The sequence below is a fragment of the Martes martes genome (assembly GCF_963455335.1).
Source record: "Martes martes genome assembly, chromosome: 1".
NCBI classification, from domain to species: domain Eukaryota; kingdom Metazoa; phylum Chordata; class Mammalia; order Carnivora; family Mustelidae; genus Martes; species Martes martes.
This window is the reverse complement of record NC_137888.1, coordinates 165020747-165092835: the sequence shown is the minus strand read 5'-3', so window position 1 is coordinate 165092835 and position 72089 is coordinate 165020747. Positions and strand designations below refer to the sequence as shown.

Below are 72089 nucleotides of genomic sequence, written 5' to 3'. Positions count from 1 at the left end.
GTGATATTTCTACTGTTACGCTGTTTTTCTAAAACTATCCTTTACAAGTGCCAGAAACATGAAGATGACCTTCATTATCATCTTTGTGTTAATATTATCTCTGACTGAGAAGATTTAAAACATTCATAGAATCACTGATTTTTATTTATTACGGATCTCTCTGGGTTCCCCCCTCCCTGCTCTGTGGGTTTTGTTGTTGTTTGTTTGTTACATTTTATAGGTACAGTACCAGGTGTGCCCGAAGACAGGGACTATTTTGCCTCCTTTGTGCTCAGTGAGGCACCAGGCCCTGAGGCATGTTTGCAGAGATGTTCCAAACCGTTCTCCCAAAGGTTGCACAATCCCACACAACCTTAAAGCTCAGGTTTGCCACGCAAGAGCCGATGTCACACAATCCTACACTTTTCAGTTAAGAGTAAACGTGTAACCAAATGTGATTTAAGTCCTATACAAACCTTTTCATATATAAGACACCACAAAACACACACATTTCTAAAAAAAAAAATAGCTTTTTTAGAATAGGTATTCTGAGTTTTAGTGAGGAAAATACAGTCAGATTGTTAGATCACGATTTGTATGAAATGCTTTGTGACTCAGTCAACCACCAGCCAACCTCAGGACGCAAACCTTAGCTGGCCTCATCCCTTCTGTGTTTTTTCCCCACACTGTTTTTGTGGCTTTCATTTAAAATAATATTAGCTTGAGCCTCCAGTGTAACCAGGCCTTTGTTCTCCTCTTCCTATTGATCCTGTAGCAGAAGTGACAATAGAAGCCTTTTCTCTGGCTCTGGTGAAATACAAGCCCATTATCAAGAGGGCCCAAGAACCTACTGGTTTTACAAAGACATGTCAAGGACAACAGTGCATAAATTGCCATACTTGGTATTATCATCATCATAACTACTATTTTTGAGTCCTTGCAATGGGGCAGGTACTCCACTGAGCCTTTTACATGAATTAGTTATTCTTGTAATTTTAACCTTCACGACAAGTCTATTGAGTAGATGGTATAATTTTCTTTTTACAGAAAATGAAACAGATTCAAAGAAGTTAAAAACTTATTTATAAGAGGTAGATATAAGATTCAAAAACCAAGTCACCTCTGGTTTGAATCCTCCTAATATCCCACATTAAATATTATGCATATAATACACACACATACACACACAGAAATAAATGAGCTGAGTTGCACCTCACTATTTGATGTAAGATCATATTGGGTAGCCATTTAAACCTTCATTAATGGGGTGCCTGGGTGGTGGTTCCGTCAGCCAAGCCTCTGCCTTCGGCTCAGGTCATTATCCTGGAGTCTGCTTCTCCCTTTGCCTCTCCCCATCAGCACATGCTCCCCTCCCACCCACCCCCCGCCCCCTACTTGCATTTTCTCTCTCACTTGCTTGCTCACTCTCTCTCAAATATATAAATGAATAAAAATCTTTAAACATTCATTAATGATTTTTAGTTTTTTTTTTTTTAAGATTTTATTTATTTATTTGACAGACAGAGATCACAAGTAGGCAGAGAGGCAGGCAGAGAGAGGGGGAGAAGCAGGCTCCCCGCTGAGCAGAGAGCCTGATGTGGGGCTCAATCCCAGGACCCTGGGACCATGACCTGAGCCGAAGGCAGAGGCTTTAACCCACTGAGCCACCCAGGTGCCCCAATGATTTTTAGTTTTTTTCACTTTTTGGAGACGATAAATATTTTTATTGCATCCAACAATCTGGTCAGCTTTTGAAAAATTCATAGGTCTATGAGCTAGGTCTGTGGTTTCTAACCAGTAAAAGATGCCATTAAATAGCAATATCATTTAAGGAACATGGAAGTCATGCTCTGAGAAATTCTTATTTGGGGAGGAGAAAAATAGGAAAGAGATAGAGTATGTTTTTAAATTAAATTTTTTTTTTTAGAACATTGTAGATTCACATGCAATTGTCATAAAGAATAGAGAGAGATCCTATGTGCCTTTTACCCAGTTTCTCCCAGTGGTAACATCTTGCAAAACTATAGTATAATTTCCCAACCAGGAAGCTAAATTGATAGAATTCACCAATTTTAGCCCTTACTTGTTACAGAGTACTTCAACAGCAACAATGTGTAATCCACTACCAAACAATTAACCTTTTTTTTTTTTTAAAGATTTATTTATTTATTTATTTGTCAAAGAGAGAGAGAGGAGCGAGAGTGAGCACAAGCAGACAGAGTGGCAGGCAGAGGCAGAGGGAGAAGCAGGCTCCCTGTCGAGCAAGGAGACTGATGCGGGACTCGATCCCAGGACACTGGGATCATGACCCGAGCCGAAGGCAGCTGCTTAACCAACTGAGCCATCCAGGCGTCCCCAATTAACCTATTTTTAAAGTGTATAGTTCAATGATTAAACTGTACAGTTCAATTTACAGAATTGTACAACCATCACCACCTGCCTAATTCCATAACATTTTTATCAGCCCAAAAAGCAACTCCTTACCCTTTAGTGGTTCCTGCTCATCTCCTCCTCCACTCTCATGCCCACTACACCTGGCTACCATTAATCTATTTTCTGTCTCTATGGATTTGTCTATTTTGAACATTCTATATAAACACAATTTTAAATACATGGCATTTTGTGACTGGCTTCTCTCTCACCTAGCATAATGTCTTCAAGGTTCATACATCTCACAGCATGGGTCAGAATTCATTCCTTCTTAAGGTTGGTAAATAATATTTCATAGTACGCAATATACCACATTTTATTTATCCATTTATCAGTCAATGGATATTTTCATTGTACATTTTGCTATTTTTAGAAAAGATTTTATTTATTTCTTTGAGAGAATGAGAGAGAGAGAGAGCACGAATGGAGGTAAGGAGCAGAGGGAGAAGGACAGGCAGACTCCCTGCTGAGCAGGGATCCTGATGCGGGGCTGGATCCCAGGACCCTGGGATCATGACCTGAGCCGAACTCAGATGACTAACTGACTGAGCCACCCAGGTGTCCCACATGTTTACTATTGTTAATAATGCTGCTATGAGTATTTCTGTGTATGTTTCTGTGTGGATGCAGGATCTCATTCCTCTTGAGGATGTGCTTGGGAGTGGGTTACTTGCTAACTATGGACCTGTCAAGTTGTTTTCTGCAGCATCTGCACTGTGTCATGTTCTCACCGGCAACGTAGGACGTTCCAATTACTCCACATCCTCACAGACACTTGTCACTGTCTGTCTTTTTTATTATAGCCATTCTGGTGGGTGTGAAGTGGGATCTCATTGTAGTTGGTGGTAATCTTGGCCATTTTTTCAGGTGCTCATTGGTCATTTGCATATCTTTAGATGAAGGAAGACGTCTTTTAAAAGCCCTGAATGTACTTGATGATAAAGTAAATGTGACAATATGTTTATGGTGTTTTGATATTAGAACAGAAAGAAAAAAAAACACATGTTGTTTTATACATTTACACAGTCACTCAGTAAGACATTTTCTGAGCACCTGTGATATTTGCATGGAGTACGAGATGAGTATGGAGATGAGAAGAAACCAGAGATCAATAGTGAGAGGACTTTTACAAAGTCAGGTTCCTGGGACTTTTATAAAGGTCTGTTTCTGACTTACTTGTAACATCCAGATGATTCATCTTCGTTTCTGTCAGAGACAGAAAGGCAATGAGACAAGGTCCCTGATCTCTAGTAGTTCATTGTCTAGTGGTGGAAACAAACACATAAACACATCACACAATCCCATTCGGTCAATACAGTGGCACACATCCATCCGAAGCATGGGAGCGTAGAGGAAGGAGCTATGAATTCTGCCGGGCATGTAGGAAGGGCACAGAGGGGAGGTAATATTTGAATTTGGTGTTAAAGGATGTTTAGGGGTTTGGCAGATAGAGAAAGTGGGAGGGCATTCCAGGCACCGGGCATGCCACGGACAAAGGCGTAACTGGTGATGTCAGAGCTGAGCAAGGGCAGAGGCGAAGGGTGGGCAGGAGGGATGGAAGGGGGTGTGGGCAGGTTGTGCAGAGCACACCAAGGAGCTCTGTTTATAGACTGCTGATTTTGAGTTTCCTTGTTTTTGTTTTGAAGCAGAAGAATGGCATGATTGATTTGAGGCTTGAGAGATCACTCTGGGGGTGGCCAGGTAGATGAATTAAGAGGTTTGCAAACTCTGTGAAGGACCAAATAGCAAATATTTTGGTCTTGCCAAAACATGATCTTTGTCATAACATCTCAGGTCTACTGCTGTCACGTGAAAAGCAGCCATAGACAATACTCAAATGTATAAGCCTATGTCCTAGTACAACTTTATTTCTTAAAACCAGGTAGTGGGGCACCTGGGTGGCTCAGTTTGTTGAGCATCTGCCTTCGGCTCAGGTCATGAGCCCAGTGTCCTGGAATCTAGTCCCATATTGGGCTCCCTGCTCAGTGGAGTCTCCTTCACCCTCAACCCCTCCCCCTGCTTCTGCTCTCTTTCTCTTTGTTATGCTTGCTCTCTCTCAAATAAATAAATAAATTCTTAAAGAAAAATAAAACCAGGTGGAATGGATATGTTTGTGGGGCTATGGCTTAGTGACTCTTAGGTTAGACCAAGGGAAGAACAAAAATCAGTAGACCCCCCACCCCCACCCACTATCTAGAAGTTCTCTCATTAGTGGTGAGAATCAAAATGGAGCAAAGGGAGTGTGTCTTTTAACTGAGACAGAGGATATCTTTAGACTTCAAGAAGAGTCAGGTCCTCAACACAGGCTGGATTGGGGAATGGGACTCTTCTTCCCACCCACCAGCCAGCATTTCCTAAAGGGCCAGGCAGTACCCCAAACCTGTGCCAAAGCACATCTTTCATTCAGGCCACTGGAATTTTCTGCAGGGCCCTGTGTCAGCAAGGTGGGAGAGACAGATTCTGTACAAATGACAAGCCTGCCAAGGAACCCACAGCCCAGGCAAGAAGAAGCCTAGATAATAAGGTCAAAAGTCTTGGCAAAGTGCCATTTGCTCTGACACAGAAAGGCTTGATCCCAGTTAACTTAAGTAAAAATAATTTAAGTAAAGAAGAATGTGTTCAGGGCCCCTCCTAGAACTCAGAGGTGGGATGTGTCGTGCTCCTGGCCTAGAGCCAGGAGCTGCAAAGTTAGGAGCAAATGCCTCTCTTGGTCTGGCAGTGTCTACAGCAGGCTTTGCGTATCAGTTTTTCACCCTGGTGTGCACGTGGCTCAACAGTCAGCATGGGGTGGAGACATGGAGCAGGTTTATGAGTGGCCCTATAAAAATACACAGGCTTTCAAACAGCCGTTTAAAAAGTTCTGCTGCTGACAAAAACTGTCAAGCTTCTTTGCTCTCGGCTAGGCTTCTGTCAACCCAAGGTAGTAAGACCAGTTATTGCATACTAATCAGCCACTCTGATTGGCTGCTAGTGACATAATAGAAGTTCATGGACGTGATTGGTGGGTGGCCACCCCAGCCCGAGCCTCTGAGCAGGAAGGTGGAGGACAGGAGTGGCACCCGGCCAGGATGGGATCAGAAGAGCAGGGGGGTTGTGTTCGGGATGGACGGCCATAGTCTTTGAAGGCATGGAGCCATGTTTCAAATAATAAACATGGTCTTGAAGGTAGTGAAAACTGTGCATGGCCCCCAAGGTACACCTGGGTTCTTTTGTGTTCTTTCTGCCTCCTCCCGTACCAGGGATCTTTCTCTCCCTGGTGACTTGCAGACAAGTGCTGACATGCCTCCCTTCACTCCCAGTCCCTTTTCCTCTGCCCCAACCTGCTCTTTGGAGCCCTGAGCAGGCAGGCAGCCTCCCCCCTCTGCCGCCCAGGCCAGCCTGAGCTTCCGGGGCCCTTCCCTGCTCCAAGTGGCCACCATATCAGCCTCCCGGGCTGTGGCCTCGTGGGGGGACAAGACACCTAACTTGACAAATTCTCCAAACAGAGCAAAGCCACAGCAGGAGGACAAAACATAACAAGAAACACAGACGTGTGGGCAGTCAGGAGAGGGATGTTTTCTCTAACAGGAACAGTAACTAGGGACTGCAGACGGGCTCACCTGGTGAGTCACTGCACACTCTCTCCTCTTGGCTGGCTACCAACAGAGCACACGTATCACAACCAGTGGCCTTGAGGGACAACCTGGGGCGTTTGAGAAAGGCTCTGGGTTTGCAGAAGAGAATAGCACAGCAGGGCAGTGAGGCGCTGGGAGTTGGGATTCTATGGGCTCACAGCAAACCGGCTGTGTGACTTTGGGATCCTCTGTGAGTCTCTGTTGCCTCATCTGTTGCATGGGGTACACAATTTGATTGTCTCTAGGCCTTTTCTAGCTTAGTTTTTCCCTACCGCTGAACACTGGTGTTTTGGAAGCTGGACAAAGCATTCCAGTGCCAATAACGCTAACAATATTTGTCCTTTATTAAGCCTCCTACTGTGGGCCTGGCACAGTGCCAGGGACTTCACATACAGGAATGCTAATCTGGAGACTAATCCTGCCAAGGAGGTATTATCTCCATCTTAAAGAAGAGGAAGCAAGCAAGTTCCAGAGATTAAGTAACTTGCCCACTGTCATACAGCTAATACTCTTGATTTAAACCCAGGTCTTTTCGGGTCACTTGGATGGCTCAGTTTATGGAGCATCTAACTCTTGATCTCGGGGTTGTGAGTTCAAGCCTCACGGTGGGCATGGGGCCCACTTAAAACACAAAAGAAAACAAAACATAAGCCCAGGTTTTTTTGACTCCAAAGTATCTTGCATGTGATCTTTTTTTCCTTTTGATTTGCTTAAAAAAAAAAAAGAAGAAGAAGAAGCTAAAAGCTAGTATTCTGTTATTTTTTTTTCTCCCAGCATTTTTCTTTGATGACTGCTATCAGGTACTAGCAAAATATCCAAACTTACTGGCAAGTGAATACTGGAACTGAATGTTGTGGAGACACTTGGAAACTGGACACTTGGAAATAGCTTGTTTCTCCCCTAAGCAAGTATGCTTACAGCTGTGATTTTATTTTACTACAATATGCACAATTAATTAAGCAGATGTTTCCAGCCCAACCTAGAAGCAAAATCCATCAATATATTATGAGCTAAGTCATCATTCGTATAATGAGGCATAGAAATTCCAGTGTTTCATCATCTTCTGCAAAGGACGCTGACATGCAGGTGCCTTGCCACCTAAAACAGGTCTGAGCACCCTTGTTCTCTGACTCTGTGAATGCTCAATTTACGCACAGGAAAGCTTCCTGGACAAAACAGAGCAAGGGAGAGTTCTCTCACCACCTTCAAAATCTCAGCTCTGGGAGGTATCTTTTTTTTTTCCTTCCCTGGGAATCGGAAGGTATTCTTTCCCTTTGTATGTGCACCTGGAAATTTCTCTATCAAACCAAGCTGACCCAGATAGGCTCCTCACCCTGCCAATAAAAGCAGTAACTGAGTTCCAGAGTGGCTCTTAACTAGATGGCTAGGCTAGCCCAAGGCTGACTTGTACAATGGGCAGAAAGAAAGCAGGAGCTCGTCCAAAGTAACCACATGCCAGAGGCCAAGGAGTGGAGCCTGTACTCTCCTGGCTCCCAAGACTGCCCCTGGACCTTACCTCTCACCCTCTGAGGCCCAGGCCATGAGCCAGAATACTTTTTTTAATTACTGTCTCCAAATGGCCTCCCTACATTCCCTGCAGGCTTTGGAATCCTGCTTACCATCTTCCTTTCTGTCACATTCCCAGCCACCATCTTGGAGATCTCTTTCTTGTTTTTTTTTTTTAAGATTTTATTTTTAAGCAATTTCTTCACTCGGAATTACAACCCCGAGATCAAGAATTGCACACACCATGGACTGAGCCAGCCAGGTGCCCCGAGATTTCTGATAGCCATGTGAATGTGAATAACTCACCCTTGGACTACGTCTTCCAGACTGTGTCACAATTTTTCGTCAAGGTGGCTGTGACCCGGCCATTCTGCAGTCACATCTCCATATATAAACTATCACAAATTTTAAGAGATGTGTGTGCTGAGAAGTTTTAAAATAAAATCATTCCACTATGCCAGTGGAGGTAACTTAATTTGGATCCAGATGTCATGATTATTTACTGAGATCCTGCTGTGATGAGCTAGGTGTTACTAGGCATGTTGTTCCATTCAATCCTAAAGGTATTCAGAGCTAATCTAACTCCAAAAAGGGGTTGAGGTGCCACTGTGTGATGTCAGGATTAATACTGCTGCTGTTTTACAGATAAGAAAACAGTATCAGAATAAATGTTGTCCCCAAGCCCACTGAGGACTTGGCATTCTAGAAACTTGAGCTTAAATCTGAGAGGTACAGTGACAAGAGCAGGGAGCAGATGGGATAATTACCACCTACCTGGCAGGGTTATTATAGAGAACTTGATGCTAAGGCGAAGTGCCGGACACCAGGAGATACTGATGCAGTGTTACCATCTTTCCTTGTGGTCCTTCAGAATTGGAGCCATTATACCACACTTCCTCTTACTCACTGGGATGCATCAAGGAAGAAGCATGTAAGCTTTATGGTGGATAAAATGCTACCGTAGTGAGTTAATCTGCACCTCATGCCAACCCTTGCAAAGTAGTGATTATCCCTATTTGCCAGAAGAGGAAGTCCAACTTCTTGGAAGATAAATGAGGTCTGGTAAACAGTAGGGTTCGGATTTGAACCCAGGTCTGATTACACCCAGAGGCCACATCTTTCCCTTTAAACAACAGGGTCACTTTCTGAGTTAATAATTAATTTTCTCAGAGCCATAAGCATAGAGAGAATATGTATTTCCTTTCAATAAGTTGATACTATGTGGAAATATTTGGGAACTGGAAAGTGGGGATGCTTCTTCTGTCCTGTGAATATAAAGGAAGGAGAAGTTGAGAAGAGTGTTAGCTACATAATCATATGTACATACGTAATCATGTATAAAATAATCACATAGTTTAAGGTTCACATGCCAACCTGATGAAAACAGCCTGCTTAGTACATATTTTTAAAACAAAATGTATTTTACATTTATAAATGAGTTAAACATTTCTAAAATTCTCATTCTTTTATTGGAAAAAAATCTTGCTTTTTTGGTCTTGAATAAAAATATCTGGAAAACATATGTTTGTTGTTCTAGTTAAATAAAACCATTGACATCACTACAATTATGCTATCCCTAATTAAAATAGTGAAAAGATGACCTCAAATCCTCCCCCATCTGACCTGCAGAATTGGAAATGGGTCACCTCCCAGTGAATTCACAGTTATCTGCTTCGATTAGCTTCATATTCTGGAATAGCTCCAGAATTTGGAAAAAACAAATTATTTGCAGCATCTGGTCCTCCCAAAAAGGAAACCTTAAAATTAACTCTGAGTTAGGAAAGATGCATAATAAGTTTATGTTAAACAACTCGAGTGTGCTTACAAAAGAAAAACGTAAATGGAATCTTCCATCAGGGATCAAATCAGGTCGAAGTAAGTATTTAAATCACTATGTAGATGCATCTGATTAAAAAGTTCCATCCAGGGATGCCTGGGTGGCTCAGTTGGTTAAGCAGCTGCCTTCGGCTCAGGTCATGATCCCAGCGTCCTGGGATCGAGTCCCACATCGGGCTCCTTGCTCCTCGGGGAGCCTGCTTCTCCCTCTGCCTCTGCCTACCACTCTGTCTTCCTGTGCTCGCTCGCTCTCTCTCTAACAAATAAATAAATTAAAAAAAAAAAAAAAAAAAAAAAGTTCCATCCAGGCGCGCGCGCGGGAAGATGGCTGAGCCGGGGCCGAAGTCGGTGCTGTTCGTGTGTCTGGGTAACATCTGTCGGTCACCCATTGCGGAAGCGGTGTTCCGAAAACTTGTAACTGACCAAAAGCTTTCAGATCACTGGAGGGTAGACAGTGCGGCGACGTCCACGTATGAAGTAGGAAACCCTCCTGATTACCGAGGGCAGAGTTGCATGAAGAAGCACGGCATCCCCATGAGTCACACTGCCCGGCAGGTTACCAAGGAAGATTTTGCCACATTCGATTATATACTGTGTATGGACGAAAGCAATCTGAGAGACTTGAATAGAAAAAGTAATCAAATTAAAAACTGCAAAGCTAAAATTGAGCTACTTGGGAGCTATGATCCACAAAACCAACTCATTATTGAAGACCCCTATTACGGGAATGAGTCCGACTTCGAGACTGTCTACCAGCAGTGTGTGAGGTGCTGTAAGGCCTTCCTGGAGAAGGCCCGCTGAGGCCCGCCCGCGCTCCCCCTGCCCCGCTGGGCCCCGCAGGCTCTCCTGTAAGGCCGCGTGCCTCCTTCACTCGACCCTCGGTTTCTTACCTTAAGTCATTGTAGATGGAAATCAGTTACTGTATTTGACAGACAAATAAATAAAAATGTTTCATGCAGAAAAAAAAAAAAAAAGTTCCATCCTGTTCTTTGAACTAAGGCCTAGACTGAAACCCAACTCATCCGCTTACAATCAGTTCTCTTTCTTTTTTTTTTTTTTTTAAAGATTTTATTTATTTATTTGACAGAGAGACATCACAAGTAGGCAGAGAAGCAGGCAGAGAGGAGGAAGCAGGGGCCCTGCTGAGCAGAGTCCGATGCGGGGCTTGATCCTAGGACCCTGAGACCATGACCTGAGCTGAAGGCAGAGGCTTTAACCCACTGAGCCACCCAGGCGCCCCAACAATCATTTTTCAATATAAAAGACATGCAAATGGCCAAGGAACAGGTCAAACTTTCTAATCCCACAGGGCCAGTGAAAATATACGTCACAGTACTTTGTGAGAATAGAATTAGATAATGCCCAGGAACACACTCAGAGATTTCTTGTGGCTCTGAAGACTGCACGGACACTAGCCATTGTGAGTGTGGGATCTTGGCCCACTTGCTTTCTTTGCGGGACATCACTACCTCCTAGTAAGCTCCACTTCCTTTCACACACCCTTGACACACCCACGTCTTTCTTCTTTCCCATCTGTGAGGAAACTAAGAATCTGACCAACAAAATTATGGAGCAGCATCTGAAAGAGGGAAGTGAAACTGAATGGGATGTTCCTGCTTTGTCATGTTCCTGAATAACATTTTGTGAGAGTTTACTCCAGACAAGGTATGGGTGACTGCAAGAAATGAATAGAGCTCTTACCAGCCATCAAATGAAGAGAGAAACCACCTTCTTCCCACAATGTCCAGACTGTCAGAAAATGTGCGTGACAGTGCTGCCCAGTGCAGTTCTAATGGGAGCCACACATGTTAATTTTCAATTGTTTAGCAGCATATAAAAAATAAATAAATAAAAAGGAATAGGTGAAATTAGTACTAATAATAGCATTAATAATGCTAGTATTGTATATTGCATACAGTATATGTATTGTATTATGCATACAATTAGTATTATACATATAACTAGTATTATATATTCTAGTATTAGTATATTAATAATATTGGGCCAACGTATTCCAAATACTTATTTCAACATGCAATCAATATTAAAAAATTATTAATGAGGGGTGCCTGGGTGGCTCAGTTGAGCGTCTGCCTTTGGCTCAGGTCATGACCCTGAAGTCCTGGGTCGAGCCCCACAGGGGGCTCCCTGCTCAGCGGAGAGTCTGCTTCTCTCCCACTGCCCCTCCTCACCCCCAGCTCATGATCTCTCTTACTCGCTCTCAAATAAATAAAATCTTTAAAAAAATTATTAATGGGACACTCTACCATACTAAGCCTTTGAAATGTGGTGTGTAGTCTATCCTTACCTCCCACCTCAATTTGGACCAGTCATATTTCAAGGGCTCTGTGACTACGTGTCTCGTGGCCACCACGTTGGGCAAGAGGTCTGTGAGACTTTCAGAGAAAAGTGCTCAAGAAGAGTGTTAGCATATAAATGTTTCATGTTTGAATATTTCTTCTATATATATTTTATGGTGGGGGGTCTGAGGTTTTACCAGCTGAAAAAGGTCCAGAGGGCCCTTTGGACTTCAGCACCATTCAGATTTCCTTCCAGAACCAGATCAAACGTTCCTCCAGCTGCTGGGACTGTTGATGGCTGATGGCTCACAGCTGAGTCTTTCTGTGAGCTCTGTCACCGGCCAAAGGGAGTTGCCTCACCAAGGGTAGTAGGCCCCACATCCAACAACCCGTTGTTGCCTTGGTAAGGCCTGCCTGCTTGTCTTGATTTGGGACCACCCTGCAAGGCCACCCAGCTCCAGAGCTACCCTGGAGGAATGACTGAGGCCCCTGTTGCTGCTGCTTCCCAGCTCAGTTTGTCCCTCTGCCTGATCCCATGGCTGCCTTCACCTTCCTCGAGGTATTGCTCTTGAGAGCACGCTTCCACACACCTCCTCCAGGCAGACCCCCTTCTCAGAGCCTGTTCTCCCAGGGAATCCACCTAAGACTTCTCACCAGTGCTAGGTTGTCCTTCACAAGGACAGCAGCTGTGTTAACAGACTGAGGCTTTTGCGTGTCATACTTGCACAAGGACACTGAAGTCTGTGGGCCTCTTGTCAGCTGATTGGCTACGGAACTGCACTAAAGGAGGAAAATATGTAATCACAGCAAATTCCCTCTTACAAGTTGCTCCAGTTTTTGTTTTTGTTGTTTGTTTTAATTAGAGAGAGAGAGAGAGAGAACGGGAACACGAGCAGGGAGGAGGGGCAGAGGGAGAGGGAGCAGCAGACTCTGCTGAGCAGGGACATTGATATGGGAGTCGATCCTAGGACCCTGGGATCATGACTTGAGCAGAAGACAGCTGCTTAACCACTTAACTGACTGAGCCACTCAGGCCTCCCAAGTTGCTCCAGTTTTAGGAATCATACTTGTGTCTCCAATTTCTGTAAAAGAATAGGGAGAAACCTGCTACTTGATACACCAGTCAGGTAAGATTGGATGTCACCATGGCCCATTACTTTAGCTCTGCTTCCTCACATGACGAGGTTCATAGATTCTCAATTCAAAGGTCCCAGCAACCTCTCTGGGAGCAGGCTGAGGAACCTGGTCTTCTAGTAGAGGGGTACGAGCAATGTAGCTATTAACCCAGGTCTTCTTTGGCATAGCATTAGAGGGGAAACAGAGTATGACACTTAGATTTGTCTCCTTGTCCTCAAGACTAGTTTGACTTAGAGATGACAGGAAGTTCTAGTGTGAGACCCTCAAACAAAACCCTAAATTTTCAGACAGACACACACACACACACACACAAAGTACTACTTCTCACTCCCTGTCTCCTCCTTATTTTTCCAGCCTTTGTGCTCATTCTTACTTGCTCTTTCTCCACTCATTCCTTTGAGACCATCTCAAGGGCCTTCTCCTCCATGAAACATTTCCTCCATTTTATTTATTTTTAATTTATTTTTATTTTTAAAAAGATCTTATTTGTCAGAGAGAGAGAGTGCATGTACGTGTGTGAACTTGACCAGGAGGAGCGGCAGGCAGAGGGAGAAGCAGGCTCCCTGATGAGCAAGGGGCCTGACTTGAGACTTGACTCCAGGACCCCGGGATCATGACCAGAACTGAAGGCAGACACTTAACTGAGTCACCCAGGCATCCCCATTACAAAACACTGATATATGATTCACACACCATACAACTTACCATTTAATGTACTTTAACCACTGAATTTAAGCACAATTCAATAGTTTACAGTATATTCAGAGTTGTGCAACCATCTACCAAGAAAATCACTTTTAGAACATTTTCAAAAACCCCAAAAGACACCCTGCCTCTCTTAGCTGTCACTCCCAAGCCCCCCATTACCTACTCCCAGCCATAGGTTAACCCCTAATCCACTTTCTCTCTATATTTGTCTCTTCTGGGCACTTAATATAAATCAAATCCTTCAAGATGTCATGTGTGGCTTATTTTACCTTGCATGTTTTTAAGGTTCCTCCATGTGGTAGCATGTTGTCAGAACTTCATTCTTATTTTTTATTTTATTAAAGATTTTTATCTGTTTATTTGACAGAGAGAGAGATTACAAGTAGGCAGATCGGCAGGCAGAGAGAGAGGGGGAAGCAGGCTCCCTGCTGAGCAGAGAGCCCAATGCGGGGCTCGATCCCAGGACCCTGAGATCATAACCTGAGCCGAAGGCAGAGACTTAACCCACTGAGCCATCCAGGTGCCCCACTTTGTTCTTTCTTAATGCTGAATCATATTCCATTGTGTGGTATATACCACATTTTATCTGTCCATTCATTAGTGATGGGTATTGGGTTATTCGCACTTCTTGGCTATTGTGGATCATGGTGCTATGAATATTCTTGTCCAAGTTTTTGTGCAAGTACATGCTTTCAGTGGAATTACTGGATCATGTGATCAGTCTGTGTTTAACCATTTGAGAATTTGCCAGCCGGTTTTCCACAGCAGCTGAAGTTCCCGCAAGGAAGCCGGTTCCCGCAAGCAGCGTGTACGAGGGTTCCCGTTTCTCCGCATCTTCACCACTACCTGATATTTTCTGTCTTCTGATGATAGCCACCCTGGTGGGTGTGAAAGTGGTTTCTCATGGTCCAATTTGCATTTTCCTGATGGCTAATGCCAAGCATCTTCTCGTGTACTTATTGGTTGTTCATGCATCTTTGGAAGAATGTGTATCCAGATCTTTCGGCCATTTTAAAATATGGTCAATTATGTTTTTATTGCATTGCAAATGTCTTTATATATTCTAAGTACAAGCACCTTATCAAATGTATGATTCACAATTATTTTCTCCCATTTTTCTGTGTGTTGTCTTTGTTTATTTTTAAAAGATTTTATTTATTTACTTGAGAGAGAGAGAGCGAGCGCATGAGTGAGGTCGTCAGAGGGAGAAGCAGACTCCCCGTGGAGCTGGGAGCCCTATGCGGGACTCTAGGATCATGACCTGGGCTGAAGGCAGTTGCTTAATCAACTGAGCCACCCAAGTGCCCAGTGGGTAGTTTTTTAAACTTCTTGGTGGTATCTTTTGAACACAAGATTTAAACTTCTTTTTTTAAAAGATTTTATTTATTTATTTGACAGAGATCACAAGTGGGCAGAGAGGTAAGCACAAAGAGAGGAGGAAGCAGGCTCCCTGCTGTGCAGAGAGCCCAACGCTGGGCTTGATTCCAGGACCACGACCTGAGCCGAGGGCAGAGGCTTTAATCCACTGACCTGAGCCGAGGGCAGAGGCTTTAATCCACTGAGCCACCCAAGCACCCCACAAGATTTAAATTTTGATGAAGACCCATTTATCTATTTTTTCTTTTGTTGCTTGTGCTTTTGGTGTCTGGTCTAAGCCATTGGCTAATCCAAGGTTATGAAGATTTAATCACGTTCTCTTCCACGAGTGTTATACTTTGATTTGTTATATTTACGCTTTGATCCATTTGAGTTGATTTTTATATATGGTGGGAGGCAGAGGTTCAATTTCTTTCTTTTGATGTGGCTACTTAATTGTCCCAGCACCATTTGTTGGAAAAAATAATTTCTCTAATTAATGCCTTGCTGCCCTTGTCAAAACTCAGGATATCAACTGACTGCACAAAACCTTTCTTGACCCTCCCAACTGAAAGAGGACCTGTGCCGAGGGAGCAGCCTCTATGGGGAGCACTCCCAGTTCTGTGGCAGAGAGAAAATGAGACATGATAAACTTTGGGCTGGCTCTTAAAGTTTTTGCTCAGAAGTGACATGTGAGGGGCGCCTGGGTGGCTCAGTGGGTTAAAGCCTCTGCCTTCGGCTCGGGTCGTGATCCCAGGGTCCTGGGATCAAGCCCCGCATGGGGCTCTCTGCTCAGCAGGGAGCCTGTTTCCTCCTCTCTCTCTCTCTGCCTGTCTCTCTGCCTACTTGTGATCTCTGTCTGTCCAATAAATAACTAAAAAAAAAAAAAATTAAAAAAAAAAAAAGAAGTGACATGTGAGTCCCATTCTCACTTCATTGGCCAAGAAAAGTCGTAAGGCCACCCTGAGGTCCTTGGAGGTAGGAAAATTAGTCATCCTATAGGGTAGGGGCTGCAGGGAGGGAAAAGAGATTCTTATTGGGAATAGTAATACAATTTAATTCTTCCTCACCATCTCCTGTATGACTTGACACCTTGTTCTCCTGGTTTTCTTCTGATCTCTCCTTATTCCTTAGCTTTCTCTGCCTGCTCCTTTCATGTTGGCATTTCCCAGTGTTGTGAGCTTGGCTCTCCTGTCTTCATACTCTACAGATTTCGTGGGGAAATCTCACCCACTCCCTCATCTACTACCTGCCAACTCTCACAGTTACACAGTCAGCTTCTGACCTGTGTAGCCGATGTCTACTGAACATCCACAGACATCCCAAATTGAGCATGCCCAGGCCCGAATTTATGATGCCACCCCAAATCTGTGCCTCCTCCTGAATCCCCAGCTTGGGAAATAGCACACCATTGTTCCAGTTGCCTCAGCCAGAATCTTGGCAATTTTCCTTTAGTATTTTATTTATTTATTTAGAGTGTGAGCATGGGGAAAGGGAGAGAGAATCTCTAACAGACTAACCATTAAGCACAGAGCCTGAGGCAGGGCTCAATCCCACAACCCTGAGGATCATGACCCAAGCCAAAACCAAGAGTCAGATGCTTAACCGGCTGAGCCACCCAGGTACCCCATAGTCTTGTCTCTTCTAATTCATTCTTCATGTTGCAACCATAATGATTTTTATAAAATGCAAATCCAGTTTTGCCACTCTCTAGCCCCCAAATCTCTCACTGGCTTTCCACTGCTCTGGGGATAATGTTAATACACTGACAGGCTTCAGTAAGACCTTTTATGATCTGGCCTCTGTCATTTCTCCGTCCTCACTTCTGTACAGCATCTGCCTGGCATTTTATTCATCTTGAGCTAAATTTAGTTCCCTAAACACACTGTGATCTCTTCATTCAGGGCTTTTGAACAAGCACTTCTCTGTGTCTGGATACTCTTCCTTCTCCTCGGGGTAACTCCTACTTGTTCTTAAAGTAATGGGCTGGGCATCATTTGCTCCTTCTCTTCAAACTGTGCAAACACAAAGTGATTGAAAGATATTCTAGCTCAGAGGTTAAGAGGGAGGGCTCTGCGAACTGATAGCCCAGTTTTGAATCCTGGCTGTCATCTACCAGCTTTGAAACGGTATGCAAGGCCTCACTCTTCTGTGCCTGTGTTTCCCCTGGCATAAGTTATAATAAGAGTCCCTATTATATAATATAGATAATCTAATATATACAATATAGAGAGCCTATTATATAAGGCTGTGGTGAGGATTAAATGAATAAATCTATAGAAAGTGCTTAGAATAGTGCCTGACACTGTCAGGGCTCAACCAGTATTTGCCATTACTTTTAGGCACCTCCATAGCACCCTATAGTTACCTCTATAATTAAGCATTTATCAGATAAATATAATTCCCAATTTACGTACCTGACTACTTTACTGCATTTTAAGATCCTTAGATTTGGGACAACGTCTTATTTATTAAGCTTCAGTTCCTGACACACAGTATTTATTAAATATTTGTTAAATGACTGAATGAATGAATGAACTTGTCTTCATGCAATGATCACTTCTCATCTTCTATTACGAGGATAAATTCTGTCTTCCCCACTTGATATACTACAAGCTTCCTGAGGGCAGGATCACAAGTATGGTTATCTTGGCCAATCCCATCTCCCTCCAACCTAATGTTGCTTAGCAACACTGAATTAACCAGTTGAATTAAACTCTCCTCCCCGAGAGCCTTTAGCCTTCTCCTGGCTTTTCCACTTGCCATAACCTCTGATCTATTTCTACATAACCCATTGTAACCTGAAATTCCAGGGAAAGACATTCCTCTATCTCCTGCCCATTTGTTAGAGTAGGTTAGTTATACAAGAAGGGGTTGAGGACAGTTAAATTCAAGTTAGAGTTTGGAGTTACATTTAGGTGAGGGGTCCTGTGATTTCTGAAAATAATACTGAGCTGAGGGATTTTATTTTTCCTGATCTTGTAAAAGCTACTGAAATCCAAGGCCTTGTTATAATTTACTTACATGCTGGGTGGGTAGAACAACAGGCTGAAGTGAAAGGGGGATTAAGTAGGATGTAGGGATGCAAGTTTTAATCTAGGCTGTCAACAAATATATGTGACTTTGGAAGTCACTGCCTTTCTGGGCCTTATTTATCCCACCTGTAAAGTGAAGAAGTATAAATGGTCTCTAAGTTTGCCATAAATTCTGACGTATCATGCATCATCTCTCCAGAAGTAGCTCATTCTAGGAAGGAATTTTCTACTCTTCCACTTGATCTCAAGACACAGAATAGAAATGGTACAGAAGAAACCATAGCTCCATGTCTTTAGCTCCATGGTCAGTAATAACTGAAAATAATCACAGAAATCGTCTGAATAAACCAGGAAAGAATTATTCATATCTTGCAGGTGAGGCCTGAAGTGGGATGTGATACTGGTCTTTTGAGTAAAACAGGCTTGAATTCAAGTCACAGCTTAGCCATGTACTAGTTTGAGGGCTGTTGGCCAGTGGGTCCGTGGTTAACTTCTTTTTTTTTTTTTTTTTTTTAGATTTTCAAAATTTATTTATTTGACAGAGATCACAAGTAGGCAGAGAGGCAGGCAGTGAGAGAGAGGGGGGAAGCAGGCTCCCTGCTGAGCAGAGAGCCCGATGCAGGGCTCAATCACCAGGACCCTGAGATCATGACCTGAGCTGAAGGCAGAGGCTTTAACCCACTGAGCCACCCAGGGGTCCCTGTTGGTTAACTTCTTTACCTTCAGGTTCCTTGGCTGTAAAATAGCAGGGCTCATATCTATGTTGTAGAAGTAGGGTAAGGATCAAAAGAAGCAGTTCATGTATCACACCTGGTGTGTAGGCCTTGAATGAACATTAGGTCATTTTCCCTGTTCTATTCAATCCTTTGCTAGCCAAAAGTACTTTCACAGATTCCCACCCGGGCCTGTGAAACTATTCATTTGCTTGTCCTCAAAGGTATTTGGGCCCCCTGGATAAATGTCTAACACATACATTTCAAATTCAAATATTATACAAACCTAGGTATCTTCAAATTCAAGCAGTGCATCAAGGTAACAAATACTGTGCTGTGAAAAAGGATCACTTTATTAATCTATACGTAACACATATAAAAGCAAGCAAAATCAGGATGTTTTCCTTAGCCATCCTTTCCACATTTTGTGTAGCTTTAGTGAACTATAAACCACTGTTTTCTTCACACCTAAAAGACAAAAAGAAGAGATGGTGAAAAAATTGGTGCTTGCTGACTACATACTCAGCTGGAGCTTCCATGATATTCTAACCAGAGACCTGACTTTGGAGTGGAGCAGTAATGGGCTGACTGGGGAGCCCAGGAGACCCTGGGAGCTGAAGATGGTAAAAGGTCACCAAGATCAACAAGAACGGAAGAGATTCTGATTCTGATGCTGATTCAGATTCTCCAACAGTGACACGGATGCCAAAGTTAACCTGAGTTAATGGAGTAAGTGAATCTTTTTTTTTTTTTTTTAAGATTTTATTTATTTATTTGACAGAGAGAGAGAAAGATCACAAGTAGGCAGAGAGGCAGGCAGAGAGAGAGGGGGAAGCAGGCTCCCTGCTGAGCAGAGAGCCCAATGCGGGGCTCGATGCCAGGACCCCGAGACCATGATCCGAGCTGAAGGCTGAGGCTTAACCCACTGAGCCACCCAGATGCCCCAGGAGTAAGTGTATCTTTTGACTCACAGGTCTATCATCAACCTTTGACTTGAGTAGCTCTTTCAGAGGAGAAAGGAAAACAAAGACAAAACTCTGTATGTAACTGGGTGTCCTCAGCTTCCTTTCTATGCTGGCATTCCGACCACCCCAACCCAGCTCCCTGCTGCTGTGTAGCTGCGTGTGCCACCACTCTGCCCAGAACAAATGTCATTCCATCACTTTCCGCCTGTTCACTCCTCAACCCCTTTCAGATTCCTTCTATAGAAATGTCTCCCTGGACAACACAGGCCAACTCAGACGCAGTTCCTCCTGGTTCCAGAACAGCACCTGTGCTGACCTCTCATACAGCACTTACCACACTGCGTGGTGCTCATCAGCTTACTGATCCCTCCACCTAGACTGGGAGCTCCTCAAGGACAGGGAGCCCGTCCCACTCTTCTCTGTATCCCTACCACCTAGTACAGTACCTAGCACATAGTAGGGATTCAGTAAATGCTTTTGAAATGATGGAACAGATGTACCTCTTTGAGATATCTGACCTTCTAGCACCCCTCACCTCGTTAATCACAAGTAGCTGATGAAACTGGAGAAGAGGCTCTCTGGGGGTTAATGGGACAGAAGTAAAATGGGGTAGAATATGGGGATGCTATTTGTCTGTCAGGTCTAATCGGAGCCTATTTGCAGATGGTATTATGGGCTCGACTTCCTTTGTGCTGAGGATGAGATCACTTAGTCTGTGTTTCAGGGTGTGGCCCAAAGATCCAAACAGTCTTTTTCCCCATGAGATAGGAATTGTGGTCTGTGCTGCCAGTCTGAAAGGCACACCTCTGGCAGTGCACTTTAAGCACAGGTAGGCACTGTGGATGAGGTAACAAGACTGAATTTGGAGACTCCTAGCACTGGGGTTTGAGTGGTCTCTTGAAAATACCTGGGCCTGTTACCTGTAAGCTGCCCAGTCCACTTAGAATCTTTGAAGAGGCAGTGGCAGGTAAAAGGCTGCAGACCAGGAAAACTGTTAGCAAATACTTCCAGAAACTCTGGCCCAGCTTGCCTACTGTTTGCAAACGGACTTAGCCTAGTCAAGAAATTTAGAGCTCCTTTCCCTGCCTCCACCTCTTTTAATTTTCTCCCTGGAGAAACCACTTTGGCGAACCTCACCCACTTGAGCATTGAGACTGGAAACTTCTTACGTAAAGTGTTTTTTAATATTCCCTCCAGAACCAATCAAGACACTAAGCAGAACACAGGTAGGTACATACAGTAAGGTTCAACACAGCAACTCCAGGGCACTAAGTCACAGCTAGAGGAAGGTGCACTGGTTATGATAAGTCCCAGCTCAACTTCATAAACCTTACATACAGATATGCTGGACTTTAACATTTAAGGTAGATATCTAAAGTATCTGAGCGTCACCATGTAGCCATATTTTGTTGCCACTGCATAGAAACTTCCCTTCACTGGGGCACCTGGGTGGCTCAGTCAGTTAAGTGTGTGCCTTCAGCTCCAGTCATGATGTCCTGGGATTGAACCCCACATCGGGATCTCTCCTCAGCAGGGAGTCTGCTTCACCCTCTCCCTCTGCCCTGGCTTATGCTCTCTCTATTTCTCTTTCTCTTTCGCTCTCAAATAAATAAAATCTTTAAAAAAAAAGTCTCTTCCTTTGACGGCTCTGCCTGAGATTCTTAAAAAGACTGCAGCAGGAAATTGTGTTAGAAAGAGCACTGGAATAGGAGTTAAGAGGCCTGAATTCTAGTCCCAACTGGGCCATAAACTTACAGTGTGACACACCCTCTCTGGGCCTCGACTTCCTCATCTGCAAAGAGACTGGTTGGACTAGTTCAGGGCTCCCTGACAAGGGGCTGTGGGCAGGTTTCAACGTTGGTCTGCAGGCAAGTTAGGAGGAAACCAGGAAAGTTTGCTGTGTGTGTGCATGCATGCACTTCTGTGCCAAGGGTACAGTTTTCGTTGGGTTTTCACAGGGAGCCAGGATTTATAGAAAGTTAAGAGCCAATAGACTGGAATGAAGGATCCTTTCTGCCTTAATAGTTTAATTGCAACACAGGTGGAAAACTAAAACTCCATTAAGTTGTGGTGGGCAACCTTTCCTATACATGGCACAAAATGCTACCCATAAAGGACAAAACTGACAAATTGTATTGAATAAAACTGAGAATGCCTTTTCATCAAAAGGCACCATCAAGAAAGTGAAATGACAGCCCCCCAAGAGGGAGACTTTTGCGTTCCATATATCAAAGGACCTGTATCCAGACCAAATATGGAATTCAGTAAGAAAAGGAAGACAATTCAAGAGAAGAAAACCCAAAACACTATAATAGGCACTTCACAAAAGAGGATATCCAAATAAACATGATCAAGTGCCCAGCTTCATGAGTCATCAGGAAAATGGAAATTAAAACTCTAATATGATGCCACTATTCACTTACTGGAGTGCCTAAAATGAAAAAGACACGGAGTATTAAGTGAGGAGGAGCTGCACCAAGAGCTCAGCTAGTGGGAGTAGAATGTGGACAACTGTTTGATAGTATTACCAAAGCAGAACATTCACATACACTAGGATGCTATATTCTACCTAAGAGAAATGTGTACGTTTGCTTACCAAAAGACAGGCACAAAAATGTTCACAGTAGCACCACCTGGAAGGGCCCCAAACTGGAACCACCCCAAGAAACAATCAATAGGAGAGTAGATAAACTGTGGTATAATCATACAATGGGTTTGGTGCAATGGGTTTGGTGCAATGAGGATAAATAAATTGCTGCTCCCAACACCATGTTGAATCTCACTGATGTAAAGAGGAGTGAAAGGCCTGGGAGACTACATATTTATCTAAAGTTCAAAAATGGGCACAACAGAAGCATGGCATTGGAAGTCAGAGAGTAGTTTCTCCTGGAGGACTAGTGACTATGACTGGCACACCATCTGGGGGACAGTCCTATTCTATTTCTTCATCTTGGTCCTAGGTTCATAGGCATGTTTACTTGGTGAAAATTCACCAAATTTATGATTTGTGCACTTTTCTGTATCTATGGAGACTTTTTTCCTACTACCAGAAAACCTAGAATCTTTCATTTACTCAGTCACTGAAATACACTGAACCAGTACTTATTAAGCATCTATATAATATAAGACATTGAACTAGATGTTGAGGTTATGCTTACAGTCTCTGCTCTCACAGAGTTCACAATCCTCAGAATTCTACTTGGCTTACATTAAGCCTACTTTTGGTTTCTGCTCTCTTTCTAGAGAAAAGGATGATGATTTAGAAATCTGCATTTAGAATGTGTCTTTAGGGAAGACAGCCTGCTAAGAGAGAAACTTTAAGAACCATCATCCTCGTCTTTGCTCCTTCCCCAATGGATAAAGATGCAATACCTCTTTAGATAACAACGTCTTTAGAGACATCCTTATCCACTGAAAGTGAGTCATTATGAATTTTGACTAGTATCTAAAGTTAAGTCTTTTTTGGAAGTTTATAGAAATCTACTTCAATATCTGGATCCTCAAGTTTTACTTTTGTTCATTTGCAGCCTGTTTCACATGACCTACAGCAAAGTTACTACACATGTAAGACCACGAGTCTCTGTGTGACCTTAAATAAGATGCGTCCAGTGACAGACATGGTTCTCCAGGAAACAATGCGAGGCAGCGATATGAGTAGGTTGTGAGAGGTCTCTGCCTTCCCATTATTTCTACATTTCAGATATTTAGGAAGGAAAATCAGTAAGCCCCCAAACATTCTTCCAATAATTTTCTAACCACAGTTAGATATTATCTACAAAGAAGATCTCTTGAAGCAGAAGTACAAACTTATATTAAAAGGACTCTCAGGGCGCCTGGGTGGTCAGTGGGTTAAAGCCTCTGCCTTCGGCTCAGGTCATGATCTCAGGGTCCTGGGATCGAGCCCCACATCGGGCTCTCTGCTTGGCTGGGAGCCTGCTTCCCCCTCTCTCTCTGCCTGCCTCTCTGCCTACTTGTGATCTCTCTCTCTGTCAAATAAATAAATAAAATCTTAAAAAAAAAAAAAAAGGACTCTCAGGTTAAGTAATAAGCAAATCACTAGGAAAAAAAAACCTTAACTATTATTACGTGTTCTTCTTATTTAATGTGTAGTTACCAAAAAATGGAAGAAGTACTTTAGTTATAAGAAATCAGAAGCAGAGGATAATTGACAATCCATTCTCTTGTGTTCCAGGAAAGGGCTGGTAAGGAACCCTTCAGGCATGCCAGAAACTTCTCAAGAACAAGACCAAACCTGTCTTGTTAATTCAGGTGAATCCTTTGAAGCTAGAGAGGTAAACAGGTATTTGTCCCCAGAGTCAGTTCTGACTGACCAGAAAGTCAGGTAGGGAAAAATAAAGCAAGATTTCAGAAATTAAGCTCATCATCCTCCCAACTTCCCCCACCTCTGGGAATGGCACCACCCTCTACCACTTCCCAAGCCAGACACGGAGTTATCTCTGACTCCTCTCTCTCCTTCACTTCCCATATCCTTCCAACCATCTGGAACAGATAACTTGACCTCTAAATACTGTGTGCGTCTCTTCTCTCTACCTGTACTGCAATGACCTGAGTTCAGGGGACAACCACAGCTCCTCTCTGACTGGCTGCAATCACAGCTAATCAGTTTCCTAAGCAAGAATGTTATCTCCCTTTCATCTGCTCTCTACTCTCTAGCCATTGAGGTCTTTCTACAGTCCTTCCTTGGCTTCCCTCCACCCTCAAAATAAACTCTGAATTCCTCTGCCTGGCTTTTCAGGCTCCCTTCACCAGCTGCTGCTTACTTCTCAGTCTTATCACTAAAGCCCCCATCTCTTTCCTATTCCTGTACCAGAAGACTCAGACAGGTTAGTAATGTGAAGGCTGATGCATCAGAATACAACACTTTGCTTTGCTGGTCTTCTGTGACCAGTCTGAGAAGTGATGCCATCTGCTGCTACCATGAAAAGAAGAGAAGACAAGTATCAGGAGACTAAATGGCCTTTTACTTCTCCTGAGCTGTTGGTGAGTTAGGCTAAAAGGGGGAAATAGTGTTTGGGTTTGGAGGCATTTCTGTACTCAACTTTGAACATGGGTGTATCTGATGATGAAGGGATTGAGGGAAATAATAAAGACAGAGTGTCAGACCACATGAGAACTGGCAACTGTGTTATCCAACACACTTTATGAGAAAAGGCAATCCTCTGGGCCGGTTATAGATTCCTGGCCTCTATCTTGTCTAGGAATAGAGAGTTGTTTAGATCTAGACTCACCCAAGTTTATAAAGCACCTACTAGGTTCATACTGGACACTCAGAACACATAGCGGCCTGGGTATTAGTATCCCTCCCACTTTAAGGAAGGAGAACTAACTAACATGCCAAGGTTAGAGAGCAAACAATGAGTAGCTAACAACTCAAATCCAGGTCTTCTGACCCCAAGCTGAGCTCCTCGGTTAGTGCTCTCTCTGAACTGAACTTGAATATAAAAGGTATTCACTAGCTAAAGGGGAAGACTGAACCTTCCTTTTCACCCCCACTGAGTGGGATGTTGAGAAGGGGAGGAGTGAGAATGGCTACTAGGAAATACAAACTCCATCCAATACACAGGTTCTCCCCCCTCATCATCAGCATAGCCAGCTGAAAAACTGAACACAGGTAGAACTTTGAGGGTCTTGCCTTAGCAAAGCGAGCAGAGTGACAGCCACGACCACAATGAGACAACTTCTAAGGAACAACATGGAGATGCATAAAGGTTCTGAAACTTGCTGTGAAGTCAGAGGGAAAAGAAACAGTAAATCAGCCACTTGGGGCCTTTCGTTGCTAGTTTACTCCAATTGGAGACCTGGTTGATGGGTCAGCAAATGTCATCTGAATATGACACTGCAAAGAGGCCTATTCTTTTTTCTTTTCTTTCTTTTTTTTTTTTTTTTTTTAAGATTTTTATTTATTTATTTGGCAGAAAGAGTGAGAGAGCATAAGCAGGCAGAGCAGAGAGGGAGAGGGAGAAGCAGGCTCCCCACTGAGCAGGGAGCCCGATGAGGGGCTCAATCCCAGCAGATCATGACCTGAGCCAAAGGCAGTCGCTTAACCAACTAAGCCACCCAGGCCCCCCAAAAAGAGGCCTATTCTTTTTTTTTTTTTTTTAAAGATTTTATTTATTTATTTGACAGACAGAGATCACAGTAGGCAGAGAGATAGGAGGAAGCAGGCTCCCCGCTGAGCAGAGAGCCCGTTGCGGGGCTCAATCCCAGGACTCTGGGATTATGATCTGAGCTGAAGGAAGAGGCTTTAACCCACTGAGCCACCCAGGCGTCCCCAAAGAGGCCTATTCTAAAGAGGGGTCAGGAAACTTTTAGGTAATGGTACCAAAAAGAAAAAGTCCAGGTATAGTGCTAGATGGGTTTGTTTATCGTAAAATGTTATTTTTACAACCTGGTAAGGCAGGTATAATTACCCCTATGAAATTAAAACTAAAAAAAAAAAAAAAAAAAAAAAAAAAAATTGGGTAACTTGCCCAAGTCACAGTAGTTATATTGGAATATGAGCCCCAGGCTCTAGGCCTTTGGCTTGGGTCACCTTCACAGCCCACAAGCGCCATAAAACCAGAGAAGCCAGAGCACAAGGTAAGTAAACCCACAGTTTGAAGGGATGCCCATCACTTTCCACAGTTTCTGCACCTGCAGAGCAGGCTGCATACATGCGGGTATTTTGGCCTTCCATGATCCAATAAGGCATCTTTGGAAAGGAAAGGGAAGTAGGCAGTGAGCACAACAGGAAGGAGCACTGGGCACTAGCACGGCCACAGGAAAACGGCTGCGGCTTGTGTGTCACCCACTGCCCTCTGCTGGCCACTGGAAATAACAAGTGGAAAGAGGACCAAAGATTTCACGTTGAAGCGTCAAGAGGTGATGATGACGGATTTCTAAAAACATTTTATTAGAGAAAAACTCAAACTTATAAAAGAAGAGTAGAACATGTCTCATGTTTCTTCACTCAGCTTCAACAATTTATCAATTCAGGGAGAATACTGTGTCATCTACCCCAACCCACTTCCCTCCACTATGTTTTTTTTCCAAGCAAATCCCAAACATCCTGTCATTTCATCTGTAAAAATTTTAATATGTATTTCTAAAAGAAAAGAAAAATTAAAAAATCCCATAACACATGATCACAGCTTAAAAAAAAAGTCCATAAATCCAATAATTCCTTATGGGCCAAACAGCCCAAAATGGGGGGGGGGGGTGGAGAAAGAAAGAAAGAACAAAAAAAATGAAAACCTAAAGTGTTCAGCCTCACCCAAGAAGCTGCAATCATGCAAATCACAGATTAATAGCCTGAACCACCCAAGCAAACAAAAACATCTCATCTACAGCCTTGCCAGGATAAACCAGCAGGAACATAGATAAAAAACTATCTGAACTGGAAATGCAAAGCTATGTACTTCTGTATAGTAGGAAGATCTTCAGCACATGAGCTACTAAATCTTTGTTGAATTTTTGGCTAAATCTTTCCAAAGACTCAGGAGGGGCAGCACTGTGTCCTTGGGGCCAAACATAGCTGGGTATCCATTGGGGTGAGAGGTAAGAGGGTGACCACACCCATTTCCTGGCAATCTCAGCCCAGGGATCAGAATCAGGCTGAAAGAGTACTCCCTACTTTGTATTACCTCTGTGCCATCTATCACCCAGTACTGCAAATTTCTATTCACACATCTGCCTCCCCTTCTAGATAATGAACTCCTTGAAGGATGGCGTTGTGTTCATTTTTGTATCCTCCATGGCTGACACATTAGAGAGGCTCAGTAGATGGTCACATAAAGAAAGACCGAATTAGGAAAGTCCATCATTTGACAATACCAAGTGTTGGAGAGAAATGGGGAGAAAAGAGAACTCTAATTTCCTGCTAGTAGACCTATACATTGATGTAACCACTCCGGAGGGCAATGTGGCAATATCCAAAGATACGTTCAAATGCTTAGCCTCTAAGACAAGAACAGGATATTTAAAAAAAATTTTTTTTAATGTACATTCCGGGGCTCCTGGGTGGCTCAGTTGGGTAAGTGTCTGACTCCTGATTTCAGCTCAGGTCATGATCTCAGGGTCATGAGCTCAAGCCCCACATGGGGCTCTGTGCTCAGCATGGAATCTGCTTGAGATTCTCTGCCTTTCCCTCTGCTCCTCCCCCTGTTCATATGCACACATATGTGCACATGCTCACTCTAATAAATAAAACTTTTTTTTAAAAAAGATTTTATTTATTTGACAGACGGAGATCACAAGTAGGCAGAGAGGCAGGCAGAGAGAGAGAAGGGGAAGCAGGCTCCCTGCTGAGCAGAGAGCACGATGTGGGGCTTGATCCCAGAACTCTGGGATCATGACCAGAGCCGAAGGCAGAGGCTTTAAACCACTGAGCCACCCAGGTGCCCCAATAAATCTTAAAAAAATAAGTAAAAATGTACATTCAGAGAATAAAAAAGAACACAGAAAGAGCTCCTGAAAATTAAACATATAATAACAGAAATAAAATACTCAAGAAGGGTTGGAAGCTAAAGTTGAGAAAATCTCCCAGAAAGCAGAGCAAAAAAACAGAGATCAAAAACAGGAGACAAAAGAAAGAAAGCCAAAGGGCTCTTCAAGGAGGTCCAATATTTGAATAAAAGAAGTTCCAGAAAGAGAAGAGAGAAAACAGATGGGAAGAAGGTAAAAAAACAATAAAAGAAAAATTTCTTATATTCTTATTTTCTAAGTTTCCAAAATGAAAGGCCAATGAGTACCCAGTAAAGTAGGTAAGAACAGATACATTATCAAAGCATATTAATGAGAAATGTCAGAGCCCTGGGGGCAAGTGAAGAACTAATCGGCTTCCACAAAGAACATACACAAAGGACTGAGAATGGCTCTGGACCTCAAGAGCAATCCTCAAATGAGAAGATAATTGGAATAATGATATCAAAATTATTTTTTTTAAAGATTTTATTTATTTATTTGACAGAGAGAGATCACAAGTAGGCAGAGAAGCAGGTAGAGAGAGAGGAGGAAGCAGGCTCCTTGCTGAGCAGAGAGCCAGACGCAGGGCTTGATCGCAGGACCCTGGGATCATGACCTGAGCCGAAGGCAGAGGCTTTAACCCACTGAGCCACCCAGGCGCCCCATGATATCAAAATTCTTAAAGAAATGATTTCTAATCTATCTCCAGCTTAAATGTCCATTATCTGTAAGGATTAGCTAATGAGATTTCTAGTTACACACAGTCTCCCGATTTGCCTCCCTGCATCCTTACTCAGGAAGTTACTGGAGGCATGCTTCATCAAAATGAGAGTATACACCACAAAAGTAAAAGACACAAGAGATGGGAAGATAGGGGATCCCTCCCAAAAGACAGGGGAAGACAATCTCCGTGGGAAAACAAAGTCGTGCAGGGAAGGAAAAGCGTATGATACGGCTCACCTATGAATCACAGTAAGAGAGTCATACGTTGTAATTGCTGACAACTGGCTTCACTGAAGGTGCACAGCAACTACCCGAGGACTGAGGGATGGGAGGGGTGAGCATGTGTGGCCCGGTGGGTACAAGAGCTGAATTCTAATCTGCCAGAGTGAGAAGTCCACAGATTATGCCAATAACTGAAAAGGAGAGAAGCGGCAGTATACTCCTACTATTTAGCAAACTGGCAGTGGAAATAAAACCAATCCACCAGGAGAGTTAGCAGCAGTTGTCTCTGGAAAGGGGAAAATCAGGGGTTGGGGGTGTGTGGAAGGGCAAGGTACTGCTGCTTTGGTAACAATATGTACATGTGACTTCCATAAATCCTAAAATGAGGGGATAACCTGCACACAAGGAGTTATTCGGAAAACTGAGAGGGGCAGTAAGGCTTCCAACAGTACCTCACATGGTCTGACTGTTTCAGACCAATGACAGTGCTGTTTTGCCAGTCCGTACACCAGTGCTATGTCTTAGTTCATGACCATCACAATTTAGCACTTCAGAAGTACTTGCAGATATAGCTTTACATTTTAATCAGGAATGCTGAGGCCCTTGATCCAATAGGTACATTAAGCCTAGATCTTCAAAAAGGAAATGATTTTACTTTGCAAATAACTAATGTCTCTAAGACAACATTTTTAGGTGTTGGTTCAGAGACTCTTCCCTGTCCCCTCCCTTGAACGAGAGCTCTTATAACCCAGGACTTGGTCCAGGTAACACACACAGGAGATGACGGTAGCAAATGGTGATAGGAGCTTTGTATAGAAATATGTACATTTGTGTTATAGGCCTTTTCAAGCTTTATGTGTAGCTTTTTACCTGTAACCTTCATTGCATTGTGAATTAAATGTAAGTCTTGTCAAAAACAGAAACAAAAAACCAAAAACAACCAACCATGGATTTTTGGAAGTTCTTACCAGCAGTGAAAATGCCTTTGGTGCTCTGTTTCATACTAGAAGGTCTCACAATTGCTGAAAGCCCTGTGAGAGAAAACCAACAAGGATGCCAAAAGAAACGAGATGTTAGTCATCTTCACACGTTTAAAACCTAAAACGAAATATTCTTTCCAGTTATCTAATAACACCAGCAAATCCAGCTCTGCCCTGGTGTCACAGAATGACAATGGAAGGGGTATCAGGATTGAGGGCCAGCAGACCAGAGCTGCCAGCTGTGTCATCAACCAGCCATATCACCGACCAGCTGTGGAGCTCAGGAAAATGCCTGGCCCCCTCTGGGCCTGGGCCTCCTCACCTTAATTAAAACAGGAGGTGGATTAAATCACCCTCGAAGGTCATTTTGTGACTTTTAAATCTGGTTAAGGCTGCTGGTTCTCAACCCTAAGATCTGAAATGATTAAAAAGAACCCAAGGTTTCCGTCTAGGAGAAAAGCTTTCATTCCTCAGTCCTTCATCCTCTCACAAAGGCAGCGGAGATCATATTGTGACAGAATCATGTTAAAATGAAAATAAACAATGTGCCTCCTCACTTATCTTCAGAAATTGGTACCTGGGAACCTAGACGCATACCCTGATAGCCTGGGGCAGGTCCCCGGGAGAATGCATCACTGGGTAGGGCATCTAAGCCAGTAGCTTGCATCCTTGAGGAGCTCTGGAAATATTTACTCAATAAAACAGGAGAATGTGCTCATCTGGAGAAGGGAGTCATTTTTAGTCATGATTATTTCTTTACGGACAGCCCTTGTAAACACCTCAAAGGGAAGCGGGTCTCTGAAGATAAGATTTTTGGGTAAACGGGAGCACCTGGGTGGCTCAGTTGTTAAGCGTCTGCCTTTGGCTCAGGTTATGATCCCAGCATCCTGGGATAGAGCCCCACATCAGGTTCCCTGCTCCGCGGGAAGCCTGCTTCTCCCTCTCCCGCTTCCCCTGCTTGTATTCCCTCTCTCACTCTGTCAAATAAATAAATAAAATCTTAAAAAAAAAATTTTTTTTTGGGTAAACAATGAGAAGGCCCCGGGGTAATATGTGGAACATGGACCATGTCAGAGGGAACTGACGAAACACATGATGAGACACACTGAACAGGAGTCGGCTGGTGAAAGCTGTATTCCTGATGTTATAAAAGCACTAAAAATATCACCAGTCTCCTTCCTTCTCAGACCACCATGAAGGACACGGAGGAGTCTTTGGAAAAACTTCTAGAAGTTACGTTCTTGGAACCAAAACAAACATTGTTTTCTCCTTTGACAGTGATTTAAGATCCAGGAATCTGAAAACAGAAGTACTTTCACCACCCTACTTCAAACAAATGACAATTTAGATTTGGAAAAACCCCAGATTGTTAGTGCTTTCTTCTTCCCTGAGACAATCTGTCTCTCCCTCTCACCAGGCAAGGAAGAATAAAGAATACATCTCAGTCACACAGTTTGCTTTTTACCCATGGCCAGCATTTCCTTGACGTCAAATCCAGAAACATACCTAGTCGCACCACTTCTCCACAGTCAGGATCATGAGCAACTTGCAATAAAGTTTCTTCCACATCTCTGTTTTTTCCAGGAGGGTCCATAATATGATTAATTTGTTGCTGTAAGGTTTTGGGCAATGTCATTAGCTGAGTGAATTGTCCTTCTGGGCTTTTATCTATCTAAGGGGGGAAAAAAAGATAATGTCTATGCAAAGTTCTTTGAATTTTATAAAGATTCAAAGACACATGGGTTCTCTTTCAAGTCACATAAACATACACTGAACCTATTCCCTAGACTGGGCAGAACGCTAAGGAGACTTGCTCCTTTCTGAAACTGAATGCACAATAGTTCAGATGCTAAGTTCCTTCAAAGAGGTCAACTCCTTTCCTATAATGGTCCATTTTTACATGAAAAAAGTATAGAAGCTTCTTTCAAAGATTAATTTCTGACTCTCAGTTTTGAAGTTTCTATGGGCCTTAACATCCAGCAGCTGAAGGAACTGAGGCTGCTACTAACATTCACTGAGGCTCAGCAAATCCAGGTACTCACTCTCTCCCATTTTAAACACCGGGGCACTGAGTGGCACAACCAGGGTCCTATCGCCACTGGGAGAGAGCCACCTCTAACCTCGTGCCTCCTGCCTTCTGGGCCTTTTTATTCACCAGGCCGTATTTCATTAACTGTAAGAATAAACTGAAGACAAGGTCTAAGTTTATTTGCTTTTAATCTTCTGGCACATAGTAGGTAGTCAAAAACCCTGGCTGAGTAAGGAATGAATACGTGCATCAATAAAACTTCGTTGTCGTTATTTCTTAAGGAGGATTAAATTACACCAGTGATTTCTGTGCCCCACATATTCCAAGGACATCAAGTTGAAAGATAAATACAGAAATAAAACATATAAACTACGCATCAGATTTTACTTTGAATCCAAAGTTAGCCACAGAGCCAAGGCCACACCTAGCTTCCCTAACTCCTAGTCTAATATACTTTACTTCACGAAACTAAGTTTTTACAAAATCATGTAGACACTGTCTGCCTGTCAATGTGAGAACCAGTAGCACCGCTCTCAATGGCTCATCCCATTATTTTTCAGGTAAGAATCCGTCTTGTATTCTTTCAACAAATATTTAGGTTTTAACTTGGACTAAGAGAAGAGTAAGAAAAAATGAGACAAATGAAAATGAATGGATTAAATTTTAGATTCAGATTTTCCAGATATGACTAACTTTCTTATTAACATGTTTCACTCAGTCTACCACTTGTTTTCATATAACAAATAATTTGTTGAGTATTAATGTCTGGATTTTCTAGTTTTCTATAAAATTCATGCAAAGAAGAGCAAAGTTCTATTATCTAGTGGCTCCAGTAAAGGTTTTTTTTTTTTTTTAAATTTCATATTTATCATTAAAATGATTCTAAATCCAAAGAATTTGTACTCTATTTAGCTTTGTTTCAATAAATGACAGAAATGTGGATATTATGGGGCACCTGGGTGGCTCAGCAGATTAAGCCTCTGCCTTCAGCTCAGGTCATGATCTCAGGGTCCTGGGATCAAGATCCTGCATCGGGCTCTCTGCTCAGCAGGGAGCCTGCTTCCCCCCTCTCTCTCTGCCTGCTGCTCTGCCTACTTGTGATCTCTCTCTGTCAAGTAAATAAATAAAATCTTTTTAAAAAATGTGGCTATTACTGTAAAATATGTTAGAAATAACATTTATGTACTCATATATTGGGGCTAAGAATTGAGATTAGTCAAAAGGATCTTATATTTCTGTAAGACTTTATCTATGAATTTCAGAGATACCAAAATGGCTTGAGTAATATCAAGAGTTAAAAAATAGTATTTGCCACTGCTTTCTCTTGAGGAAAAGAATGCACTGGAATTTTTGCTTGAAAAACAAAACATTAGGTGACATTTTCAAATAAATTGCTAAATTCTGTGTAATCATCCTCTTTGATTCTCATTAAAACATGGAAGTAAAAGCATTCAGTTAAATCATGAGAGTCAGTAAATAAAGGAGAAGAATTTGAAAAAAAATCGTGGAAGTCAAACTGCATTTTAAAAGCAGATAAGAAAAGGCCACACACTGTATGGTTCCATTTGTACAAAGTGTCCAGAATAGACAAATTCATAGAGGCAGAAAACAGAGTAGTGGTCGCCTGTGGGTTGGGGAAGATAGGAACTACAAACGGATGTGGGGTTTCTTTTTCAAGTTATGGAAATGTTGTAAAATTAGACTGTAGTGGTAGTTGCACAACCTTGTGAATATACTAAAAAACACTGAATTTTATGGTATGTGAATTACATCTCAATAAAGCTGATGTTTTAAAAAAAGCACATGTGTTCACAGGATACTGGATGCTGCATTATACCATGCAGACCCTGGCTTAAGGGCCAAGGTATCCACTCTACTAGCTGCTGGGAAAGTTGGCTGAATCCCTCTCTTAGAGTCCCTCCCAGACCTGTCCTCAGCCAAAGGGAGGGCTTGGACCCAATGACTGGACAATGCAGTAGTACAAAGGCCTGGCCTCTTTGCCCCAAGATGGGACAACCAGGAAAGGCCACCTAGTTCCACAGTGCCATCATAGGATCAGATGAGGGCTTGTTTCAAATCCGCTCAATCCCGATCCTACACAATAGGTACCAGGAGCGGTCCTAATGAGCACACTCTGTGTTGGTATTTTAGAGCTGTCATACTAAGGAAGGCCAACTGGAAGCCTCTGAAGCTGCCATTTTACCTCTTATACAAGACAGTGATTACAAAAACAACAACAACAAACACCACATCTCAGGAGGAACGGCAGAGTATTAGTGTTATCTGTACACCTAAAGGATACAGAGGTGTGATGTCTGATTTTGTGTCACTTGGCTAGGTAGGCTATTGTGCTTAGTTGCTTGGTCAAACATTAGTCCAGATGTTATTTTAAGAGATTTTTTTAAAGATATAATTAATATTTAAGTCAGCAGACTCTGAGTAAAGCAGATTATCCTCTATAATGCAGGAAGGCCTCATTTAATCAGCCAAAGTCCTTAAGAAAAAAGACTAAAGTCTCCAAGAAAGAAGGAATTCTACCTCTAGATTGCCTTCAGACTTAAAACTACAACATACTCTTCCCTGGGTCTCCAGCCTGCTGGCATGCGCTATACATTTCAAACTCATTAGTCTCCAAAATTTAATTCCTTAAAATAAATCTCTCTCTCTCTCTCTATCCTACTGGCTCAGTTTCTTTGGAGAACTCTGACTAATACAAAGGCTAATGGTCTCCATCATACTTCCTTTAAGTCTGGCCTTCACAAAATCCAAATGTGTTCTGGAAGATTACAGCAGACTACCACAACTCAACCAAGTGGAAGTCCCAGTTCCATCTGTTGTGCCAGATGCGGTAAATCTATAGAGCAAGTCAACAGAACTGCAGGTATCTGGATGGGGCCAAGAACAGGGAATGCACTCTTTTCCATCTTTATTTGGAAGGAGGATCAGAAGCAGCTCGCATTCATGAGACAGACAATAGTACATCTATGTTTGCCTCAGGGCTCTGTTAATTCTCCCATTCTCTGTTGTAAGATCCCCCAAGGAAACCAGACTGTGTGGCCATTCCGTGTAATCTCGGGCTGACCCACTTCATCAATGTTTTGCTGCTACTGTTACCTGGTAAGCAACAGAGGCAAGTACATTGGAGTGCCCGGTAGATAAATGCACTCCAGGGGGTAGAAGATAAACCCTACGACGTTTCAGTAGTCTACCACATCAACGAAAAATTTGGTGGTTAAGTGGTCTGACACATGCTGGGACATCCTCTCCAAAGTAAAGATCAACTTTGTGCATCTTGCACCTCTCACTGATGACTGAAGCATGATGCTTGATAAGCCTCTTCAGGTTTTGGAGGCAGCAGATTCCACACTTGAGTGTAATGTTCAGACCCATTTATGAAGCGGTATGAAAGGATGCCAGGTGTGTGGGCTCAGAGCAGAAAAGAGCTCTACAACAGATCCAGGCAGCAGAGCAAGCAGGCCCTCACTTGGGCCACACAACCCTATACACTCCATAATGCTAAAGGTATCTTTGGTATAAAAAGAAGCCACAGCGGCACCTGGGTGGCTCAGTGGGTTAAGCCTCTGCCGTCGGCTCAGGTCGTGATCTCAGAGTCCTGGGATTGAGTCCCACGTCGGGCTCTCTGCTCAGCGGGGAGCCTGCCCCGCCCCCTCACTGCCTACTTGTGATCTCTGTCAAATAAATAAATAAAAATCTTAAAAAAAAAAAAAAAAGAAGCCACAGGAAGCTTGTGGTAGGCCCTCAGTAGGAGAATCACAATGTAGACTGCTAGGGTTCTGGAGCAAGGTCATGCCCTCTGGAGTGAAGAACAATACATCATTTGAAATCAGCTCCCAGATATGAGACCCTTCTAACCGTGGAGCAATAAAAGACCATGCATCAGGAAACGCCCATCATGAACTGAGATCTCTCATATTCACCAACTGCTAAGGTCAGGCAGGCTCAACAGTAATCCACTGTAAGATGGAAGAGGTACACCAGCATTCAACATAAGTAAGGCCAAAGGGCACGAGTAAGCTGCACACGCAGGAAACCTGGGCCCCATACCATTGACTAGGCACTGTTGCACCAGTGCACGCCATCCTATTTCTCCACTGGTTCATGCATATGGCTACATGGAGGTTCCCTTGTGACTGGCTTGTGGTGGATAAAGGATGAGTTTACTCCAGGGATCACTTGGCTTGGTATGAAAAAGCCAAAAATGATGCATTACAGCCTCACTCAGGGACAGCCCTGAAAGACACCAATGAGGGGAAATCCTCCCAAATGGGTATGCTTCAGGTAGTTACATGGACAAAGCGGCCCTGGGTAAGAATATACAAAGACCCATGGGAATGAAGCATGGTTCACTGGTTGGCTAGGCCTGAAAGGAAAAATACTGGAAGACTAAAGACAAAAAACTGGGGAAAAGAGGTATGTGGATGAACGTACAGGAGGCATGCACAAAGTGTGAAGATCTTTGTATTTTGCTAATGTCCACGAGAAAGTATCCTTCACAGAAGAACCAACAATAACCAAAAGAACAATTCAGCCAGTTAATTCAATAGCCTCTGGCACAATGGCTTATAAAAGGAGTAGCCATGGTGGCAGGGAACAAGGTTCCGCCTAGGTCCAAGGCTGACTTAGCTACTGCTGTTGTTAAAGTCTATCCTGACAGCAACAGAAGCCAATGCTGAGAACCTGATAATAAGACCATCTCTTGAGACTAACGAGCCACTTGGTGAACTTTAACTACATTGGACACCTTCCATCTGGGAAGGGACAGTAATTCATCTTAATTGGAAATAACACATGTTCTGAGCATGGGTTTGCCCTTTCTGCCCACAGGACCTAGCCAATACCATGACAAGGCCTACAGGATGCCTGCTTCACCAACATGGTTGTACCAAGGAACATCACTTATGGGACTCATCTTAGAGCAAAAGAGGGACAGAGGTACAGCAACAGGCACAGGACCATGGCTCCACTATAACTACCATATACTTCACCAAAGCCGCCAGACTGATAGAGCAGTTCCCAAATAGAGGAAATCTGGGGCCCATACAGCAAAGAATTATCTAGCCCCAAATGCTAACAGTTCCATCATTAAAAAATCCTGACAGAGCAATGAAGAACAGGTGAGCCAGCAGCTTGGAGATGATACCCGGTGAGAACGGGGTGCAGTACACATCCTAAATTAATGCCTGTTACAGAGTACCTCATTCCCAATCAGTAGAATGCATACGTCTGGGAACCAAGGGATGGAAGAAGTAGCCTTGCTTCCCATTGTTCCCAGTGACCCACTCAGAAAATGTGTGCCTCCCATGCCTACAACTTCAAGACTTTAAAGGTATGACTGCCACACGCTCTCTTCAGATCCCATGCCCAAAGTCCAGCAGACACAGAAAGGAGTCACCACAGTGGCAGAAGTAATTGATCCTGATCATCTGGGGTAAAGCTGCTGGTACACATCTCTCAGTACCCCTTGCCCAATTTTGATGGTAAAGGGAAAGGGCAACAATTGTAGCCTAAAATGGGCAAGGTGACAGGGTCTCAGATGCCTTAGGGATGAGGGTCTGGGCTACCTTGTCTAGCCCAGCACAAGTGCTAGTAAGGGTGAGGGGAGTTTGGAATGTGTAGTACGGGAAGGCGCAGGGGGGGTGTCAGTGACAACCTCAGTATCCTGGGAACTGTAATTCGGTCCATAAATCTTACTCTTGTAAGCTTCCCCAGGATAAGAGATCAATTAGGACTTAGATCATGCAGACTTTCACAGGCCATAGCGAGGAATTTGGAAATATCTTCAGGGTTAAAGAAAATTCCCAGCCCCTTTCCCTTGCTCAGTTTTCCAAAAGTTGGCAGCTAGGCACATTATCTTTTCTGATTCCAAACCGGGAATAGATGATGTCTCTGGAGAAATCCTACAGATTCTGACAGTAAGAGAAATAGAAATAATGTAATATGTAATATGTAAATATGTAAAATGTAAATGTAATATGTAATAATATGTAATATGTAATAATGTAAATAAGAAGATAAAACTTCAAAAATTAGGGGCGCCTGGGTGGCTCAGTGGGTTAAGCCTCTGCCTTCGGCTCAGGTCATGATCCCAGGGTCCTGGGATCGAGCCCCGCATCGGGCTCTCTGCTCGGCGGGAAGCCTGCTTCCCCCTCTCTCTCTGCCTGCCTCTCTGCCTACTTGTAATCTCTATCAAATAAATAAATAAATAAATAAAATCTTATAAATCAAATAAATAAATAAAATCTTAAAAAAAAAACAAACCAAACTTCAAAAATTATAATGAAGACCACTAAAGGGGTGATAAAAGATAATGCATTTGGAAAACAAAAACAGGATGCTATAAGAAAAAAAGAACAAAGGAAATTAAAAATTTAATAGTGGTGCTAGAAGATTAATTTGAAAAATTCCTCTGGAAAGGAGAACAAAAACCCCAAAGAAAAAGGAAGGAGAAAAGAAAAATTAAAAAGATCAAACCAGGAGGTCTGACAACCAGCTAACAGGAATTCCAGAAAGAGCAAAGTAAGAAAATGGATATGAAGAAATTATTATAGAAGTAACAAAATTTCTTAGAATTGGAGCTCAAGAGTTTCCAGACTGAAAAGGCTCATGAAGTGCCAGAATAATAGTGAAAAACACATATACAAAGACAAGCCATCATGAAATTTAAGACTGGAAAAAGGGAAAGGATCCTAAACACTATCTGAGAGCTAAAAAGGTCGTATCCAAAGGACAGGCAATCTGAAAGTCACTGGACTTTTTAACACAACATTTAGAAACTAGAAGAAGGATGCTGTGACTTAAAAAGTCTGAGGGAAAAATTATTTCCAACCTAGAATGTGATACTTACCTTAAACTATCAATCAGTGCAAGAGTAGAATGTGCAGAGGTACATGGTCTCAAAAAATTTACCTTCCTTACAACCTATGTTAGAGAAGTACTAAAAGGTATATTTCACCAAAATTAAAGTGTAACCATGAAAAAAGAAGACAAAAAATGCAGAAAACCAAAACCTAGGAAAGGAGACAGGCGGAAAGAACCCTCAGGGTGATAATGAAATGATGCTCCAGGAGAAGAGCTGTGCCACAAGGCTAGAAAACCAGTCCAGAAAGAACAGGGCACACGGAGCTCCAGGAAGAAACACCCCCAAGAAAAACAAGAAACAGAAAATACCTGATGTGTTTGTTAGTCTATAATGAGAGAAGCTATACAGATCTGTAAGAGGGTATCAATTAGTGACAGGTACAAAAAAAATTAAAGCAAAAAAAAATTAAGCAAATGAAGAGAATGAAATGATGAAATGAAGAAAATGAAAATTACTAACTCCAAGAAAAACACATTTGCACAGGAAAGATTTCATAGTAGTGTATCCCAGCAATGAAGAATTCCAGCAATGAAGAATTCACAATAATGTAAATAGCAAACATTAACTTAACCAAAAATTATGAAATAACTGTACGTGGAGCAAGAGGGAATGAGGCGGGAAGGGAAGTGCGTGCGTGCGAGTGTGTACCCGTGAGAGCATGTTGATGGGAGTGACAAAAGGAAGTAAAAAAATCTTCATCTTCCACAGAGGGAGGACAAAAATAAAGTATAAAACAGAAAAAAAAATCAACAAATAACAGTGACATCATATTATTTAAAAACAATAAAGGTAAACATTGGACCGCTAACGAGATGAAAGCAGTCGCCTCTGGGAAGAAGCACTGTGAAGCAGGAAGGTGCTGAGTAGGGAACTGCTACTTTTTGTTATAAACCTTGAGGTCCCATTTGGTTTTTAAACCATGTGCATGCATTACTTTGAGAAAAGTAAAAAATTTTAAAAACTTACAAAATGTGTTCAACTGAATGGTGGGTATTCTGGGCATTTCATGTTACTCTCTCTTTTTTAAAAAAATACTTCCTATTTTTTTTTCAAAGTTCCCTTTCAGTTGTAAAGATTCCATTAATTCTATATTTAATATAGTATTACTTGCCCCTATTATTTGGAAGAGGAAGAGCATTAAAATACAGTGTTCTTTGTGCTAAACATAAAAAACAACTCTGTGGTTTCTAGAGTTTTAAAAAATCTTAAATTCAAATTACTTTCCTCAAAGGAAAAGTTCTTTAATATTTACTTTCAAATATTTAATAATACAATTTTTAGGGGTGCCTCAATCGCTTAAGCGTCTGTCTTTGGCTTAGGACATGATTCCAGAGTCCCAGAATCAAGCCCTGCATCAGGCACCCTGCTCAGCAGGGACTCTGATTCTCCTTCTGCCCTTTGCCCTGCTCGTGCTCTCACTCTCACCATCTCAAATAAATAAATACAATCTTTAAAATATATATATATAATTTTTAAAAAGATACTCAGAAAGAACGTTTCATTTGATGTATCAAAGGAAAGCCAAGATATAATAAACCCAACGAGTGAGGAAAACAATAAGCATCAGAAAAATATATGTGAGAGCCTATTTACATAAAACTAAACCAAACAAAAAAGATCAAACTTCTTCATACATGTGTATATGGACAAATAAATACAAAAATGCACACAAAAAGAGGATCTGGGAGAATATATGCCGAACTGTCAGTAAGGTTACGTCTGGGGAGGCAAGTGGGTTAGGGAATGAAGAATCTGAGAATTTATTTTCACTTGTTTTTGACTGGTAATCAGTACGCATATGGTAATCAGTACGCAAATGACAAAATGACTGGTAATCAGCACGCAAATGGCAAAAAAGATACACATGGTAAAGACAGGTCCTTTCCCACATCAGCCCCATATTCCCTTTCCCAAAGGTGGCCTCTTATTACTTGTCTCTTATGTTACTTTTGGCATTATTCCAAATACATGGACTAGTATGTTTACATATGAAACCTACTTTTTATAAACTGTAAATGTTATCACACTAATCATATTGCTCTAACCCTTATTCCTCTTAAAATAGCTCTTGCCTTAGAAACAATATAAATTATTTCTCACATACAGTTTACCTCCAGTCTGCCTTGCTGGATCTTATATACCACTTGGGGATTCTCCTGTAGTATGTTGCCATAGAGCTCACGAAAGTGGGCTATGTTGGGCTTCACAATATTCAACACTTTTGTCTTATCCTCTCCAACCACCATCCGAAAGTCGCCTGGTTAAAACAAATGGAAAAACAAATTTTCCATTGAGAGTCCACATCCTGACCTACAAAACTATAGCCCCATATTCATCCTATGCTAGTTCAAGATGGTGGCATCCCACATTCTAATCATTTGCTTTTCCTCTTTAAAACTGTGAATAATACATTACCCAAGAAATGTAGGCACTTGTTCAGGGGCAAACGGAGCCTCTCAAATCATAAAGCCCTTTATTCCGGTTAAAATGCAGTTACCTAAGTGTAAAAGGTAATCATCATTGAGAAGCTGATTTGTTTTTGTTTTTCCAATGCAGATGTACCTATACTTATAATCTTCCATCCTGTGAGCAAAATTCTGTGACCAATCATGGAACTGGTGGCTGTATGTCACCTTAGATGTGTCCTTACTACTGCTTACTCAGCTTGAACCTCTTTGCTGTGTTTGTGCAAGGGCTTTGAGGTACTTTATGAATATAAAGAACTTTATCTATCATATTTGATAAGGACAAGAGCAGCAAGTGTTAAGAGTCCTAGCCACTGGGTGGCTCAGTGGGTTAAGCCTCTGCCTCTCAGGTCATGGTCTCAGGGTCCTGGGATCAAGCCCTGCATCTGGCTCACTGCTCAGCAGGGAGCCTGCTCCGCCCACCCCCCCCCTCCCCTGCCTGCTTGTAATCTCTGTCAAATAAATAAATAAAATCTTAAAAAAAAAAAAGTCCATATTCTTAAAAAAAAAAAAAAGATTCCTAGTAAGAAGAGGTTTACATTTAAGATGAAATTCTTGAAAGCAGATACCATGTTTTACATCGCAAATGGTAAGAAATGAGGAATGTTACACTTGCCTGTGGGATGAATTGAGCTGCACAATAAACAGTTCTGAAGGACAAAGAGCCAATTCTGACACAAATTTGAGGTGCCCTGGCCTGCTTATGCCATTGACAGTTATCGGCCAGGTGTAGAGGAAAAAAGATAAGGAAATGTGAAAACTTGAGGGAAGCCCTACTGGGCTAATCCATGTTCAAAACAGGCTGGGTGCATGTGAGGGCCTCCCAGGTCAAGGCTGGTAAGAGCACTGTGATGAAACCTTCCTGACAGGTAGAAAGTCATCCAGGAAAACAGTGAGGTAGTAAGAGTAGGCAGGTACCTCGGGGTGCTAACAAATTCCTAGCAATCAGGTGACAGTGTAATTCATCATTTGAACTAGGTTGCTTTTGAGGGTGAAGTGGGTGTGATGGATAATCATACCAGGATAAGTAAAAACTGGCAAACCCCAAAACATATGGTTACCCTTGCCAATTCATTTTCTTGGGGGGTGGGGTGGGCAGAAGAGGAGGGAATCACTGAAATTATTATGTGTCACAACAGATATTACTAGACCAAACTATTGCTTTGTTTTAGAAAAAATACAGATAACCAATACTATGTACTTCAGTAAGGAATAAAGTATGGTGGGTTTTAAAGGTTTAGAGGACCAACTTAAACCACAATTTCGTGGAAAGCAGCTGGGGACTACAAGCTTTAGGAAAACAAACATAAAAACAGCCTCTGCAATCCAACCTTTGTGACATGAGGTCTGTTCAGGGCAGTGAGCAGAAGAGAGTTTCAGTTGTAACAAGCTGCCCCAATATGGACAAACTTATTTTTTCACTATTATTTTATTTTATTCATTTTATTTTAAAGAAGATTTTATTTATTTGAGAGAGAACGTAAGACAGAGAGAAATCAGAGCAGGCAGGAAGGGTAGAGGGAGAAGCAGGCTCGCTGCTGAGCAGCGAGCCTGATGTGGGGCTCAATCCCCAGACCCAGGGATCATGGCCTGAGCCAAAGGCAGATGCTTAACGACTGAGCCACCCAGGCATCTCTTTTCACTACATTTTGAAGGGAAAGAGAGTTACACAATTAAATCCTGGGGTTGTGAGGGTGTAGAGAAATTGGTCCCTTCACATAATACCATTGAGATCCTAAACTGGTAAAATCCTTCGGAAAGCAGTGGATGAAACAACTCCATCTCTATAGGGCAATCCTAAAGGAACAGACCCAGAGTTCTGGAGGTAATGTCTGCTGAGCACCTGGTAAGAGCCAGGTACTGATGCAAGTGCTTTGCTGTATTTCTTCATTTAATCCACACATCCCTGTCCTCTCAGATAGACACCTATTCTATCCCCATTTAGCATCAGGGCAACAAAGACAGAGATGAAGCCACGGGCCTGAGACTTCCCAGTAAGTAAATGAATACACTGCATACATACGACTGTTCTTGAGGCACTATTTATAATACTGAAACACTGGAAGCAGCCCAAATGTCCAACAACAGGGGAATGGATAAGTTACAATGGTAATGCCATATCCTACCACAAAACAGTGTGCAACCATTAAACATTATAATAACCACACACAGCAAGATGGAAAGTGATCATATAATAGTAAGAAACTAAGAAAACAAAAGTACAACAAGAAAACAACTTGGTACAAAAAGAGGAAAAATGAGACAAAAAGACGACATAAAAATGTTTTTACTCTAAAAAGTACACATTTATTGTGGCTTTTGGGGGGGATGCACGCTTTATACTTTATACGCTTTAACTTGTTTAGTCCTGGCAAAGCCTCCTAAAGAAGGCACTAAGTATTCCCAATTTTATAGATGAGGAGATTGACGTGCAAAGGTACAGCCACCTCTTGGTATCAGGGCAGTGACATTTTAGGTGACTAGTACAACTGTACTTGGCAGTTTTCCTCCATTTCTCTCACTTCCATAATGTTGCCATATTACTTCTAGCATTTTTAAATAGATGCATGGGGTACAAAGACGTGCTAACTTGGCAAATGTGCATAGAGAGGCAGCTGGGTTAACTTTCAATCGTGTAAATCCTTAGGCTTTTATTTAGAGCCTATAAATGGATTCTATCAATCTTGGAAGGGAAAAAATGTCACCCAACTCTGAATCCAACATGGCTGGCTCTGAAGTGAAAGATCAGCTCTGATCATCGTTGAATTCTAAACATGTGTGTCTTTTTTTTTTCTTCTTCTTGTACATTCAACAAGGAGTTCTTATATTTTAGACAGTAACTTTCTAAGAGTGGCTGTATTTTACCAAAATGTAAAACAAACTAATCCAAAGTCTCCCCTAAAGAGCATCTGCATGTCATGATTAAAGGGCCTGGAAAATACTCTGGACGCTCTGAGAACAAGGACTGGGGTGTATTCATTCCGGTATCTCCATCTCCTTGTGCACTGCCTGGCACATGGAAGGCACATCAATAAACGTCTGCTGAATTGAATTTCTCCAACCGCTGTGCAGCAGAACTAGCTCAGCCACAGGGAACAGCAAGCAAATGGGCTTACTACCCATGTCTTCTGAACAAAATGAATAAAATTGTGGGCACAGCATGACCCAGCATTTTGATCATAAGAATCAATTTTTCTTACCTCAAGAGATGTTTGCAACAAAACACAGGGATTGAGAAAAACCGACTGCTGACTTTTTTTTTTTTTTTTTTTTTTTTTTTTTTTTTTTTTAAGATTTTATTTATTTATTTGACAGACAGAGATCACAAGTAGGCAGAGAGGCAGGCAGAGAGAGAGGAAGGCAGAGAGAGAGGAAGGCAAACAGGCTCCCCGCTGAGCAGAGAGCCCGATGCGGGGCTCGATCCCAGGACTCTGGGATCATGACCTGAGCTGAAGGCAGAGGCTTTAACCCACTGAGCCACCCAGGCGCCCCCGGACTGCTGACTTTTATTTTATACCTCTACTGGTAAGTTTAACTCTTGACTGCTCAAGCCAAAAAACTGCCAGTCTAATAACAATGGGTAACCAAAAGGATGATTTCTCTTCGACTTTGAAATGAAATAAACCCAGAGGCTTGTAAAGCATCTGTAGTCGGCCTGCTCTGTGATTCCAGCATGCTACCAATGGCCAGGGGCCTTATTATGAATGTAGGGATGTAAGGGGCTGCACTGCCCAGTGGAAAGACCCTGACTTTCAAGTCTGGCAGTGTTCTAGGGTGACTGGAGATTAACCCTTCTGAGTCAGTTTTCTTATCTGTAAAATGGCTGTAACCATCACACTGACCTCACTAGGTTATTTATTATTATTTTTTTAAGATTTTATTTATTTATTTGACAGAGATCCCAAGTAGGCAGAGAGGCAGGCAAAGAGAGAGGGGGAAGCAGGCTCCCTACTGAGCAGAGAGCCCGATGCAGGGCTCGATCCCAGGACCCTAAGAATCATGACCTGAGCTGAAGGCAGAGGCTTTAACCCACTGAGCCACCCAGGCACCCCTATTTTTTATCATTTTATTTTACTTTTAAAAAGGATTTTATTTATTTATTTATTTAGCAGAGAGAGAGAGAGAGAGAGAGAGACAGTGAGAGAGGGAACATAAGCAGGGAGAGTGGGAGAGGGAGAAGCATGCTCCCCACCGAGCAGAGAGCCTGTTATGGGGCTCAATCCCAGGATCCTGGGCCAAAGGTAGACACTTAACAACTGAGCCACCCAGGTGCCCAGGTTATTTTTAGATTTAAATGAGTTAAGGCAGTAGTAAATGCTTTGTAAGTAGTAAAGCAGATAGTACTGCTGCTCTGATATGCATATGGGATGTGGAAAGGACAGCAGGGTAGAGGAAGCCTTAAGTCTTTGAAAAGAAAAACTGGCTAACTTTTTCCCTCTTAAACTCATTGCAATACTGCTGTTATTTCAGTTCAGTAAATATCTGGGTGGCTAGTAAGTACTTGGAGCTGTGCCAGATATTGGAGATATAAAGATCTTTGCCCTACCTGAGGCAGTTAGTGCTATGAAAACAGATCTTTTCAGTGTGGATTACAGAAGTGGGTATTTCTTATGTGGTAGTGTTTAAGAACAGTAGCCCAAACTGGATGTTGATATGGCAGAATAACAGTCGTTTAAAAAAAATATTTATTTACTTATTTGAGAGAGAGAGAGAGAGAGAGAGAGAGAGAGAGAAGGCCCACACACATGCCAGGGGGAAGGGGCAGTGGGACAGAAACCTCAAGCCGACTCCATGCTGAGCTCAGAGCCTGATGCGGATCTCAAAATCCCAAGATCATGACCTGAGCCAAAATCAGAAGTCAGATGCTCAACCAACTGAGCCTTCTAGGTGCCCCAAATAATATTCACTTTTTAAAGGATTTTACTCATTTATTTGAGAGAGAGAAAGCATGAGCAGGGGGAGGGACAGAAGACAGAAGGAGAGGAAGAAGCAGACTCTCTGCTGAGCAGGAAGCCTGACGTGGGACTCAATCCCAGGACCCTGAGATCATGACTTGAGCCAAAGGCAGACGCTTAACGAACTGAGCCACCCAGGTGGCCCCAATATTCATTTTATAACAGGTTATTTTTTAAGGATATAATTTATATACCACACAATTCAACCATGTAAAATATATAATTCAATTTTTTAAAGTATTTTTAGTATATATTAAAGGGTTATGCAACCATCTAACTTTAGAACATTTTGGCCTCCCAAAAAGAAACCCTGTACCCATTAGCAGCCACTCTCTGTCTCCTTCCATCCTTCCATTCCCAGTCCTAGACAAAGACTAATCTACTTGCCTTTAGATTTTCTTATTCTGGACATTTTATATAAATGGAATTGTACAATAAGTGGTCTTTTATGATTCAGCATTATGTTTTCAAAGTTCACCACACTGTACCATGTATCAACTTCATTCCTGTTTATGGCTAAATAATATTCCATTGGATGGATGTACCACATTTTAAAAAAAGATTTTACTTTTTTATTAGAGAGAGAGATCACAAGTAGGCAGAGAGGCAGGCAGAGAGAGAGGAGGAAGCAGACTCCCCGCGGAGCAGAGAGCCCAACTCGGGGCTTGATCCCAGAACCTTGAGATCATGATGTGAGCCGAAGGCAGAGGCTTAACCCACTGAGCCACCCAGGTGCCCCTATGTACCACATTTTTTTAATCGACTCCTCACCTGATAGACATTTGGGTTGTTCCCACTTTTTGGCTATTTATTATGAATAAAGCTATGATGAACATTTGTGTACAGGTTTTTGTGTATATATGTGTTCTCATTTCTCTTGGGTAGATACTTAAGAGTAGAATTGCTGGGCTACATGGTAACTCTATGTTTAATGTCTTCAGGAACAGCCAAACTATTTTTCCAAAGCAGCTGCACCCTTTTACAATCCTATCAACAATGCGTGAGAGTTTCAATTTCTCTGCATCCTTGTCAACATCTGTTCTTGTCTTTTTGATCATAGTCATTGTACTGGGTATGAAGCACCATTTCTGGGGTTTTAACTGGCATTTCCCTAATGATTAATGATGTTGAGCATCTTTTTAAGTGCTTACTTGCTATTTGTATACTTTCTTTGAAAACCTGTCTATTCAAATCCTTCACCTATTTTAATATTGGGTTATTTGTCTTTTTATTGCATTCCAAGAATTCTTTATATATTCTGGTGTTATTCCTTACCAGATATACAATTTGTAAATCTATTCTCCCAAGTTATTGGTTGCCTTTTCACTTTTTTTTTTTTTTTAAGATTTTATTTATTTATTTGACAGAGAGAGAGATCACAAGTAGGCAGAGGCAGGCAGAGAGAGAGGAGGAAGCAGGCTCCCTGCTGAGCAGAGAGCCTGATGCGGGGCTCGATCCCAGGACCCTAGGATCATGACCTGAGCCGAAGGCAGAGGCTTTAACCCACTGAGCCACCCAGGCGCCCCCGCCTTTTCACTTTCTTGAGAGTATTGTTTACAGCACAAAAGTTTAATTTTCATACAGTCTTCCCATTTATCTATTTTTTCTTTGTTGCTTGTGCTTTTGGTGTATATCTAAGAAACCCCTGCCTAACCCAAAGTCACTCTGCTAAAAGCTTTCGAGTTTTAGGTCTTACATTTGACTTTTATATACATGATCCATTTTGAGTTAACTTTGTGCATAGTATGAGAAAACGACCCAAAGTCATTCTTCTGTATGTGGACAATACAATACTTATTTTAACACAGATAACTAGGACAGTATTTCTAGGAGGCAGTCTACTGCACCATTCAAAATATATTCCCCCAAATATCTCCATGGCTGCAGAAAAGACACCATATCATACCACTTGCATGTGGAAGACAATGAGATAAGAATAAATAGCTTTGGGGTACCTGGGTGACCCAGTCAGTTAAGCATCTGACTTCAGCTCAGGTCATGATCTCAGGATCCCTGAGTAGAGCCCAGGGTCAGGCTCCCTGCTTCTCCCTTTCCTTTTGCCCCTCCCCCTATTTTGCACCCTCTTTCTCTCTCTCAGATAAATAAAATCTTTTTTAAAAAAGGAATAAACAGCTGATGCACACGGTGATATAAATTTGAATTACCTTTTCTTTTTCACACTTTAGCGAACACAAAATAGATCAGTGTAGAAAGGGAAAGGGAGGAATCTGGTTGACGATACTGGTTCAAGAAGGAACCAATATTACAGTCATTCATCCATTCATTCCTTACATATTTACTAAACACCCAGAATGTGTCAGGTACCACTCTAAGGACAAAACAAGAGGAACATTTCTGCCCTTTACATTCTAGTAGTGGAACAAAGACCAAAGACAAACCAACTAATGAACAAGTAAAATAATCAGTATTTCAGACAGTGCTGTGAAGAGAACACAAGCAGAGAAAGATGACAGGATAGGGGGCAGGGGAGCGGCTGGGGAGGGAGATAAGCCACCCAGGGACCTGGGAGAAGCCTGTCCCAGGCATGGACCAGGAATGATACCCACCACAATAGACCATTTGTAGAAGAGCAAATGGTTCTAGAACCAGACCACCTGTGTTTATATCCTAGCTTGGTACTCATAAGCTACCTGACCCAAGACAAGCTACTTAGCTTCTCTAGGCTTCAGTATCCTCAAATATAAAATGGAAGCAATAACAGTAGGTAGCTTATAAGATTCAGGAATTAAATGAGTTAATAAACATAAAACAGAACAATATCTGACACATAGTAAGTAATCCATAAACATTAGGTATTATTGACGATTAATATCCCTTCTAGAGTACTCAGAAATTAACCAGTGACTAAGTATAGAGGTCCAACTGAGGCTTCAGCAAAAGCTCAAGCTTGCCAAACATAGAGAAATATGCTTCCAAATTACTCAAACAGTCTATCTCTAATACTCAAGTAATCCAATGACACCGCTTGCAAGGTTTCAGATGGTTCGACTCTCGTGCAATAAATCTCAATAGCTCTCTAGAAAAAAAGTTTCTTTACTGGCTTTTACTAGGATCCAGAAATGAGGATGTTTATTCACACTTCAGAGGACTGGCACCCAGTTCTAATTTTTTTCCTCCAAGAATCACTCAACTGGCAACTTCCTTGCTTTGTCTTATTCCTAGAAGTAGCTGAGCTTGTGTTCAGACAATCTGGCATTGAAAGAAACCCATTCTCTCTCTCTTACACAAGAGTGCTTGAAGGTGTTTTTCACTCCTTAAGGACAGGAAAGGACCAAATGAATCCACCTGATCTAAGTGGATTCTAATGCCTGCTAATTTTTGTCAACATGTAACAAGTTTTGGAATTCTTTTAACTAACAACAAAATTCCATTTTGGAGAACACATCCCAGGAAGTTAGTGACCCCTTCTCCCCCATTCCCCTACCAAAGTAATTTCTCCAAAGTGATTCACAGCAGTGGCATCAATAAAACAATGGTAAGTGAAGCCAACCTGAGCATCCATCTATCACTGAATGAGCAAATAATGGTGTCTCAACCTAAGAAAAAACTGTGTGGCCAGGAATACTATGTTAATAGTAATAAATAATGATAGCAATAATTTTCTAAGCACCAACTATCAAAGAGGTATGATGTTAGGGACTTTTTTCTATATTATCTCACTGAAATAACAGGACAGTTATTCTGTTTTACAGGTAAGAAAAAGTGCTCCAAAAGGTTCAAGCACTTCTACAAAGCCAGTATTCAAACTAAGGGCTGACGGTGGTCTTTCCCTTTCTTTTGTTTATTACATTTTACTACATCAAGTGGCTGTGTGAGTACAAACACGTATCTAAAATGACAATGGATAACACTTACTGAGCCTTTCCTATGAGCCAGCCACTGTGTTAAGCACTTTACATGTATGATTGCATTTAATCTATATAAAACCCTCTTTTAGAGATGAAGAAAACTGAATCACAAGGAGCTAAGAAACTTGCCTGAAGACAAAAAATTAAAAGTACAGCCAGGTTTTGAACCCAGACCTCTGACTCTAGAGCCCCAGCTTTTAAACACTTCCCTAATTCTGCCTTCCATGAGTAGAATGCTTAGAAAAAAAAAAGGAGCAAGGTACAAAATAAGATACTTAATTTAAGAAGTTAAGGGTTGAATGTCAATTCTTCTCATAAGAATTTGTGCACTTTGCTGAGATGCTACTCTAATTCAAGGCCTCATCACCACTCACCCTATCAATAGCCAACAAAGATGGAGAGCGTGCTGTGCCACTTTGTGCCACAGCACTGTTCCAGGGGCTGAGGACGTGAGGCCGGTTGGACACGGGCACAGTCCTAACTAGACCTCTCTCTGCCTAGACAGCTCTCATGTGGGCTCTCCTTGTGGGTCCTTATCCATTGGCGCTCAGTTCAAATGTCACCTCCCACCGAAGTCTTCCCTGGTTATAAGCCACACTGGCCTTCCTCCCTTATTCTAGCACTGCCATGAGTTTGCTGTCTGACTTTTCAACTGGAATGAAAGCCCCAAAATGTCAGGGACAATGCCTGCCTGATTTACTTCCTTCATCCACAGAGGTTAGAGAGTGCTTGGCATAGGAGACTCTTGTCCTTATTTGCTCAATGAGTAAGGCCTTTCCCTGTTTTTAGTCTCTCCTTCCTGCATAGTGCTGGCAAAATGATCTTTCTACAGCAACAAATCTCATGCCATCTCACAATGTCTGGAACCTCCTGTGGCTCCCAGGTGTGTATGGGATGTCAAATTCCAGTCTCATTTGACTTTGTATTCAATGCCTTGTCTGGCCTGGCCGGGGCCTAACCTCTTCTCCAAAATACCTGAGAAGCGGTGAAGTTAAATGGTGAAGAGCATGGGCTACAATTCCAGCTCCACCACCCACGAACCTACCAGACAGATTTGGGCCTCTGTTTTTTCATCTTAAAACGGGGCAATAAATGAGCATGCAAATCAAAAGAAGACTGCAAGGATTAAACTAGTTATTAGATCAGAAGTATTGAGAGTTGTTCCTGGCACATAACAATAAGTGCTATTTTCTCCCGTTATGAGGCATGGACTTCAGTCACATCAATCTATTCCTTCTTCCCTAAGTAAGCTGTGTTCTTTCACACTCCCTGCCTTTTCTATATGTGTTGTTTTTTAAGTCTATCACTGACTCACTATGACTACATGTTTATTAATGTGAAGTTCTTTAGAGCAGAAATTATAGCTTTAATTCTTCATGAGGTATGGGACGCTGATTCATTTGATAAATGTTAAACTAGGATCATTATGTAAAATTAGTCATTTTAATAGTTTGTACTTACATGAGAAAGGTCAAGGTGACCCTTTAAAGCTCATTTGGTTTTCCCTTTCTGTTTACTTAAATGCTGACTTCTAAGAATAACCGAAGGATTAGAAAGCTTTCTCCTCCCCAATTCTGCAGGCTCTCATCTTCCACCTACTCCTTTCTCACCATCATTTACAACAATAATGTCATCAATACCGACCCCCCAAGCCAGTCAAAGTGATCCTTAAATACTATATAAAATGTAAGGACTTATTATTACTACTAGTAATACAGAGAGAGCTTGCCTCTGCTAGTAACTACTGGCAGGAGCTTGTCCAATAACATGGAGAGATGCTGTTTCCTGTTTCCCTATCCTTACCCCATTCCAGGGAAAAATGCTGACCTATGCAGGTTAGGAGCAACATGGAAAATAAATGTCAAAGTTGTAAATAAAAATGAAACTGGTGAGTTAATTTGTAGTTTGGAATATTCTGGGGGTCTGGGAGGTTTGCCGACAGGATAGAATCCAATTAGTCCAAGGATATTGGGTTCTCAGAAATCAAGGAGGAAAAGCTTGCTTTTCAACACATAGCCTGGGGCAGGTCTCACACCTATGAAAGGTATCTACCTGTAGGGCCTAGATCCTTCCCTATCCTCACTATTCTACTCTAATTTCATTATTTTATGGAGTAGGTAACCATAAATTATACAGTCTCCTGGCTTAGGAATATCATATACTGTTGTCTTGGTGGAAAAATATGTTCCCAGTTCTAAACAACTGGCTGATAGACTGCTTTTTGGAAAATGTCTCATTTATAAAGCGGGGACTGCACAGGTTTGGAATCAGTTCCCTCTGGAGAGGATGTGCCAAGTATTGTGTCCTAAGTTTGCAGTAAAAAGAAGCCAACCTCAGCGAAATGAGTAATGTAGGATCCTTGGCCAAATTCTCAGATCCAAATCTGGGTTAAGCAATAAATAATATAATGGCAAGGGAGCAAGAGGAGACGAGATGAGAAATGGGAGAAACTAGAAGCCGAGAAAGCCGGAATCACGCGCACCAAGGTTAGGACCTGCCCCTTAGGAAGCAGCTCTCCCCATCTGCCCTTCTCCCATCAGCTCAGGGTGGGCTCCCTGCCACTACTAGATCTGGGCTCAGACATCACCACTTTAGAAGACCCTCCCTGCCTATCCAAGGTAAAGGTGACCCTCCTCAGGATTTCTTTTCTTCTCTTTATTGCCCTTGGTGCTCTCTAAAATGGCCTTTCTGCTTCTTTACTATCTGCCTCTGCCTAAGGGAACACGAACTCCTGACATGAATCTTACTCATGTCAGGCTCACCAATGTATACCCAGGGCCTAGCACATTGTGTGGCACATGGAAGGCACACAGGAAATATCTGTTGAACAAACAGGGTTGTGGTGTGAGAATTCAATGATGGAATCAATGATCAATTTATCTATATATCTATCCCCCCCACTACTGATTTAATCTTTCTACTTACCCCCCCTCCACCTACTATGTCTGGTATAGCACTGCTACACACCAGTCCTTCATAAAAATTATAAAAGAAGCAAAACATACAATGATACTGTTACGAGTCAGCAAGAATTCACTGAACACTTTGTACATGTCTCACAGTATAGGAGAAACCAGGAATATAAAACACAGCCCTTCTAGGAGGCAAAGCAGAATCAACTGAAGACTGATAGCAGCTTGCATGCTAACTTGAAATTTGCTAATACGTAAAAGTAGTTATGCCATTCAAGACACTTCGAGTCAATGTTCAGAATTTATAGGAACTCCTGGTATCCACCTGACACTACGCTGATGTCGATCACAGCGGAGAAAATGGAGGAGTGGCAGTGGTGTGGGCAAAGGAGAAATCGGCTCCGCATCATTCTCCCACAAAGTTAACCCTTTATAAAAGATTTTGGGCCCATCTTTTTTCACAAGGGAACAAGGGGAGGGAATCACCCTATCAGGGTGACCCCCTTTTCCCACACGTTGCACAAAGGCCCATTTATTCCGGTACCCAGCCACAGCAGCCTCTGCCCCTCCATTTCCTGTTGAAAGGCAGGGATGCTGCCATGTGGAGCTGTAAGTGACCAAGACCAAGGGCATGTCACTTCCCTTCTCTCCAGTGTTAAAACTGCAGCTGTAGTTCCGTTAGCTGCATTTTGGGGAAAAAACTTGAGAACAAGGCCTTCACAGTCTCTTTCAGCATTATAGTTTCATAAAATCTTATCTGTACAGGGATTCAGAAAATGTGCAAACTGCTTTTGAAATGTTTTCAGCATAGAGTTCTTTGACTCACACTTAAAAGTTGGGAAAGAAGATATTTATTTAAGACAGTGGTTTCAAACTTTTTAAAGTAACGGACTACTTTTTTTGTAAATAAAATTTTACATGGATCCTTAATACATTAAACAGGAAGGGTAGCTCCCCTCTGGTTGCAGCTAGGGTGAGAGGCCCCAGGCTATATCCTCTCAGCTTTCCCTTCTTCCTTTGAAGTGGCCCCTGACATCTCTGAGGAACACACTTGTCTAAGAAGAAAGGGAAAGGAAGTTAAGATTTAGATAAATAAACCAATGAATGGGGAAGATGGGAAAGCTTTTTCTTAATGAGCAAGGAGTGGTGGAGTTGGAAAGTCCCCACTTGTAACCATCATAGTAAAGACTGGTTGGAGCATGAATCTTCAACGAATGCTCGATCTAGGAGGGAAAGTTTGAAAAGAAGCAGGAGATTTGCGTGATCTTCAAATGTCTCCTCATGAATTGCTTAGAAGAGAAAAAACTGCTCATCAGGGCACAAACATCACTGGTCAAAGACTTCAAAATGTGAATGTCATGTAAGACAAAGAAAGGCTAAGGAAGTGTTCCTGATTAAAAGATAGAAGAGAGAGGGCATTTTAATAAATATGATCCCTGACTGGACTGTGTGCTTGAGGGGGAAAGAACATCACTGCAACATATGAACTATGGATCATCAATCTGATAAAAGTACTGTATCAGTGTGAAATTTCCTGAATTTGGTAACTGTGCCGTGGTCATGGAAGAGAATGTCCTTGTTCTTGGGAAACATATATTGAACTATTTGGCCTGAAGGGAACAGGATATGTGTGAGCTACTCTCTAACAGTTCAGAAAAAAAATACATGATATAATATTTACAGGTACAGAGAGGGCAGTGGTTTTCTGAGTGGGATCGCTGCAGGAGCATCAGCTTCACCCACTTGCTAGAAATACAAATTCTTAGGTTCCACCCCAGACCTGCCAAAGCAGTTGTGCGGGGGTGCACCCAGTACCTCTAGGGCACTCGGATGCACACTCGAGTTAGAAAACCATTGGGACAAAGAGGATGGTAACACAAACTCGAGGAAACATTAAAATTGGCAAAGGGCAGTGGAGGGCACATGGGAGTTCTTTGTTTATTACTGAAACTTTTCTGTCAGTTTGGAATTGTTTCCAAATGAAAACTAATAGTAACAACTATAAGACTACCCTGGGGTGATTTACATACAGAGGTGGAGAGGAAGAGCCCTTGGAGGCAAGGAGGCAAATCCTGGGGTTCTGGCAGTCCTATCCAGGAGTGGGGTGGGGGTGGGGGGCCTGCAGCTCCAGCAGGGAGTGAGAAGCCGGATGTCTGTATGCATGGTCTTCAAACAATGCATCTCCTTCCTGCAGAAAACGTGAGCACCAAGTCTACTAACCTGAATAAGAAAGTCCAGCAATCTCTATAAAGAGGTCTTCTTCAGAAAAGCTTTCAGGGAGCATGAGGAAAGCTGTGGTCACAGCACTCTTCAGATTTTTATCGAGGGCTGACCTAAGAGCAACATTCTCATTCATTGCTATGATTTTTACCTGCAAAAAAGCAGAACATTTAGAAGAAAAATGTCAAAGTGGACTACTGCTCAAGCTATGGGTTCACGTATGCAGTGAAACTATCCCAAACCCTTTGCCCTGAAGATCTTGAAATATTAGGCCAGTAGACATGAAATAATTATTCTAATAAGAATCCCAGAGGCTTGTGTTCTTTGCCAGAATCAAAGATATCATGATACAGGAAAGAAAGCAAACTAAATACTTCTCTTAAATGAGGAAATTCTCCACAGGTTTTGAAAAAGAAGTCAGTATAAATGAAATAAACATCCTTTGGGAAATTTTGTATTTTTAAATTTTATAATCTCATTGTTATTTACTTAATTTTATGGTAAACAAAGGCATTTTACTTCTTTATTTAGAACTCACCTCTATTCTTATCCATATATAACCTAAGAACTTCATGTTTTATTTTGAACTGATTTTGAACCTGACTAAGGAAAAAAGGAAAGAAAATTAGCTACAGTAGAAACAGCATGCGTTTGGGGGTAGGTATGGGCTCAGGTCTAGGTATTTACTAGCTGCGTGAATTTGACCAAATTACTTAACCTCTCTGAACTTAAGTCCTCATCTATAAAATGGCGATAAATGTGCATCAAAGAATTGTTATAAAGATGGAATGAAATAATAAATGCAAAGTACTTAATGTACTAGTGAATGCCTTGATCAATAAAAAGGATTTTTCTACTGAATACACAGTGGAAGGCGCTGTCTTTGACTTTCCTCAAATGCATTAAAATACAAATTGTTCCAGTCTGCTCTGAGATTCTGTTGTGAAGATGGCACTGTAGTTAGGAAAGTGTTCAAGACCCAGCTCCATCTCTTACTAGCTCTGTGACTATGGCCACAATTACTTATCAGTAAAATGGGGTTAATAACTGAACCAAATTGATAAGGTTGTTGGTTAGATTAAATGAGATACTGCATACGACCCTCAGCTGAAGCGAGCTTCCTTCTCTATCTTTGGGCACAATACAAGAATTTCCCTGGGCCAGAGCTTCTCAACTTTAGCTAACACCAACAATCACTTGGGAGAGCTTTTTTTTTAAGATTTTTATTTATTTATTTATTTGACAGAGAGAGATCACAAGTAAGCAGAGAGGCAGGCAGAGAGAGAGGAGGAAGCAGGCTCCCTGAGAGAGCCTGATGTGGGGCTCGATCCCACAACCCCGGGATCATGACCCAAGCCAAAGGCAGAGGCCCCAACCCACTGAGCCACCCAGGCGCCCCTTGGGAGAGCTTATTAAAATGCATACTATTAGGCCCATTCCCCAGCATTTCTGATTCAGGAGGCCTGAGACAGGCCTGAAAATGTACATTTCTGACAAGTTCTCAGATGGTCAAGGAACCTTCACATTTTGAGAACCACTGCTCGCAGGTATATAGTTAGAAGTAGAAATGCCACATGGCTCTTCAGAGTGCTTGTGCCAATTTACACTCCTGGTATAATCTTTTTAAACCATCAGGTTGCTTCTAACTGATTGTCTATAAACAAGGGAAGAGTCTGCAAGTCCCTAATAAGGACCCTCACCTATCTGAAATGTATCCACCTTCTGTAAACCATTTAGTGTTGTCACCAAATCTTCCCCAATTCTAGAAAATGGGGCTTAAGTTGCCTTTTATCTGTCAAACAAAGATGATTTCTGAGGAAAATTAAGATGGCATTAAAAGACATACACTATCAGAAATGAAATTAAATTTCTATTAGACAGCAAGGAGAAAAGATGAGGTATGTCTCAAAGTAATTTCTTCTTTTTATTGTCAAAACGGTATTATAAAACAACTATTTTATTAACTTAAGAACCTAACTTCTATCTTTTACCTTTTGTCCCTACTTTTTTCCTAAGGGAATTATTTATAATAACCAAACCTCTCTATGGAAGGTAAGACACCTTATTCAATACTCCCAACTCCTCCCTTGTAATTACAGCACTTAATAGCCCTTAATTAAGCCTTTCAGCACTTGGGTGAGTTTAGCATTATTGCAATCATCTGCAGAAAGGAAAACGAAGGTGCAGTACAGTAGCATGACTTGCCCAACATTGCATAATGAGTTCATGGCAAAAATCAGGGTAACACCCTTATACTTGGCAGATCCAGTTCTAAATTTTTTGAATTATTTTCATGCATTCAGTTAGGCATCTGTTCTGGTTAACTTTTGTTGCTGTTGTTTTTGTTCTGGTTAACTTCTTATCTGGAAAGTTGATTAAAAGAAATGTTAAGTTCCTATATAACTCCTATGTTCATTCCTTGAATAACTCTCCCAAACTTTGTATTCCATAAAGAATCAGGCCTAGGAGGGCAACCTCCTTATTTTACTAATGGGGAAACTGAGGCCCAGAGGGTTAAAAGATCTTCTCTTGAGAAGTAGTGGCACACCAAAAGAGGACCTAGGTCCCTGATTTATCCAGAGCTCTTTCTAAAACCCTGTGAAGCCTGTTTATTCCCATATTCTTGTTCTTCATCCTCATTCACCAGGTCCTGCTCAATAATTCTTCATCCTCTCTCTTTTCGGTGGCTTTTACAGAAACTCAATGAAAACAGAAGTTATTCTGAGGTGCTAACAAATCAGAGTAAGTTTGGGGAAATTTTCCTATTCAAATCAATACACTTGTTCTCCAAGAAAGTCACTCTACTTAGTGAAAAAAACCAGTCTGTTTGCTAAGTAAGGTTAAGAGAGGAAAAATAAAAGCATCCTTACTCAAAGGAAAAATGTCAATTCAGAAGACTCTGCTACTGTGCTGATCTGGCTCTCCAGTGTAAGGTGACCTAGGCACTTGTCTCGGCAGCACTGTTATTTGTGGTTCAGAGTCAAGCCAGTGAACTCCTGGGACACTGCCAGAGAGGCCTGGGAAAAAAAGAAAGTCCTCCGATTTGTGAATAGCTGTTTGTATCTTACTGGGAATGCCCCGACCTGAACCGCATAGATAGCATTAACATTACTGCCAAGGGGAAAATCGTTACTAGAGAGAGGAAGGAGTAAAGCTTGAAGGGACTTTCAAAAGCTCAACTTGAGAGATTTGTGAGTACCTTTCAAGATAGAAAAGAGTCACATGCGGTGGTTTCCTCTATAATACAGTCACATGGAGACAGTCCTTGAATTGCAATCAGTAAAGTCATAGTCACAAAGAACACGGCCCTACCTAGTGTTCACTCAACTAGTAACCAAATGACACTTCCCACAGAAGTTTTCCATTCCAAATGGCCAGAAACGTTAATTTTTCTAAATGGTCACTGCTTAAGGACCAAGAAGAAACCCTGAACATTCGAGCTGGATGAAATCTTATCATCTATCTGTTGGACTGTGGGTTCTTCCAGGACCAGCAATGTGGTGTTATTTTTTTTATTCCTTTAGCACCCACAGAGGAGAAACTAAGTCGTCTCTTGAATAAGTAAATTAATGGCTCAAATTTTGCATTTCAAAGGCTAGGGGCACAAACATTTGCTCACAGCTGGGCAGAGCCAAGACCAGTAAGTCAGGTTTTCCAACTCTCTTTCAGGGATCTTTAATACCACTGGGATTTTTCTAGCCACAAAAAGTAAATCACTGAAGTTACAATATGGTAATAATTGCGAAACGCTGAATATACTAAAAACCGCTGTACACTTTAAATGGTTGAATTGTATGGTATGTGAATTATATCTCAATAATTTATGTTATAAAAATCAATATTATTGAAAAAATACTGCAATGAATACATTAAATTAAAATTCTCTTAACTAGGTAGCAAAATGCTATGACATATCAATGAGAATGCTTTAAAAATTCAAACCAAATTATCTATACACTAAAAACATGAAATACAAAAATCCAGACTTAGGTTAAATAAAGAAATGACTATTAATATTTCTTTAGAGTTCTTTTGACTTAAAAAAGAACTGACCAGGGACGCCTGGGTGGCTCAGTTGGTTAAGCGGCTGCCTTCGGCTCAGGTCATGATCCCAGTGTCCTGGGATCGAGTCCCACATCGGGCTTCTTGCTCGGCGGGGAGCCTGCTTCTCCCTCTGCCTCTGCCTGCCACTCTGTCTGCCTGTGCTCGCTCGCTCTAACAAATAAATAAATTAAAAAAAAAAAATTAAAAAAAAAAAAAAAGAACTGACCACAAGATTCTATTAAATACTTTAAATTTCATTGCTCTTTCCTTGAAAAATGACTTGGTAAGTGACTCAGAAACTTAAAGCTACACTAGAAATAAAAGTGACTTATCTAACCTCAGTTACGAGGTAAGTTAATGGTAAAATATGATAGAAATTTAATTTACACTGAATTTTTTTTCCAGAAATGTCCATCTTTTCAAGCAAGATATTCCTTTATATTTTTAAAATATTATTAATAAACTTTATTTTTTAAAATATTATTTATTTATTTATTTGACAGACACAGATCACAAGTAGACAGAGAGGCTGGCAGAGAGAGAGGAGGAAGCAGGCTCTCCTCTGAGCAGAGAGCCTGATGCAGGGCTCGATCCCAGGACCCCGGGATCATGACCTGAGCCGAAGGCAGAGGCTTTAACACACTGAGCCACCCAGGCGCCCCAAATAAACTTTATTTTTTAAAACAGTTTTAGAATCATAGCAAAACTGACCAAAAAATACAGAGTTCCCATACACCCTTTGTGTATTCCTTTTAAAGGCCTGAATTGAGAAATTTTGTTCTATTTGCAATATGGTAGATAATTTTAAAGGCTTAGACAATATAACTTAAAACACCTCCTTCTTTTAAAACACATAAAAACAGAATTTGTACTCATTTCACAATTCTAAGACCTTCACTTTTTTTGGGGGGGGGAGGTCCACAAGGCTACCACCAACCTTTTCTATTCATGAGATTTGTTCACGTTTGATTACTATTTGCTGCCACCTAGCGGTAAAAAAAATCATTGGTTTAAAGATCGTTACCACTGACCATTCTCTGGTTAGCAGTGATTTCCATGGACAGGGAAGGAAAATGCTAATGGGTGAAAGAGTTAATTCACCCATTCATAATTTTTTATTTTATTTTTTACCATGTGCTATGCTCAACACTTTCAAATGAGTCTTAATATAGCCTAATTTTCTTCAGTTATTAGTTTAATAAGCCTGAAGGGCAGTCATTGTCCTCAATAACATTTTCTTTTTCAAGTTAGCTGAGAAATGCAGTTTTGATCAAGATGAGTATAGCAACTACTACTTGTCTTGAGTTGCTGTTTTTATTTTATGAGGATATGTGACATTTAGATAAAATCTGAGGTCATTTCCAGTGCTAAATTCTGAGACTTTATGGCATTTCATTTTCTAAAGCATATCTTAAAAAAAAATGGAAATATTCCAAGTACAAAGCATAGTACAGAGAATAGTACAACATTTTCACATTCAATATCTCATTTTATCTCAAAATAACTCTGAGATAGGCAAGGACAAAGAGAAAGGAACGATCATTTCCTAAGTATCTATTAAGTGCCAGGCATTTTAGATCGAGGCATTTCTCAAATGCCTTTTAAGGTTGATGTTGTCAAACTAATCCACAGAGGATATCCCAAGGCTCAGGGAAATTTAGTCACTGGTACAGGGTCACAGAGCTGGGGTGTGTCATAGCTGGGACCCAAACCCTAGATCTCATTCTAAAACACCCGTGTTCTTTCCAGCATTATCTTTCTGCTTCCACTTGTCAACACCTTTGTGAAGGCAAGCACTTTACTGTTACTCCATCCTACAGATAAATTACCCGAGGTTCAAAAAGATAGGAACAAGTTTCCCAAGTTCACATAAACAGCTAACAAGTGGCAGGAATGAATAAGGCCTAAAGGTTCTAATTGTTTTCATTAGTCTTTCCATTAGGCTACATATTTTATAAATTTATTTTATTTTTAAATCTCTTTCATGTTTTTAAATAATCTCTAAATACATCATGGGGCTTGAACTCACAACCCGAGATCAACAGTTGCATGCTCCACCAACTGAGCCAGCCAGGTGCCCCCATGTTTTATAAACTAAAAAAAGAAAAAAGAAAAAAAATTTGGAAAGAAAATACCTACAAATTTTCAATTATCTCTATTCATTAAATTATTTTACTAATTATCCAGCTTTACTGGATTATCTTTACTAATTATCCAGATTAGAAATGAGAAATTATCTATGTATATGAAATTAATTCAGTAAGCCTATTGTTTCTGAAGTTTAAGAAAAATGTTTTACTGGGGTACCTGAGTGGCTCAGTCAATTGGGTGGCCAAACTCTTGATTTTGGCTCAGGTCATGATCTCAGGGTCCTAGGATAAAGCCTCTCAAGTCAAGCTCTGCACTCCATGGGAAGACTGCTCCATAATTCTCTCTCCCTCTGCCTCTCTTCTCACTTGTGCGCACACGCACACACACTCTTTCTCTCTCAAATAAATCTTAAAATAAATGTTTTTTACTAAAGTAAAAATTACATAGTGAAATGCACCAATCTAAAGGGTACAGCTTGACAAATTTTTATATATGGACATACCTATATACCTATTGCCCTGATCAAGTGTTTCTGGATGTTTTAATGAGCTATACCATTAAATTCTAAGTTCAGAAGCAAGGTAAGAGAATTGTGTCCACCCATGGCAGAGGAGAGGAAGGAGAATCTTTTTCTTTTCTTTTTCTTTTTTTTAAGATTTTATTTATTTATTTGACAGAGAGACACAGAGAGAGGGAACACAGCAGGGGGAATGGGAGGAGAAACAGGCTTCCCGCTGAGTGGGGAGCCCAATGCTGGGCTCAGTCCCAGGACCCCAGGATCATGACCCAAGCCAAACGCAGACAGACAGCGAACCAACCCATGTGCCCCAGGGTGAGAGAATCTTAAGCAGGCTCCACACCCAGCACAGAGACCAAGGCAGGGCTCCAACTCATGACCCTGAGATAATGACCTGAGCTGAAATCAAGAACTGGATGCTTAACCAACTGAGCCACCCACATGCCACTCAATAGAGATTTTTATGACACAACCATGTGAGCTAAGGTTGTATAAATCTCTAATTTTTTGCTATAACTGACAAAAAGAGGAGCAGCAGAATCACTCTTATGGGAGACATTTGAGAACAAACCATGTACCTTGTTTTGGGGCCTGAGACCCTCTAACAGCACAAAGAAAATTGTTCCTTGCTGTGAGATTAGCAACTATTACTATTCTGCATAGTTCTTGAACTATGAAAACATCCTTCATAGAAAATAGGCTATATATTTGCAAAAAGAATACAATGTCAAAAGTTCAAGTCCTTTGGGAAGACTGGGTGGCTCAGTCAGTTGGGCCATTCTCTTGATTTCACCTTGGGTCATGATCTCACAGTTGTTTGATAGAGTCTGGAGTCCGACTCTGCGCTCAGAAGGGAGTCTGCTTGAGATTCTCTCTCTCCCTCTCCCTCTGCTCCTCCCCCCGTGTGTAAGCTCTCTCTCTAATAAATAAATCTTAAAAAAAAAAAGTTCAAATCCTTTCCACTGTTTTCCTGTTTTGTTTCTATTAAAACCCAGGGGAATCTTACCCCCCACAGCCTCCTCTGGTGGCAACCCAAATGAAGGAAGGACTTTAAAACAGGATCTCACCACGGGCCTGAGGAGGGTAAGAAAGGGGATCAGAATCTACTCCCTTCTAAAATACTACCTGACTCATTCATTTATTCAACAAATGTTTGCTGGATGCTTACTATGTCCCAGGCACTGTCCTAGGCACTGCTGGGATACATCAGTGGACAAACAGTGCCCCGTGGCACTTACATTCTGGAATGGTGATCTGGGTCACGCTGACAGAGGTTCCACTGAGGCACCGGGCACCTCTCCTGCCATCCTCCTGAGCCCAAATGGACTGATTCTGAGCCTCATTCAGACAACTGGAGTATCTTTAGAGAGAAGGCAGGAGTAGTGTGGATAATATCTAGATATTGTTTGGCACTAAATTCTATATGGAGTAAAAGGAGTCTGAAATTCATTTCTGTTTCGGAGTTCCATCTCATTGTAATCACACAGATCAAAGCAAGGTCAGGTTCAGAGAGGAGAGACATCCCTGACTGTGGCAGCCAATAAGACACTTGCTCACCGGTTTTTGGAGTCGTCCAGCAACATACAAGCTATTCCAGTTGAGAAGATCTTCAATCAAACTGTTAGTGCTAATGACCCCATATTTGATAAGCTAGAAAAGAAAAGATATGGGCATGAAAGAGAGTAAAATACCACACTGTTGCTTTTGCAAATGCAAAATATAAGAAAAAAATTTCTGACCAGAGTAGCACTTTGATTTCCAAAACCACTTAAAATCTCTGCCTTGTGAAAACACACATCTCCACCAGAATCTTTCACAAAGGTTTAGTTTCCAAGACTCATCTGTCCCCTCAAGGATGTGAGGTGAAGCGATCACTATCTTCACTCAGGCTCTTGTGATGATAAAGGCACAATGGCTCTCTACGGCTATCTAGCACATACTGGTCCTCACTGAATTGGAAATAAAAACTGGGTCTGCACCACAGACAGTGTGAGAAGCAAAGATATAGTTCATGTTTCTCATTTCAGAAATAAGAGACCTAATAAATGGTGTGCCCAAGGAGGCACCATTAATAGCTGAGTAAAAACTAGGTCCCCGAATGTCAGTCTGGGCTTCCAATGTTCATCACAGAGTACAAGAAATTTTCTTTACGTAGAAGTTTTCACCAACATCCTTTACATGGTGAATTCTCTTTCACTATTAAGTATTTCAAACACTTTTATAATTACAAAGCCACATCTAAAAATTAAACCTCTTTATCAGAGCTAAACACATGGAATTATGGCCAAGCTCATTTCAAAAGCGATGTGTACAAACCCTGGATTTAGTTGTTCCAGGTTACAAAATACCATTTGCTTCAACAAATAACTTCAGACTCACTTTGCTAAACTTCAGTATTCAAACAGCCTTCTCAGGCTACAAATATCTAAAAAGTAGCTTAAGAATTTTAATTAAAAAGTACAGTCCCTTTGGCATATAATTATGCCCCAACATTTGGCTACTGGAGCTTATAATATTGTTGAAACCACTAATTATAGATAGGCTCAGCATAATACTAATTATGGAGAAAGAACAAAGTTACATGTTTGGCATGACTAAAGTAGATGTGGAACACTGCACTGAGCCACTATCTTCCCTCCAGTCTGGCCACAATACAGCACAAAGCCCTTCTTAATGCAGGCACAGAACAGCTGGGTAGTAATGCAAACACCACTGACCTGGAAGTCAGGGGCCTCTCACATTATAAAGAGTTGCATGACCTTATAGAAGTCATGTCCACTCTCTGAACCCTCATATCCTCAACTGCAAAATTCAGATCGAAGCAGGATTAGACCCCAACCAGAAAAGTAAACAGAGGGCCTAAAGGCTATACAGACATCACCAATCAATCATAGTACTCATTTCTGCCAAGTTCAGACAGGTCTTCAAAATCCTTAAGTCAGTACTCCAACCTCCTGCCCTTCAAAGCCTGGTCCATTGACAGGTAGTATCAGCATCACCTGGGAGCTTGTCAAAATACCCAAAATCTCAAGCTCCATTCCAGACCACCTTAATCACTATCTGCATTTCAAAGAGATCCTCACGTGATTCATCAGCATATCAAAGTAAGATTGCTCAAAGCCATCAGCAGCACAGAGCAGAACTGGAAGAGCTGATGGAACCTGTATGTCACCAGTAGCCCGGCTTATCTCTAGGGGGTATATGACTTAGCCCCCCCTTGGTCCTCTTAGGCTGTAGTCCTGCCCAGTTCTTGGCAGCTCTCTTAGAGATTGGGCCCCTTCATGTGAAAGTTTGGCAGGGTTCCTGCCATCAGACAATCCTCTGCTGTGATCTGTGCTGTTTAGCTACTCTCCAACAGCACATGGGGTGCCGCCTCAAATTCTACCCACTTGCTGGCACCAAAAGGTTCCTATTGCACAGCATCCCATGCTCTTGACTACCTGTGATACCCTCATCCTGAGTGGGCCTGAGTATTTGTCCCACTAACCAAAGCAGTGGTTCTCAAAGTGTGTTTTCCATACCAGCAGCAGCAGCAGCATCATTTGGAAGCTGTCAGAAATGTAAACCCTTGTTACTAAGGGAGTAAATCTTGAAAGTTCTCCTTATCAGAAAAAAAAAACAACAACAAAAAACCTGTGTGTGGTGATGAATGTTAACTAAACTTATTGTGGTAGTAATCATCTTGCAATACAGACATGTATCAAATCATTACACTGTATACCCAAAACTAATGCAATGTTCTATAATTATATCTTAATTAGAAAAAAAATCCTCAAACATCACCTCAGATCTACGGAATCAGAAACTCTGGGGGGAGCCTAGCAATCTGTGTGCCCAAGAGGCCCTCTAGGAGATCTGATGCTCACTCAAATTTGAGAAGCACTGGCCAAAGGCAGTAATTAACAGTCTCTCTCAACCACCTTTATCCAGCAGACATCTGAACACTTCCTGACTGTAAGAACATACATATTTAGCTGGTATTGTAATATTTAATTTAATAACCACCCAAGTTAAGACAAACGTCCAAAGTCACTTACCCTACCATCACACATGATCAATGGATTATAGTAGACTCCAGCGCCATAGTTATTCTGGATAGTGGTGATAATCTTGGGTCCCAAAACTTTTAGGAAAGAGTAATGGTTCCAGTTTTTTTTCAGGTTCTTTGAATGCCATGCGACGGGGTCATCTACTGTGAAAACAAAGTCTAGCATGGCATTCTGGGAATGAAGAAAAGAGATTTTAGTTTTAATTCCTTGAAAGGCACTTAGATAGAGTGGAAAGCTCTAAAATTCTATGCCATTATGATTAATAAATAAAAGACCTGAGGCTGTCATCAGAAATCTAAGCAAGTCTCTGGAACCAGTCTGAGCTTGCTTTCATCAATATGCATAGTGAGGGCAATGCTTGCTCCACATGTCTGGTCCTGCCAGCACTCTTCCAAATACTTTATATGTATCATAGTTCAGTCTATCCTCAAAACAATCCTACAAGGTAGGTACTGATATTATACCAATTTTATACGAAAGGAAACCAAGGCACAGAGTAAGTTCCAGGCCTATGGACACAAAGCTAATGAGTGGCAGACACAGTCTGGTTCCAAATTCTGAGTGCTGAAGCTTATGCCACACATGGCCTTTCATCTAAATGTAGCTACATGTGTTCCACTTTTCTTCCAGATCAAATAACACAGGATGGATAAGCTCTGAAAAGCATTATGTAATGGAAAATAAGTTATTTTAACTCTTACCCATTCACCAACCACTCACTGAGCACCTACGAGGAGCTCTGATAGATCCTGGGGTAGAGGTAAAGAGAGTCTACTGGGGAGAATAGACAAATTATCACTAAATGAACTTGATAGAGGAATGCAAAATGTACTAATTTTACTCAAGATGGGGTCAGAACAGAAAGGAGAAACTTTGCTATGAAATTACATTCTTCAAGACTCTGATAAATCTGAGTCTTGAAGAAGGTACAAGAGTTAAGCAGGCTTGGTGGAAGTATAAGCATGGGGAAGGGAAGGGAGTCTTGCTAAAGGAAAGCACTCATGCATATGAGAGCTAGGCATGCTCTGGATGCTGCATTTACTTTGATATGCTGGAAAAGAACACAAGCAAGGGAGACCAGAGGGGGGCTGGGTCGCCATGCTAAAAAATCTTTCTGCAGAAGAGCTCACTGAAGGGAAGGATGACTAAAGGTGGGAAACAACACAGGGGGCTAACTGCAAAACTCTGGGTGAGAAGTGAAGACATTAAGTAAGGCACTGAGGGTAGGGACTGATGGGAGAGAGACTTTGTGTTGCAATCTATAAGGCTTGTTATCTTGTAGGGAATGAGGGTGAGGGAAAGGGAAGAAAGGGCCTTTTCTTGGAGGAAATTCCAGGCCTACTCAAAGGAAAATCTCCATTGAAAAATGAAGTGGCTGTTGAATCAGGAGGCTAAGGCCTGCTCTAAGTTTCTCAAAAACCACAAACCTGGTGAAACCACAAACCACAAAACTGGTGAAACTTAAGATTTGGGGTGGACATGTTTTTTTAAAAAATGTGTAATTATGTTAATGTGTGTTAGAAAAACTAGCCTACAATAATCTGTAATTTCTTATATACCTACAATCTATAAATTTTCATATGTTGTCAACTTAAAGCAAAGCATTACTTAAACACTGTATAGTTGGGAAAACAGAAATTCAAGCAACAGTATAGATGGCCTTACCAGTAAGTGAACAGGCAAACTTTAACCTAAAAACAGATTACAGTCTGTTGTCCAAATCAAGGAGGCCCTATCACAATCTTTTCCTTAGTTTGTGTGACAGTGAATTGTTAGGCTGGACATTAACCACAGCAAATAAAAATCCAGTTCACCAGAAAACATCTCTATTTAGATTCTTGCTCTTTTTATGTTGATTTAGCAAAAGCTTTAAAGCCTGAGTGGAGAAAGTCAGTAACAGCCTCATTTAAATGAAAATATTTGCTTGCTACTCCACTAATACATGTCTTGAATCTTGCTTCCACCTTGGAAGCAAACTTTTCCCCCCCTTCATTGACAGGAAAAAGCCTGCAATCATAAGGAAAACTGTACCCTCACTGCTATTGCACTCAGGCAACTTTGAAGAGTTAACAACTTCTAGTCCTAAATAGACTCTTGTTAAGTCCTGAGCATGCGTAAATATACTGGTCATCCACTAATTTTTGCTGGTAACTTCACTGCATCTGCCCTGGCCCTACAACGACCCGCCATCATTTCGTACTTTTTCCCACAGCTATAGATGAGACTCACATTTGGCTGCTCATTAGACTCACCAGGTAAGTTTTTTTTTTTTTTTTTTTAAATTTCTGAAGCCCAGGTCTCATCCCAGACCAAGTAAATCAGAATTCCACAAGTGGAACCCAGGCATCAGCATTTTAAAGTTCTCAGAAAACCCCAATGTTCAGCCAAGGCGAAGGACACTGAACAGGCAAATTATTTCCTGTCTTCCATCTTGCCTTTCCATCAGCTTTGCCCTCCGCATAATTGCATCTCCTGTTCTAGACCCAAGTGAGCTCCTACTTAGCCTTCAAAACTCAGCTCATGATGTGATACCAGGTACATTCCTACGGTTTGTATTTTGCTAGTGGATACGTAAAGTGCGCAGAGTAGAGGGGCAGCTCTAAGGCTCTGCAGGGATCCAGGGCAAAAAGGACCTCATGAGAACAGGCCAATTCCCGGCGTGGTGCCTGCTCCGGGGCCAGCTCACCTTCTGGTCTGAACTGGGCCCCACCTGGCGGTACACCCCGGAGCCGTAGGCGAAAGCCAGGCTCAGCTCCTCGGGGAAGTGAGACAGGATCTTGCGGAAGGCCACCCCCGAGCTCTGCAGCGCCTGCAGCGCCATGGGGCCGAGGATCAGAGACAGAGACACTTCGCGGAGCAGGAAGGGCAGAGGACAGCGGGCGGGGGAACCGATACTGGGGCAGCCGGTTCAGGGTGGGGAGATGGAAGTTGGGGGACGGCCCGGACAGCAGAAAGCTGCAGCTGCGGGTGGGAAATGAAGGGACCGGTGAGAACTCGGGCCAAAAGGCACACCCCGTCAAAGCCTGAGAGCCGCGGGGGTCGACGCCGGAGCAGGGGGCAGTCTTGCGGGCCGAGAGGCCAATCCTCACCACGCCTCTCGCGTGCACACGCGCTTCAAAGGCGCAAGAGAAGACGCTCCTCCGCGGGTGGGGACGCGAGGGCTCTGCGGAGACGCCTAGCGGTCGGAGGAGCGCTCTGCAGGCTGGCTGCCTCGACCCGTGACTTGGAGATGTGGGTGCGGAGAGCGTCAGCTAATTGAACTGCTTTTGAGGCTTAAGAATCCGTTTTTGGTGCTCCCTTCGGCAGCACATATACTAAAATTGGAAGAATCCGTTTTTGTTCTCGACTCAAACACATTTCAGTAAATGGCTGTAAAATCATGCATGTGTATGGCAGAAATTTTTTTATAAGGTGGAATTCACAAAGCTAACATAAAATTGTGCACTTTATGTGCACTTCAGTGGCATTTAGTGCATTCACAATGTAATACAACCATCATCTCCAACCAGCTCCAAAATCGAAGATTTAGGAAAGCACACATAAAATTAAAATCATGCCCAATTCCACCATCCAGAAATTATCACTGTTAAAATTTGGCTGTGATTTTTTTTTCCCCCACAAAAGCCCTTTTCAAATCCAATGATGGACATGAAAGTGTTCCATGAATGATAAAGGACTGCACCAATGTTCTCTGATATTTGTATTTAATTTGTAATTTTATAATTTTTTATTTGTAATTAATTTGTATTTAATTCTAAGGGTAGAGAAGAGTCTTTGCCTCTTTGCCTCTGGGCTTGGTCTCACAGCAGGGCATATCAAATGCAATTTCTGGAGGAAACAGGCCCCATGAGAGAGCTCACCTGTTTAGGTATAACTAGAGAAACTTGTTCAAAATCACAGGATGTACTTTAACTTCCAGGACAGAGACTTTTCAGATACTCTTTTCTTCTTCCCTGATGTACACTGCCTTTCAAGAAACAGAAATAGTGGGGCGCCTGGGTGACTGAGGCAGTTAAGTAGCCAACTCTGGTTTTCAGCTCAGGTCATGATCTCAGGGGCTTGAGATGGAAATCCCTGTTGGTTCTGCACTGGGCATGGAGCCTGCTTCAGATTCTCTCTCTCCCTCTGCCCCCTTTTCTCCTTCCCTCTCCAAAGTAAATAAATAAGTAAGCAAAAAGCAGAAGTAGCAATGGCCAAATCTGGGTAATGTTGATGCCCTTCACATGCAGTTTTCCTTGAGTCCCCTCCACTACTGGCTGGGAGGAGGTTTTTGTCTCCATTTTACAGATAAGGAAGCTAACTGTTAGAGAGAGAAAGCAGTGTGCTTAGAACACATTAGCCTGTGGCAAAAGTGCAGCTAAAATTCAGGGCTGAACGTCAACCTGGATTGGGAGGGAGAGCAGTTAGGATGCTGTTACCATAGTTTCACCAGGAATGAAAGATGACTGGCCAGGGGTGATAGAGGCAGGGAGGGGATTAATTCAATTTGAAATAAAGGTTATGTGAATTCAAACTTTGAGCCCCTCACCGAGGTAAGTGCTGAGGATTTGAGATGGCTAGACCAGGGCTGATGCCTTGCAGGAGGTCAGGGTCTGTAAAGGAGACAGACAAGAAAACCCAGAACATCACACGCAAATGAAGTTGGGGTACCCAGGACACTGTGGGGGCTCTGACAAAGGAGTGTTAATCAGCTCTGGGTTTGTGGGGAGAGACCAGGGGAGGTTTTGCAGGGATGGTATCTGAGCCAGGGCTTGAGGAATGGGTAGGAGTTTATCAGGCAGAAGGTAGATGGAAGAGATTCTACCAAGAGAGAATTGACAGGGCAAGACAATAACAATAATAGGTGATACTTGTTTATATATTTATTATTCCCAAGCACTTTCTTTTTTAAAAATTTTAATTCCAGTGTAGCTAACACACAGTGTTATATTCGTTTCAGGTGTACATCATAATAATTCAACAGTTTCATGTATTACTCAGGGCTCATCAAGATAAATTTCCATGCATTTTCTATTCTCTTTTCATCATTTGAAAGACCCTAGTAGGCAGGATGTCTAGAATCCTCATTTTTCACGTGAGGAAACAGAGGTCCTGACAGGAGAAGCAAATTTCTCAAAGTCACACACTTAGGAGAGTGGTGAAATCGGGATCTGAACCCAAGGCTCGGGAACTCCAAAGGTCAGGTTCTTTACCACTGTGTTTTAGCGCCTTCTAATATAGGTGGCCCATGAGACAAGAGATGGAAAAAAGGAAAAGCAGCTACTTCTACTCTGCCAGCCAAGTTTGACGAGCAGCAGCACTAGCCAAAGGAACAAGCTAGAGACCAGAATAGAGACTTGTGTCTCATTCTCCCTGTGTGAGCACAGTCATTTGGGTTCATTCTGACCGAATAGCACCCTTGCCCAGATTGCTGGAATATGAAATTACAGAACTGCAGAATTACACTAAAACCTTTCATGTAAATACAGTGAATAGATCTCTGCCAGCCATGTTTCTTTTGTTCTTCCCTTGAGGAAATAACTTTGTTTTGTTTTTTTCCCTTTTCTTTGCAAAGTAATCTATGCTCATAAAAGTGTAAACATTACAAAATTTTATACCATCTCCCAGAGATAGCCACTGATAATCTTTGGTACCTGTTCCTCCAGATATTTGCTACTTACCTGTTAACATTAAAAACATTTAAAAGTGTTTTTAAAAAGTTTTTAAATTTTAAAAAATTTAAAATACTAGATACTGTTTAGTGCCCTTATCACTTAACATATCAGAAACATCTTTGGTGTCAAATATATGGATTTATCTCATTCCATCCATTAGCAGCAAATTTTTCTAAAATATGGATATGCCATCATTTGTTTAAATATTTTCAAAATGGTTACAGAGGTTATTTTCTTTTTTCATACATGCAAACAATGCTACAGTGAATATTCCTCATACATAGACCTTTGTGTACATGTACAAATATTGCTGTAAAGTAGATTCCTAGAAGTGGAATTGCTGAATCAAAGGGTCTGCACCTTGCTAAAATCCCCTCCAAAAGATTATACCAATTCAAATGGCCACCCACGAGGTTCAGCCCTTGATATAAATAAAA

The 72089-nt window shown here is 41.9% G+C and overlaps 2 protein-coding genes across 5 annotated transcripts; one reads left to right on the top strand and one right to left on the bottom strand.

Annotated features, from left to right (window-relative positions):
• The first annotated feature begins 9678 nt into the window (after window positions 1-9678).
• On the top strand, window positions 9679-10287 carry LOC308349402 (low molecular weight phosphotyrosine protein phosphatase). Its single transcript, XM_080814072.1, has one exon. It carries the CDS (start codon window positions 9690-9692, stop codon window positions 10164-10166), a length of 477 nt encoding a protein of 158 aa, XP_080670198.1. The 5' UTR covers window positions 9679-9689; the 3' UTR covers window positions 10167-10287.
• Window positions 10288-18942: 8655 nt separating this feature from the next.
• TAMM41 (TAM41 mitochondrial translocator assembly and maintenance homolog) lies at window positions 18943-69120 on the bottom strand. 4 transcript variants are annotated; one of them, XM_080810133.1, is made up of 8 exons: window positions 68685-69120; window positions 65987-66169; window positions 63507-63599; window positions 55298-55448; window positions 40988-41133; window positions 31474-31639; window positions 29956-30018; window positions 18943-19082 (listed from the first exon to the last, which is right to left on the bottom strand). In XM_080810133.1, exons 1-8 carry the CDS (start codon window positions 68817-68819, stop codon window positions 19006-19008), a joined length of 1014 nt encoding a protein of 337 aa, XP_080666259.1. In that variant the 5' UTR covers window positions 68820-69120; the 3' UTR covers window positions 18943-19005. The 4 variants fall into 4 exon arrangements, with proteins under 4 accessions (XP_080666259.1, XP_080666261.1, XP_080666260.1 ...); XM_080810135.1 differs by lacking the exon at window positions 68685-69120 and adding an exon at window positions 66700-66772; XM_080810134.1 differs by having other exon boundaries at window positions 18946-19082; window positions 31474-31579; window positions 68685-69109.
• Window positions 69121-72089: the final 2969 nt, after the last annotated feature.

What these genes read in the sequence shown, in the direction of transcription:
- TAMM41 (XM_080810133.1), bottom strand. Translation starts at nt 68,819, where the DNA reads ATGGCGCTGCAGGCGCTGCAGAGCTCGGGGGTGGCCTTCCGCAAGATC. An exon ending in TGGAGAAGTGGTGCGACTAG is followed by an intron (nt 30,019 to 31,473) that starts GTATGTTTCTGG and finishes TTTCTCTCACAG; the next exon opens with GGCTTTCAGCAATTGTGAGA. An exon ending in CAAAGGCATTTTCACTGCTG is followed by an intron (nt 19,083 to 29,955) that starts GTAAGAACTTCC and finishes TTTGTCTTTTAG; the next exon opens with GTGTGAAGAAAACAGTGGTT.
- LOC308349402 (XM_080814072.1), top strand. Translation starts at nt 9,690, where the DNA reads ATGGCTGAGCCGGGGCCGAAGTCGGTGCTGTTCGTGTGTCTGGGTAAC.